The sequence below is a fragment of the Coregonus lavaretus genome, assembly GCF_964263955.1.
Source record: "Coregonus lavaretus genome assembly, contig: HAP1_SCAFFOLD_3722, whole genome shotgun sequence".
In the NCBI taxonomy this organism is placed as follows: Eukaryota; Metazoa; Chordata; class Actinopteri; order Salmoniformes; family Salmonidae; genus Coregonus; species Coregonus lavaretus.
The window spans coordinates 1-59,179 of NW_028158812.1; the positions used below are offsets into that span (position 1 = coordinate 1).

The 59,179-nt window shown below is 46.2% G+C and overlaps 2 protein-coding genes and 1 pseudogene across 3 annotated transcripts; 2 read left to right on the top strand and 1 right to left on the bottom strand.

Annotated features, from left to right (window-relative positions):
• Window positions 1-3,586: 3,586 nt before the first annotated feature.
• LOC311123560 (calcium-transporting ATPase type 2C member 1-like) lies at window positions 3,587-22,088 on the top strand. The gene is made up of 23 exons (XM_084197804.1): window positions 3,587-3,694; window positions 3,815-3,850; window positions 4,138-4,199; window positions 4,812-4,920; window positions 5,082-5,231; window positions 5,372-5,516; window positions 8,600-8,666; window positions 9,373-9,497; window positions 9,612-9,709; window positions 9,912-10,007; window positions 10,212-10,301; window positions 12,823-12,927; window positions 13,103-13,259; window positions 13,373-13,543; window positions 13,768-13,865; window positions 15,071-15,121; window positions 15,544-15,710; window positions 15,874-15,942; window positions 17,656-17,772; window positions 18,259-18,406; window positions 18,934-19,029; window positions 19,169-19,310; window positions 19,828-22,088. The coding sequence occupies exons 1-23, from the start codon at window positions 3,623-3,625 to the stop codon at window positions 19,959-19,961; spliced, it is 2,505 nt and encodes an 834-aa protein (XP_084053930.1). The 5' UTR covers window positions 3,587-3,622; the 3' UTR covers window positions 19,962-22,088.
• A 9,689-nt stretch (window positions 22,089-31,777) lies between these two features.
• Window positions 31,778-34,204, top strand: LOC311123558 (single-strand DNA endonuclease ASTE1-like; the record flags this gene model as incomplete). Its single annotated transcript, XM_084197803.1, has 4 exons — window positions 31,778-33,076; window positions 33,172-33,385; window positions 33,487-33,658; window positions 33,787-34,204. 4 exons carry the CDS (start codon window positions 31,778-31,780, stop codon window positions 34,202-34,204), a joined length of 2,103 nt encoding a protein of 700 aa, XP_084053929.1.
• Window positions 34,205-38,165: 3,961 nt separating this feature from the next.
• Window positions 38,166-40,536, bottom strand: LOC311123559 (single-strand DNA endonuclease ASTE1-like; annotated as a pseudogene). Its single transcript has 4 exons — window positions 39,258-40,536; window positions 38,949-39,162; window positions 38,712-38,877; window positions 38,166-38,583 (listed from the first exon to the last, which is right to left on the bottom strand). The product of its transcript is annotated as a single-strand DNA endonuclease ASTE1-like (transcript).
• Between the last annotated feature and the right edge of the window lie 18,643 nt (window positions 40,537-59,179).

Sequence of the window (59,179 nt, forward strand, 5' to 3'; positions counted from 1 at the left end):
GGCCTGATGCGCCCTTACTGAGTTACTGAACTACCAGAGATGGTCCAGTCTAACTAGCTAGTTTGTTTGTGTGTGCGTGAAATCTGTCAGAAGCAGCATTGCCACACACACACACAAATTGAGTGAAGCGCTACAAGTATTCGGGTCATTAATCTGTCACTAGTTTGGGCTGTGCCAGTCAGGCAGGTTGTCTGTACTGAACAGAGCAGCGACGTGATACTCTCCCTGTCTCCTGGAGGATCCCACCATCAGCTCAGCTCCATCTCTCCCTGTCTCCTGGAGGATCCCACCATCAGCTCAGCTCCATCTCTCCCTGTCTCCTGGAGGATCCCACCATCAGCTCAGCTCCATCTCTCCCAGTCTCCTGGAGGATCCCACCATCAGCTCAGCTCCATCTCTCCCAGTCTCCTGCAGGATCCCACCATCAGCTCAGCTCCATCTCTCCCTGTCTCCTGGAGGATCCCACCATCAGCTCAGCTCCATCTCTCCCTGTCTCCTGGAGGATCCCACCATCAGCTCAGCTCCATCTCTCCCTGTCTCCTGGAGGATCCCACCATCAGCTCAGCTCCATCTCTCCCTGTCTCCTGGAGGATCCCACCATCAGCTCAGCTCCATCTCTCCCTGTCTCCTGGAGGATCCCACCATCAGCTCAGCTCCATCTCTCCCTGTCTCCTGGAGGATCCCACCATCACCATCAGCTCAGATCCATGCCTCAGTGAGCCGGCCTGTAGCATCAAACAGGGCTGCCACGCACCGACAAGGCCCTCCAGCATTAGAGAGAAATAATATTGTGTGTGTGTGTGTGTGTAATCTTCTCACCAGTATTTTTAGCAGCAAAGTGAGAAAGCAGCACAAGGCATTAGTTTGGCATCATCATAATCTCCCCCGTCGCTGCACCTCGTTGCCGCTGCAGATTTTCATCTGTTTTAGCATCCCAGAGGATAAAATGGTGGCGTGAAGAGTCATTGATCACTGTTATCAGACTGCGCTCTAAAAGCACTGTACATATTGGTGTTGAATCCATCACTTAGAGAGACCAGCAGTGGGTACATGTTGGTGTTGAATCCTTCCCTCAGAGGCCAGCAGTGGGTACATAGTGGTGTTGAATCCATCCCTCTGAGAGGCCAACAATGGGTACATAGTGGTGTTGAATCCATCCCTCTGAGAGGCCAACAATGGGTACATAGTGGTGTTGAATCCATCCCTCTGAGAGGCCAACAGTGGGTACATAGTGGTGTTGAATCCATCCCTCTGAGAGGCCAACAGTGGGTACATAGTGGTGTTGAATCCATCCCTCTGAGAGGCCAACAGTGGGTACATAGTGGTGTTGAATCCATCCCTCTGAAAGGCCAACAGTGGGTGCCTGGGTGGAAGCGCATACATAGTCAAGGACTGTGATGTCCTTGTGTTAATTGAAGTGCAAGGCAAAACAGACAAGTAACCATAGAACAGTTGAATTCCATATGCTAGTAGACTACAGGCAGCCCTACTGACTACAGAGGTAACTGTGTGTACAGGAGAGACAGCGTGATTATTTGCACCTCAAAAATCCCAGAGTGTGATGTCAGGTTTATGAAGGTAATTGGCCTATAGCAGGCTCCTGTTCCTGTCAGAAGTAACCAGGAAATCAGGACTCTGGAGGCCTTTAATCAAACACTAATGTCACTCGTACCTGATTTCTAACCGCTATGTAAGTATTGAACACACTAATTACTGTAGACTCAGTGCTTTGTCCGCTCCCCACGCCACCTCAATTATCCTGTCAAAGGAAGCGACAGCAACACAGGGCCATTGGCTGGCTAATTAGTGGCTTGCCCAGACATGACAGATTGGGCCTGTTCTCCCACTGTGCAGTCAGTGGCCGTGTTTGAGAGCATCAAACCATGATGTATAATGGGTAAATTGTGACCGATACTCAAGCTGAACCTCGGCAAGACGGAGCTGCTCTTCCTCCCGGGGAAGGACTGCCCGTTCCATGATCTTGCCATCACGGTTGACAACTCCGTTGTGTCCTCCTCCCAGAGTGCAAAGAGCCTTGGCGTGACCCTGGACAACACCCTGTCGTTCTCCGCTAACATCAAGGCGGTGACCCGATCCTGCAGGTTCATGCTCTACAACATTCGGAGAGTACGACCCTGCCTTACACAGGAAGCGGCACAGGTCCTAATCCAGGCACTTGTCATCTCCCGTCTGGATTACTGCAACTCGCTGTTGGCTGGGCTCCCTGCATGTGCCATTAAACCCCTACAACTCATCCAGAATGCCGCAGCCCGTCTGGTGTTCAACCTTCCCAAGCTCTCTCACGTCACTCCGCTCCTCCGCACACTCCACTGGCTTCCAGTTGAAGCTCGCATCTGCTACAAGACCATGGTGCTTGCCTACGGAGCTGTGAGGGGAACGGCACCTCCGTACCTTCAGGCTCTGATCAGTCCCTACACCCAAACGAGGGCATTGCGTTCATCCACCTCTGTCCTGCTGGCCCCCCTACCTCTGCGGAAGCACAGTTCCCACTCAGCCCAGTCAAAACTGTTCGTTGCTCTGGCACCCCAATGGTGGAACAAGCTCCCTCACGACGCCAGGACAGCGGAGTCACTCACCACCTTCCGGAGACACTTGAAACCCCACCTCTTTAAGGAATACCTGGGATAGGATAAAGTAATCCTTCTACCCCCCCCTTACCCCACCCCAAAGAAAGAAAGAAAAACAAAAAAACATTGTAAAGTGGTTGTCCCACTGGCTATAAGCAATGCACCAATTTGTAAGTCGCTCTGGATAAGAGCGTCTGCTAAATGACGTAAATGTAAATGTAAATGACTGACTGATCTACAAATAATATTGAGTAGTTATTTATGATGCAAGGTGATTTATAGATTTAGTGAGTCTCCCCTCTACTCTAAATCAGCCTAAAACCCCAAAGAGCAAGCAATGCAGATGTAGAAGCACGGTGGCTAGGAAAAACTCCATAGAACGGCAGGAACCTAGGAAGAAACCTAGAGAGGAACCAGGCTACATTCAGCCATTACTCTCTCTCTCTGTCTGCCAGAGAGGAACCAGGCTACATTCAGCCATTACTCTCTCTCTGTCTGCCAGAGAGGAACCAGGCTACATTCAGCCATTACTCTCTCTCTGTCTGCCAGAGAGGAACCAGGCTACATTCAGCCATTACTCTCTCTCTGTCTGCCAGAGAGGAACCAGGCTACATTCAGCCATTACTCTCTCTCTGTCTGCCAGCAAGGTTTCACATGTAGAGGAGATGTAGTCATGGCTGTGGAGCCGAGTGCAGATGTCTCTGACTGTGTAGCTACTGTGTTGGAGGTTTGCCGTGTCACTGAAAGTATTACTGTGTCATTGAGATACAGTAGACTGTATGTGTGTGACAGAAAACGTTCCAGGTGCTTCCGGGACCTGTATGACAAATTAATGGGCTTCCGACTCTCTCTGTACAGAGTCCCTTATTCTGGCTCGGTTCTATATAGTCTCACTCACTCACACAAGTCACTACCCATCACATCAGATGTGGAACATTTGGTATTGATCGTGCAGTGCAACAGCTCAATGATGGCTTTCTCTCTGTCTCTCTCTGTCTCTCTCACTCTCTCTCCAGTTTAAGGATCCTCTCATCATGTTGCTACTGGCCTCTGCTGTCATCAGTGTGCTAATGCACCAGTTTGATGATGCCATCAGCATCACAGTGGTAAGGTGCTCCAGAAATGTGTCGGTGACAACGGATTAGACTGGGTACTACAGAGAATGGAGAGTTAAGCACTAACCTATTATCCTTCTCTCTCTCTCCCCCTCCCCCCCTCCTTGACAGGCCATTATAATAGTGGTTACAGTTGCCTTTGTCCAGGTAAGACCTCTTTATTTGCCTTCACTGTGGACTGTGTTAGTTTTCACAGGGAGTCAGTCAGTGTGTTTCTCTGCAGATGTCATGGTGTATTCTCAGAATACTAAGCCAGTTGCCTAATAGATCACAGTGGAACAGAACAGACGGCTGTGTGTGTGTGTGTGTGTGGCTCGTCTCCGTAGAGAGAACATTGGAAATGCATGGCTGTTCCATCATTTATGAGGGGCATGAAAACTGATCAAAGACATTCATAGAGAGTTGTTTCAGCCCTGCTCTCTGTTTCTCTGTAGGAATACCGCTCCGAGAAGTCCCTTGAAGAGCTGGGAAAACTTGTGCCTCCAGAATGCCACTGGTGAGAACTGCCTCTCTCAGCTCCAATGCTCTGTTATGTTTTTCTTACTCACCCATCACTAATTGTATCTACATATGGAATGACATTCTAACACAGTGGAAGCAGCTTAGGACCAACGTCACTCCCGTAGACTTAGTGCACACGTCCTGGGATAAAGAAAGTACTGGTACCGCCTGAAACAAGTGAAAAGGGGACATGGAGAAATTTATGTAATTTCCACTTCAAATATGATCCAGAGGGCCAGATTTGCACTTCAAACACAAGTCCCCCCCCTCCCCTCAAAATACTCACACACACACACACACACACTCTCTTCCATATCCCCAGGCTGTTACAAGCTGTTGCCCTTGGATACTGGTGGTGGAACTAGCATAGTGTAGGATAGCTTGCACACTGTAGCATTATGATGGTCATTGCCTGATTACAGCCTGGCTTGAAATTTCAATTCCCTCTTTTGTCTCTCTCTCCTCTCTCTCTGTCTCTTCTCGCGCTCTCTCGCTCTCCTTCTCACACAATCTCTGTCGCTCACACACACTCTCTCTCTATCCATATCTCTCTCGCTCTCTCTGTTTCTCTCTCTCTCGATCTCTCCCCCCCCCTCTCTCTCTCTAGTGTGAGGGAAGGACACCTGGAGCGCATGCTGGCTCGGGAGCTGGTCCCTGGAGACACTGTCTGTCTCTCTGTTGGGGAGAGAGTCCCGGCTGATCTACGACTCTTTGAGGTATATTATACACACACACCCGTTCAGAAGCTATAAAAAGATACCGTCGTCGTCACCCTTCCACTTAAACACAGATCTGGAAGGTGCCTAGATGTAATAAAGACTTCACTAGCTGTGGCTGGCCATAGTGAGCGACCCTTTCACCCCTCTCTCTCTCCCAGGCAACTGACCTATCAGTGGATGAGTCCAGTCTGACAGGAGAGACCACTCCCTGCTCCAAGTGCACGTCCCACCAGCCCACCAACAATGACATCACCTCCCGCAGCAATGTGTCCTTCATGGGAACCCTGGTGCGATGTGGCAAAGCCAAGGTACCACAATGTCACCATGATCCATCCCAACAGTTTACCAATAAGTGATGGAGCAGAACTTCTTGCTGGAAATTAAAGTTACAGATTGTGATTATAACGTCTTATATCATTGTGTAACCTTTTTGTTTTTGTCTTTATAGGGTATCGTCATAGGAACAGGAGAAAATTCTGAATTTGGAGAGGTTTTTAAGATGATGCAAGCAGAGGAAGCCCCTAAAACACCTTTACAGAAAAGCATGGACCTGCTTGGAAAACAGCTCTCGCTCTATTCCTTTGGAATCATAGGTAATTTATATTTTTTTGTTCTCGAACTTGCACTTGTTCTCGTGGTCATGTGTGGCTCAGTTAGTAGAGCATGGCGCTTGCAACGCCAGGACTAAGTCGCTTTGGATAAAAAGTGACTTAGTCTGCTTAATGGCATATACAGTATTATATATGGTATGTTTCCAAAGGCATTTTCTTGTTTACCTCTCCTAGAGGCATTTTCTATAGACTTATACTGTATGCTCCAAGACAGTTTATACTGTATATACAGGTATATTATATATTCAGTATACTCGAGTTCTCCCAAAGAATGTAGGAGGGGCGCTGCGACACCTTCTGGACTGGCTGCGCCACTATATAATCATAAAAAATTAAAATAATGATCTATTTTTTTTACTTTATTTGTTATCATTTAAGATTATTTTTTTTTATCTAGATTGCAGGAAATGGCAGTTACAGGTGTTCAAAAACAAAGTACTCAGCAGCACCACCTTGTTACAGAATCCTGGGGAGAACCCTAACACTGTTAATGCTCCCAGCCAGTTAATACTGTATATATACTGTTAATGCTCCCAGCCAGTTAATACTGTATATATACAGTTAATGCTCCCAGCCAGTTAATACTGTATATATACTGTTAATGCTCCCAGCCAGTTAATACTGTCTATGTACTGTTAATGCTCCCAGACAGTTAATACTCTCTATATACAGTTAATGCTCCCAGCCAGTTAATACTGTATATATACTGTTAATGCTCCCAGCCAGTTAATACTGTATATATACTGTTAATGCTCCCAGCCAGTTAATACTGTATATGTACTGTTAATGCTCCCAGCCAGTTAATACTTTATATATACTGTTAATGCTCCCAGCCAGTTAATACTGTATATATACTGTTAATGCTCCCAGCCAGTTAATACTGTATATGTACTGTTAATGCTCCCAGCCAGTTAATACTTTATATATACTGTTAATGCTCCCAGCCAGTTAATACTGTATATATACTGTTAATGCTCCCAGCCAGTTAATACTGTATATATACTGTTAATGCTCCCAGCCAGTTAATACTGTTTATGTACTGTTAATGCTCCCAGCCAGTTAATACTCTCTATATACAGTTAATGCTCCCAGCCAGTTAATACTGTATATATACTGTTAATGCTCCCAGCCAGTTAATACTGTCTATGTACTGTTAATGCTCCCAGCCAGTTAATACTCTCTATATACAGTTAATGCTCCCAGCCAGTTAATACTGTATATATACTGTTAATGCTCCCAGCCAGTTAATACTGTCTATGTACTGTTAATGCTCCCAGCCAGTTAATACTGTATATATACTGTTAATGCTCCCAGCCAGTTAATACTGTCTATATACAGTTAATGCTCCCAGCCAGTTAATACTGTATATATACTGTTAATGCTCCCAGCCAGTTAATACTGTCTATGTACTGTTAATGCTCCCAGCCAGTTAATACTGTATATATACTGTTAATGCTCCCAGCCAGTTAATACTGTCTATATACAGTTAATGCTCCCAGCCAGTTAATACTGTATATATACTGTTAATGCTCCCAGCCAGTTAATACTGTTTATGTACTGTTAATGCTCCCAGCCAGTTAATACTGTATATATACTGTTAATGCTCCCAGACAGTTAATACTCTCTATATACAGTTAATGCTCCCAGCCAGTTAATACTGTATATATACTGTTAATGCTCCCAGCCAGTTAATACTGTATATATACTGTTAATGCTCCCAGACAGTTAATACTCTCTATATACAGTTAATGCTCCCAGCCAGTTAATACTGTATATATACTGTTAATGCTCCCAGACAGTTAATACTCTCTATATACAGTTAATGCTCCCAGCCAGTTAATACTGTATATATACTGTTAATGCTCCCAGCCAGTTAATACTGTATATATACTGTTAATGCTTACAGCCAGTTAATACTCTCTATATACAGTTAATGCTCCCAGCCAGTTAATACTGTATATATACGGTTAATGCTCCCAGCCAGTTAATACTGTATATATACTGTTAATGCTCCCAGCCAGTTAATACTGTATATATACTGTTAATGCTTACAGCCAGTTAATACTCTCTATATACAGTTAATGCTCCCAGCCAGTTAATACTGTATATATACAGTTAATGCTCCCAGCCAGTTAATACTGTATATATACTGTTAATGCTCCCAGCCAGTTAATACTGTATATATACTGTTAATGCTTACAGCCAGTTAATACTCTCTATATACAGTTAATGCTCCCAGCCAGTTAATACTGTATATATACTGTTAATGCTCCCAGCCAGTTAATACTCTCTATATACAGTTAATGCTCCCAGCCAGTTAATACTGTATATATACTGTTAATGCTCCCAGCCAGTTAATACTGTATATATACTGTTAATGCTTACAGCCAGTTAATACTCTCTATATACAGTTAATGCTCCCAGCCAGTTAATACTGTATATATACTGTTAATGCTCCCAGCCAGTTAATACTCTCTATATACAGTTAATGCTCCCAGCCAGTTAATACTGTATATATACTGTTAATGCTCCCAGCCAGTTAATACTGTATATATACTGTTAATGCTTACAGCCAGTTAATACTGTATATATACTGTTAATGCTCCCAGCCAGTTAATACTGTATATATATACTGTTAATGCTCCCAGCCAGTTAATACTATCGATATACTGTTAATGCTCCCAGCCAGTTAATACTGTATATATACTGTTAATGATCCCAGCCAGTTAATACTGTATATATACTGTTAATGCTCCCAGCCAGTTAATACTGTATATATACTGTTAATGCTCCCAGCCAGTTAATACTGTATATATACTGTTAATGCTCCCAGCCAGTTAATACTATCGATATACTGTTAATGATCCCAGCCAGTTAATACTGTCGATATACTGTTAATGCTCCCAGCCAGTTAATACTGTCTATATACTGTTAATGCTCCCAGACAGTTAATACTGTCTATATACTGTTAATGCCCCCAGCCAGTTAATACTGTCTATATACTGTTAATGCTCCAAGCCAGTACATGGCTAACCACTACAAATGAGTGTTGCCATGGGTTTCAGGGGTGATCATGCTGGTTGGTTGGCTCCAGGGGAAACGCTTATTAGACATGTTCACCATTGGTGTCAGGTAAGCCTCAATTTGTATATTCTATATATGCAAATAATACAGTGCTTTGTATAAATGATGTGTTGCCCTTGACAATGTTTCTGTCATTGTCAACATATCCCAATATGTGGGCATATTCTCTACCATAGACTAATAAACAGGATCAAGTTTAATCTAACAAAACAGTATGTTTAGTGTTCCCCAGGGCAGAATGCCATGTGAGGGTTGTGTGAGGGATCTTTTGATAACACTAATTAATTTAGTGTGACATCTGAGTAGGTTAGCAGAGCATAATGGGGGTTTTATGGTTGTTGTCATGTGCCTGGTTACGGGGGTGAGCTCAGCAAGATAAGGGTTAAGGTTACACTTCCTGTCATGTCAGTGCATTTTGTTATTTTTTAAGTAAAAAAGCACTATGTATTGCAATCACACAATTGGTGCTATGTCATTGTGTTGATTTAGCAAAACAGTGAGTTCAGAGATTTTATCATTCCTTATCACTTCCCTTGCACCGTCAGTACCTTGGGGTGTGCAGAGAACCTTGCTCAACCTGTATTTACATTATTGTGAAGGTGTTCTTTGCTCACATCTTACTGGAAGGTGAAGTGAGGTGTTGTGAATGAAGTTGGTATGAATGCCAATGTACACTGTACTCTCTTCAAGTAAAGACTTAGCGGTTTTCCCGTGCTCTTCTCCTCTCTCTTCCACCCCTCCCCTCTCACCCCAGCCTGGCGGTGGCAGCCATCCCTGAGGGTCTACCCATCGTGGTGACGGTCACCTTGGCCCTGGGTGTGATGAGGATGGTCAAGAAGAGGGCCATCATCAAGAAGCTGCCCATCGTGGAGACACTTGGTAGGGTCTGGTGGATGTGAAATGAGCCGAGCTCTGCCTTAAGACTCAGTTTGGTGTGTGTGTATCTGGGTCTGTCTAGTTTAACTTCACCCCATCACTTCCTCCATCATCCAGGCTGCTGCAATGTCATCTGCTCAGACAAGACGGGGACTCTGACCAAGAACGAGATGACCGTCACTCACTTGTTCACCGCCGATGGACTACATGTTGAGGTACACTGTGTGTGAGGCTATTTCCTCCTGCCTAGTTGAGGGACTGTTATTTTGTCATCTGACAAGGTCATTACTGTAAATGAGAATGTGTTCACAGTCAATTTACCTGGTGAAATAAGGGTTTACCTCACAAAAATGTTTGGGGGGATGTTTGTTGATCTTCATTGTTTTTCTGTGACCTCCATGTTGTCCTCTCTGCCAGGTGACGGGCGTGGGTTACAACGGAGCCGGGGAGGTGTTACTGCATGGGGAGGAGATCCATGGCTTCTCCAACACCTCCGTCAGCAAGATTGTAGAGGTGAGAGAAACTGGGACAGATATGTGGTCGTTGGGGTAAATCTCAATAGTCTAAAGTGACTTCTTCTCCTTCATCTGCACTAATTTGATAATGCAGGATAGGCACAGAAAATGTGGTGAACTGTCCCTCTACGATGGCATGGGTAAAGGGATCTGGGCTACCATCTGTGATGTCATAACCTCTTGTCCTTCTGCTATCTTATAGGCTGGTTGTATATGCAACGACGCGGTCATCAGGAACAACACCCTGATGGGACGCCCCACTGAGGGGGCCCTCATCGCCCTGGCCATGAAGGTACACACACACACACATGCACACACACACACATACATGTATATACACATTACATTGCTAGCCGACGGCGTTAGCACCCTGGCTACAAAACAATAAGAACACACAGGGGTTATATGTGTGTCTGTGAGACCCCTTCAGATTATTAACACACAGGGGTTATATGTGTGTCTGTGAGACTCCTTCAGATTATTAACACACAGGGGTTATGTGTGTCTGTGAGACCCTTCAGATTATTAACACACAGGGGTTACATATGTGTCTGTGAGACCCCTTCAGATTATTAACACACAGGGGTTATACAGTGGGGAAAAAAAGTATTTAGTCAGCCACCAATTGTGCAAGTTCTCCCCCTTAAAAAGATGAGAGAGGCCTGTAATTTTCATCATAGGTACACGTCAACTATGACAGACAAATTGAGGGAAAAAAATCCAGAAATTCACATTGTAGGATTTTTTATGAATTTATTTGCAAGTTATGGTGGAAAATAAGTATTTGGTCACCTACAAACAAGCAAGATTTCTGGCTCTCACAGACCTGTAACTTCTTCTTTAAGAGGCTCCTCTGTCCTCCACTCGTTACCTGTATTAATGGCACCTGTTTGAACTTGTTATCAGTATAAAAGACACCTGTCCACAACCTCAAACAGTCACACTCCAAACTCCACTATGGCCAAGACCAAAGAGCTGTCAAAGGACACCAGAAACAAAATTGTAGACCTGCACCAGGCTGGGAAGACTGAATATGCAATAGGTAAGCAGCTTGGTTTGAAGAAATCAACTGTGGGAGCAATTATTAGGAAATGGAAGACATACAAGACCACTGATAATCTCCCTCGATCTGGGGCTCCACGCAAGATCTCACCCAGTGGGGTCAAAATGATCACAAGAACGGTGAGCAAAAATCCCAGAACCACACGGGGGGACCTAGTGAATGACCTGCAGAGAGCTGGGACCAAAGTAACAAAGCCTACCATCAGTAACACACTACGCCGCCAGGGACTCAAATCCTGCAGTGCAAGACGTGTCCCCCTGCTTAAGCCAGTACATGTCCAGGCCCGTCTGAAGTTTGCTAGAGTGCATTTGGATGATCCAGAAGAGGATTGGGAGAATGTCATATGGTCAGATGAAACCAAAATATAACTTTTTGGTAAAAACTCAACTCGTCGTGTTTGGAGAAAAAGAATGCTGAGTTGCATCCAAAGAACACCATACCTACTGTGAAGCATGGGGGTGGAAACATCATGCTTTGGGGCTGTTTTTCTGCAAAGGGACCAGGACGACTGATCCGTGTAAAGAAAAGAATGAATGGGGCCATGTATCGTGAGATTTTGAGTGAAAACCTCCTTCCATCAGCAAGGGCATTGAAGATTAAACGTGGCTGGGTCTTTCAGCATGACAATGATCCCAAACACACCGCCCGGGCAACGAAGGAGTGGCTTCGTAAGAAGCATTTCAAGGTCCTGGAGTGGCCTAGCCAGTCTCCAGATCTCAACCCCATAGAAAATCTTTGGAGGGAGTTGAAAGTCTGTGTTGCCCAGCGACAGCCCCAAAACATCACTGCTCTAGAGGAGATCTGCATGGAGGAATGGGCCAAAATACCAGCAACAGTGTGTGAAAACCTTGTGAAGACTTACAGAAAACGTTTGACCTGTGTCATTGCCAACAAAGGGTATATAACAAAGTATTGAGAAACTTTTGTTATTGACCAAATACTTATTTTCTACCATAATTTGCAAATAAATTCATGAAAAATCCTACAATGTGATTTTCTGGATTTTTTTTCTCTCATTTTGTCTGTCATAGTTGACGTGTACCTATGATGAAAATTACAGGCCTCTCTCATCTTTTTAAGTGGGAGAACTTGCACAATTGGTGGCTGACTAAATACTTTTTTTCCCCACTGTATGTGTGTCTGTGAGACTCCTTCAGATTATTAACACACAGGGGTTATGTGTGTCTGTGAGACCCTTCAGATTATTAACACACAGGGGTTATATGTGTGTCTGTGAGACCCCTTCAGATTATTAACACACAGGGGTTATATGTGTGTCTGTGAGACCCTTCAGATTATTAACACACAGTATCATAGACAAACAGTAGACTGACAGGACCTAGTCTCATGCCCCGTGGGAGCGACTGCCTTGGTAACACTGTGTGACATGACAACGCTGTCGTAATTGCAATTGGAGACGGAAACTCTTGTGACGTGTGTGTGTGTGTGTACGTTTGCATATGGTTGTGTGTGTGTGTGAGACACTTCCAGACTCGGTTCGATGACTGTGTGTCACTAGCGAGAATACACACTCCCACGGGTCATGCACGGCTAAATTGGGCTGAGAAGATGTGACTAGAAAACGAACCAGTCCCTAGAGAGGGAGAAACCATCATGCAGATTCACACGCTCACTCTCTCTGGCACACACACACACACACACACACACACACACACACACACACACACACACACACACACACACAAAGGTGAACACAAGGCGGTCACCAACGTGTGTGTGTTTCCTGCAGATGGGTCTAGAAGGTCAGCAGCAGGAGTATGTACGTCTGGAGGAAAACCCTTTCAGTTCAGAACAGAAGTGGATGGCCGTCCGCTGTGTCCACCGCACTCAGCAGGTCAGCCCAGAGCACCAACATCCTTATGCCTTTCCACATTCACTGCACTGTCTCCTCTATGTAACATGTACACACGCAAATAACCATTATATCTGTAGTAGTGTTGTCCTATGAGGTTCAGTGCAATGAGTGTATCATGGTGTTTTCTCTCCTTGGTGATGTGTTGTTACCTCAGGACCAGCCAGGTGTGTATTACATGAAGGGGGCTTATGAGCAGGTAATCCGCTTCTGTAGCTACTATCACAGCAGAGGTGCAACACTACCTCTCAACCACCAGCAGAGGGAGCTCTACCAGCAGCAGAAGAGTTACATGGGATCTTCAGGCCTCAGAGGTAAAGTGGGGTTGGAGGTGGAAGTGGCCAGTGTCATTGGCACGATTCCAAGAAACGCCTTATTTTCGCTAAAGTAACAACAACGTAATCTTCTGTCTTGTTTTCCGCCGCAGTTCTGGCGTTTGCGTCGGGTTCGGAGATGGGCAACCTGTCGTTCCTGGGCCTGGTGGGCATCATCGATCCGCCCAGGTCAGGGGTCAAAGAGGCTGTGGGAACTCTCATTAGCTCAGGAGTGGCCATCAAGATGATCACTGGAGACTCCCAGGAGACCGCTGTGTCCATAGGTGAGGACCACTTTGTTTTCCTCTCTATCTACATCTCTTTCTCCCTCTTGTAACTTGTAATCTCCCTTTTGTAATCTCCCTCGTGTAACTTGTAATCTCCTTCTTGTAACTTGTAATCTCTCTCTTGTAACCTCTGAGAGAAGTTTCTGCATAAAATATATGATGAAATGGGGATGCAATGTCTGACCGTGCGTGTGTGTATGTGTGTCCTTGTGTGTCCTCAGCGGGCCGTCTGGGAATCTACACCAAGGGCTCTCAGTCTCTGTCTGGAGAGGAGGTGGACCAGATGGACCTCCAACAGCTGTCTCAGATAGTGCCCAGGGTAGGAACATATCAACACACGCAGGCTCTAATACACCGTGACTCTTTCTCTGACTCACACACAATCCTTTAAATAGTACAGAGTGTATCGTCTTCACATAGCCCACATAGTAGTTGTCCTTAGTGGACAAATAAAGAGGTGCTGGCTAGCGGAGTAGAACACACACAAAAAAAGGAAAGTATATAGATATTTTTAGTGTTTTAGGGGGTAGATCAGCTTTAATATTGCAGATAGATTGAAGCTTCCATTAATGTAATTGTCTGCATCTCTTCCAATCCCCCATATATAATTTTTGCAAATATACACATACATATGTACATATAAATACATATATATGCATATCTTTAAAAAAATATATATATATATATATATGGCTAGTATTAATATACCCTGATGAAGACAGCTTGTCTGTCGAAACGTTGGTTATTAAATTATTGCATCTGAGCTCCTAGAGCAGGGTTCCCAACTGGCGGCCCGTGGGCCGGTGGTTTTATTTGGCCCCCCAAGTTTTCTGAGCAAAAAATAAATAAATAATTGTTGAATTTTCATTGTTGGACATAAAAAACTGTAAAAACACCAGGAAATCAGCTCCAAGTGATTTTAATTTGGGAAATCTGTTCCCAAGTATTTCCACTCATAATAGAAAGGCGTGATCATATACAAATGTAAGCAAGGTTTGAAATTATTATGTTTTAGTCCAATATTATATATGTTTGGGCTTCTTGCAGTCAATTTGCAGTCTACAAATTATTTGTAATTATGTTCCGGCCCCCTGACCATCCGCTCAAGAAATAAAACAACCCCCGGCTGAGTCTAGTTGATGATCCCTGTCCTAGAGTGTGCGGCTCTCTTATTTTTATTTTATGTACTTTTTTTATTGAATTGAATACCTTTATTGCGTTCACATACAGAGAAACCCTCACGCTGCTCTTGCTGTTATCACTTATTTATATTGAAGCTCACATGTCGGCCTCTTGGCCTTCGTCAGAGCTTTTATTAAATGTTTGTTATCAAGCTGTAAAACACTCCAACACAGGGCTGTGTTAACAGGGTGATGTCTAACAGGGCTGGGTTAACGGGGTGATGTCTAACGGGGTGATGTCTAACGGGGTGATGTCTAACGGGGTGATGTCTACCAGGGCAGGGTTAACAGGGTGATGTCTACCAGGGCAGGGTTAACAGGGTGATGTTTCTGCCTCCTCCAGATAGTGGTGTTCTACCGGGCCAGCCCCAGACACAAGCTGAAGATAGTCAAGGTGAGTGGCCCCGGCCAAGTGTCAGCCAGCTGGCATGAGATTATGTGTGAGTGCCCGTTCTGCGTAGGCAGCGCCTGGCCTGGCAGCATGTGGCTCCAAAGGCCTGGGAAGTCTCTGGCAACTCCCACCACAATTTCTCACATTCAGTCACGGGGAAGTGTCTACGGTATACCTAGTGGTTTTCCAGTCACTAGTGTTACGAGTGCTAGAGAAGAAAATCACACAATTATTAGAAAATACACTCCATAAAATAGCCAATTTCAACTCCCTTTAATCTCAAGGAATGACTTCAATCAAGATCAAGGAACTTGATTCATTAACTAAAAACTGTTGTGTTCTTTCAGGAGTTTAATTCATGACTATAATTTGGATTTATTACAAGGATTGACTGTTCTATCTCCTCGCTCCCTCTCTCATTCCAGTCTCTCCAGAACATTGGTGCCGTGGTGGCGATGACAGGTGATGGTGTGAATGATGCTGTAGCGCTGAAAGCAGCAGACATCGGCGTTGCCATGGGCCAGACGGGCACTGACGTGTGTAAAGAGGCAGCAGACATGATCCTAGTGGACGATGACTTCCAGACCATCTTGTGAGGAAACTTTTTAAACAGTTTGCAGTAACACTTTATATATAAAGTGTTACCCAGTTAGTAAACTCAATGGGCCTTCAAAGCCATCATGGTTTCTAGAAATGTGTCTTTGCTAGGATACCAAAATGAGTTAATATTTCTGTCATAATGTTTCGTCCTTTAGGTCTGCCATCGAGGAAGGGAAAGGAATTTACAACAACATTAAAAACTTTGTCCGCTTCCAGCTGAGCACGTGAGTGGTGGAGAGCTAACTTTTTGATAAATAGATTCCTTGAAAAAATGGAATATGGGCCAATTTCTTGTACAGTGAGAGAAAAAAGTATTTGATCCCCTGCTGATTTTGTACGTTTGCCCACTGACAAAGAAATGATCAGTTTATAATTTTAATGGGAGGTTTATATGAACAGTGAGAGACAGAATAACAACAAAACAATCCAGAAAAACGCATGTAAAAAATGTTATAAATTGATTTGCATTTTAATGAGGGAAATAAGTATTTGACCCCTCTGCAAAACATGACTTAGTACTTGGTGGCAAAACCCTTGTTGGCAATCACAGAGGTCAGACGTTTCTTGTAGTTGGCCACCAGGTTTGCACACATCTCAGGAGGGATTTTGTTCCACTCTTCTTTGCAGATCTTCTCCAAGTCATTAAGGTTTCGAGGCTGACGTTTGGCAACTCTAACCTTCAGCTCCCTCCACAGATTTTCTATGGGATTAAGGTCTGGAGACTGGCTAGGCCACTCCAGGACCTTAATGTGCTACTTCTTGAGCCACTCCTTTGTTGCTTTGGCCGTATGTTTTGGGTCATTGTCATGCTGGAATACTCATCCACAACCCATTTTCAATGCCCTGGCTGAGGGAAGGAGGTTCTCACCCAAGATTTGACGGTACATGGCCCAGTCCATCGTCCCTTTGATGCGGTGAAGTTGTCCTGTCCCCTTAGCAGAAAAACACCCCCAAAGCATAATGTTTCCACCTCCATGTTTGACGTGGGGATGGTGTTCTTGGGGTCATAGGCAGCATTCCTCCTCCTCCAAACACGGCGAGTTGAGTTGATATCAAAGAACTCAATTTTGGTCTCATCTGACCACAACACTTTCACCCAGTTCTCCTCTGAATCATTCAGATGTTCATTGGCAAACTTCAGACGGGCATGTATATGTGCTTTCTTGAACAGGGGGACCTTGCGGGCGCTGCAGGATTTCAGTCATTCACGGCGTAGTGTGTTACCAATTGTTTTCTTGGTGACTTTGGTCTCAGCTGCCTTGAGATCATTGACAAGATCCTCCTGTGTAGTTCTGGGCTAATTCCTCACCGTTCTCATGATCATTGCAACTCCACGAGGTGAGATCTTGCATGGAGCCCCAGGCCGAGGGAGATTGACAGTTTTTTTGTGTTTCTTCCATTTGCGAATAATCGCACCAACTGTTGTCACCTTCTCACCAAGCTGCTTGGCGATGGTCTTGTAGCCCATTCCAGCCTTGTGTAGGTCTACAATCTTGTCCCTGACATCCTTGGAGAGCTCTTTGGTCTTGGCCATGGTGGAGAGTTTGGAATCTGATTGATTGATTGCTTCTGTGGACAGGTTTCTTTTATACAGGTAACAAGCTGAGATTAGGAGCACTCCCATTAAGAGTGTGCTCCTAATCTCAGCTCGTTACCTGTATAAAAGTCACCTGGGAGCCAGAAATCTTTCTGATTGAGAGGGGGTCAAATACTTATTTCCCTCATTAAAATGCAAATCAATTTATAATATTTTTGACATGCGTTTTTCTGGAATTTTTTGTTGTTATTCTGTCTCTCACTGTTCAAATAAACCTACCATTAAAAGTATAGACTGATAATTTCTTTGTCAGTGGGCAAACGTACAAAATCAGCAGGGGATCAAATACTTTTTTCCCTCACTGTAAATATTATAAAATTGGCATTATTGTGTTTCCTAGGAGCATCGCAGCGCTCACCCTCATCTCCCTGGCAACGCTGATGAACTTCCCCAACCCTCTGAACGCCATGCAGATCCTGTGGATCAACATCATCATGGACGGACCTCCCGCTCAGAGGTGACACCCCACAAAGCATTATGGGAAATGTAGTCTTTTGTCATGGAAATGGTCTGCTTTCAGTTTCACAAGATTGTATATAATAAATCATTTTAAGAATTTGGTGTCATTTAAGAATTTAGTGGGTGCTTATGTTTGTCCTGTTTCACACATGTACAAGTTTGTATTATACGCTTGTGTGAAATGGAAATGCGTTTTTTGCATATCCCAACCATGGGACAGTGGGATCACGGCCAGGGTCAGCCATTATCAATGGTGACCCTGGAGCAATTAGGGCACATCGACAGATTTTTTCACCTTGTCAGCTCGGGGACTCGAACTAGCGAGCTTTCGCTTACTGGCCCAAATCTCTAAGTACTAGGCTACCTGCCGCTTTTATATTTAAATCCACCAAATTTAAAGTCGCAATTACTGATGCTTTGTGTAAAAAATAGTTAATGGTAATTACCGTAGATGGAAATCCATGTAATCCTCTGTCATCCTTAGTCTGGGAGTGGAGCCAGTGGATAAGGATGTGATCCGGAAGCCTCCAAGAAACGTGCGGGACAGCATCCTCACACGCGGTCTGCTCGTCAAGGTGCTGGTGTCGGCACTCGTCATCGTATGCGGCACCCTGTTCGTCTTCTGGAGAGAGGCAAGTAGTAATCATAGTAGTGTTCTTCATCATTCACCAGCATGACCAAACTTCTGTCAAATCAATATTATTACTGGTCTGTTATAATCAGACTGTGTATTGCATTTTGTTTTTGTGTTCATAAGATATATTTTTTGTTTGTTTATTGGTCTACTATGTACTGTAATTACGAGGTCTACTATTTACTGTAATTACGTGGTCTACTATGTACTGTCATTTCATTGTCTACTATGTACTGTAATTACCTGGCCTACTATGTACTGTAATTACGTGGTCTACTATGTACTGTAACTACGTGGTCTACTATGTACTGTAATTACGTGGTCTACTATGTACTGTAACTACGTGGTTTCCTGATTTGCTTTTGATGCGGGACATGTGGGTTGAGAGTAAAGTAATACATCCATGAGCACAGAAAAGAAAAACCCAATGATCATTTTTAATAGTGAATCCAAGCCAATCCCTACCTATTTCCTGTATCAGTTGACTCATATTTCCATCAATGTGTTTGTATCTCATCCTCTCAGCTTCAGGACAACCTGATCACTCCCAGAGACACCACCATGACCTTCACCTGCTTTGTGTTCTTCGACATGTTCAACGCACTCAGCTCACGCTCACAGGTGGGTACACTGCTGTGCCCTATACAAGGATGAAGGATCTGAAAGATTGGTGGGCAGAAACATGTCACCTAGGATCTGTTGTTGATTCATATGCTTGATGATGACTTTCTCTCTCTCTCTCTCCCCATCTCTCTGTCAGACTCGTATGGTCCATGAGATGGGCCTGTGCAGTAACAAGATGTTCTGCTACGCGGTGCTGGGTTCCATCATGGGCCAGCTGGCGGTCATCTACTTCCCTCCACTGCAGAGTGTCTTCCAGACAGAGAGCCTCAGCATCTTTGGTAAGAAAGACATGTTAGTCCACTGAGCTAAAGATTAAACCTAAGCCTTCAGGGCCCATATTCATAAAGTGTCTCAGAAGAGTTCTGATCTAGGATCAGTTTAGCCTTTTATATCATAATAATAATTTGAGGGGTGCTTATATTTGTCCTGTTACAGTGTGAAATGGAAATGTGTTTCTTGCATATCCCAACTCCCCCTGAGACATCCACAGGGAGGAGGATCACGGCCAAGGTCACCATTGTACAGCGCCCCCGGGAGCAATTAGTTAAGTACCTTGCTCAAGGGCACAGCGACAGATTTTTCACCTTGTCGACTCCGGTATTCAAACCCTCGACCTTTCGGTTACCGGCCCTACGTTCTAACCTCTAGGCTACCTGCCGCCCTAATGAATGGACGGGGGTGGGGGACCTGATCCTACGTCAGCTCTCCTGTTCTGAGACGGGCCCTGGTCTGTTAGTGATGGGGGTGATGGTTTATATGTGCTGTAGTAACAGTCCGTCCCTTCTTCCATTCCAGACCTGCTGTTCCTGGTGGGCCTCACGTCCTCTGTCTGCGTGGTCTCTGAGGCCATAAAGTGGATCGAGAGGTGGAGAGGAGTGAGGGAGAGGAGAACCACAGTGGCTGAAGAAGACTCCTTCCACGATGTATGACGCACATTGCGTTCTGTGTAACGGAGTAGATAGCGGCGAGGAGGGGGCGGGGCTGGGTTGTTTGCAGTTGGGGGGGGGGGTTATGCAATGGTTATTTGGTCTGAACACAGGGACTGGAGAGGAAAGTCAAACAGTCGTTGTTCCTCGCTGGCATTCACTGTTCAGTCATGGATTGGAAGTGGGCGAAGAGGATCTCACCCCTAGAGTGCCCCCCTGCCCTCCCCAGTGAGAAGCGTTGGCGTGCTGCTTTGAGACTGAACCATCCTCCTGGAACTCAGGGGGGGCTTTATTTATGAGACATTGTAACTGTTGTTCATATGGCAACTATTCATGTCTATGGTGTCATGATCTGAGAGGACAATGTCACTGCTCGTAGATCAGCTACTCACGTCTAGGTGTTAAGACCAATTAAGGACAGCATAATTGTTCGTAGAGCAACTTCATGTCTTGGGGTTCATGAACATAAAAGGAATTTTGTAACGGTTCTTTTCTTATCTCTCATCACCTTGTTTGGAGTGCAGGTAGCTGACCATAGCTTTGCGGAAGTCTAGAGATGTTACTTTCATGCATTCCAGCTTTTCAAGCTCGTAGCAATCTCACCATCAACTAAGGCTTGATAATTGTGAGCATACTTTTGTTTTGTTTTGATATAGACTTTAGGAAGAGTTGACCACTAAACCTTGTGATTTTGGTGGTTGAATATAATAAATTTTCTTCAAAAGATAGATATAAGTTTTGTTTGGTTTTTCTCACAGAGGAGGACATATGGCTTTCATTTGATACCATTCTGGCTATCTATTTAGTTTCCCCTGGAGGCACTCTGTGTTTTGGACCAACACACCGCAGTTTCTTTTTCCAGTGAGCAAGCAGTACTAAACAGTTAATTTTCTCCCAGTCCCCACCCTCCCAGCCACTGTCTTTCGCCCCAACATCTTTCACTTGCCCTGTATCTAACCTACATAATTTTTTCCATTTGGGGAATTAACTGTTTGCCTGGAATGAAAGGCACAGAGGTATTTAGTCCAGTGCTGTCAAAAACATTGTAATGTGTTTAATATTTATTTTCACACTATGAGGTTGGAATAATACTGTGAAATTGTGAAAATTATGATAATGCCCTTTTCGTGTAAGATCTGTTTGAAAAAGCCACCTGAAATGTCAGCCTGTTTTGGTGGGATGGAGTTTTGGCCTGCCTGGTGACATGCCAATAACAGCTGGTTTTCAGTTTCCCCCTCCCCACTCAGACCACTCCTAGACAGTCCTAGCAAAATATTTGCTTGAGGAAATTGCTCTAGCTAAGAAGCTATTTTTGTTTCTTTTTGACCATTTTTTTATTGAAGACAGTCACAGTAAATTACTCAATTGTTACCCAGAAATGATTTGATATTGAGATAAAAACGGCTGCATTGGCCCTTTTTAATATTCTGCCTCTATTTTACACACTGTAATTTAAGTGCAAATATTTATCTCCATGACAACCATTTACTGTACATGCACTGTTCATACATGTTGCTTGTGTTTTGGGTCAAAAGTGGCCATTTTAAGCACATTTTTCTCTTCATGCTCTTTCCAGGAGCCTCTGAGGCCTTGTTTTGGTACAGCTAGACATTCCTGGGTTGTATTTCACAATGCAGAATTGATCAATTAACAAGCTTGTTTTGATAATCATTTACATTAGATATAATCGAATTCCCAGGTTTATAAAGACTGGTTCAGTTGATTATGATTATTTGAGTATTGAGTCATACCCATTCCAGGTTTATTTCTTTATGAACCAGGAGATGGAGTTGTTTAGCATTTTTAGGACAGGTAGCTAATTCATTGATGTTGCTTTCTGAATTAGTTTTTGTCTGTGCTATGGATAAGGCAACATAAGTCCTCTACCTACAGCAGCACCTAGCGGGTATAGGCTAACATCGACTGCTCTTTCTATTAGTCAGGGTCTTTATTTTCCAAGAGATTATGCTCTCTGCTTTGGTCCATTTGACAGGCCAAATCAGCTACGATTTGTTTTTTTATTTTTATTGTTTTTTATTTTATTTATGATTTGTTTTGTGTGTTGCACAGCTGAAGTCAGTACTCTGTTGTGATGGTATGAGAATAAATCTGTACATTAATGAAAATGTATATATATTTTTAAAGTGTGTTTTAACTGGGTGAAGGGTTTGTGTCATACGTTTTCAGCGTCACTGACACACAATTCTGAAAATCTCATTTTTGCTCAGATTGAGCTAAAAACTACAATATCTAAGATTTATTCAGTTTAAGATTTCCATATAAAATATACTGCCATAGCAGAGATGGACTTTATTGTGTATACCAAATAATTCTCAACAATAGCTGGTTTAAATGTTATTTTTTATTTTTATTATACAATGAATATAAAATATTTCCAGTGCAGCAGTAATGTAATTGTAACAATACATGGGATTTATATAGCTATTTTCAAAGACCAAAATATGCTTTACAGTAGAGAGCAAAGAAATAAGTCAAACTTAACTTTTTTATATATGTATATTATAAACTTTTCAGTCTTATCATTTATAAAATCTACATCTATCATTTATAAACTTATTTTATAGTTAATTCTAAAAACAATGTCAATGGCAGTCATCAAAGGTACACAAATCAGAGGCAAGTCTGGTCGGGGATGTGGCGCAGATGAGGCGGGACACCGCTCAAAGTGGACTGGGACACACCAAGGGTCTCCAAAAACACCTCAAGCTGCATTGACCTTGGAGCCTAAGGAACAGAGCAAGAGAATGAGAATCATTTTCAGAATCAACAGCAGTATGTTTGAATGTACTGTATACTACACTGCTCAAAACAATAAAGGGAACACTTAAACAACACAATGTAACTCCAAGTCAATCACACTTCTGTGAAATCAAACTGTCCACTTAGGAAGCAACACTGATTGAAAATAAATGTCACATGCTGTTGTGCAAATGGAATAGACAACAGGTGGAAATTATAGGCAATTAGCAAGACACCCCCAATAAAGGACTGGTTTTGCAGGTGGTGACCACAGACCACTTCTCAGTTCCTATGCTTCCTGGCTGATGTTTTGGTCACTTTTGAATGCTGGTGGTGCTTTCACTCTAGTGGTAGCATGAGACGGAGTCTACAACCCACACAAGTGGCTCAGGTAGTGCAGCTCATCCAGGATGGCACATCAATGCGAGCTGTGGCAAGAAGGTTTGCTGTGTCTGTCAGCGTAGTGTCCAGAGCATGGAGGCGCTACCAGGAGACAGGCCAGTACATCAGGAGACGTGGAGGAGGCCGTAGGAGGGCAACAACCCTGCAGCAGGACTGCTACCTCCGCCTTTGTGCAAGGAGGAGCAGGAGGAGCACTACCAGAGCCCTGCAAAATGACCTCCAGCAGGCCACAAATGTGCATATGTCTGCTCAAACGGTCAGAAACAGACTCCATGAGGGTGGTATGAGGGCCCGACGTCCACAGGTGGGGGTTATGCTTACAGCCCAACACCGTGCAGGACGTTTGGCATTTGCCAGAGAACACCAAGATTGGCAAATTCGCCACTGGCGCCCTGTGCTCTTACATTTACATTTTAGTCATTTAGCAGACGCTCTTATCCAGAGCGACTTACAGTTAGTGAATACATAGATATTTTTTTTTATACTGGCCCCCCGTGGGAATCGAACCCACAACCCTGGCGTTGCAAACGCCATGCTCTATCAACTGAGCTACATCCCTGCCGGCCATTCCCTCCCCTACCCTGGACGACGCTGGGCCAATTGTGCGCCGCCCATGAGTCTCCCGGTCGCGGCCGGCTGCGACAGAGCCTGGATTCGAACCAGGATCTCTAGTGGCACAGTCCAGACCACTGCGCCACTCAGGATACCTCTCTTCACAGATGAAAGCAGGTTCACACTGAGCATGTGACAGAGTCTGGAGACGCCGTGGAGAACGTTCTGCCGCCTGCAACATCCTCCAGCATGACCGGTTTGGCGGTGGGTCAGTCATGGTGTGGGGTGGCATTTCTTTGGGGGGCCGCACAGCCCTCCATGTGCTCGCCAGAGGTAGCCTGACTGCCATTAGGTACCGAGATGAGATCCTCAGACCCCTTGTGAGACCATATGCTGGTGCGGTTGGCCCTGGGTTCCTCCTAATGCAAGACAATGCTAGACCTCATGTGGCTGGAGTGTGTCAGCAGTTCCTGCAAGAGGAAGGCATTGATGCTATGGACTGGCCCACCCGTTCCCCAGACCTGAATCCAATTGAGCACATCTGGGACATCATGTCTCGCTTCATCCACCAACGCCACGTTGCACCACAGACTGTCCAGGAGTTGGCGGATGCTTTAGTCCAGGTCTGGGAGGAGATCCCTCAGGAGACCATCCGCCACCTCATCAGGAGCATGCCCAGGCGTTGTAGGGAGGTCATACAGGCACGTGGAGGCCACACACACTACTGAGCCTCATTTTGACTTGTTTTAAGGACATTACATCAAAGTTGGATCAGCCTGTAGTGTGGTTTTCCACTTTAATTTTGAGGGTGACTCCAAATCCAGACCTCCATGGGTTGATACATTTGATTTCCATTGATAATTTTTGTGACTTTTTGTTGTCAGCACATTCAACTATGTAAAGAAAAAAGTATTTAATAGGATTATTTCATTCATTCAGATCTAGGATGTGTTATTTTAGTGTTCCCTTAATTTTTTTGAGCAGTGTATATCATACACATGTATACATACCCGATCCTAATTTGCATAATTGGCCATGTGCATGTAATTGTGATGGACGCTGTAGGAGAGAGGAATAACATCATGGGAGAGACAAATAGTGAGTAAAAAACACCCTACATTTACATCCCGCCCTGAATGTAAGCCAGCGCGGGATCAGCCAGCGGCGGCTTCATTTGCAGTCTGGACGCGGAGGGGTGAACATCTCCTGCTCTGACTGCAGCGCGAGGACTGGGCCGTGTCAAGTTGCGTCAATTCAAATCTGGTATAGGAACAAAAAGAGGTCAATACACGTCTTCTAAGATAGACTAGTATTTTAATTAATGCTATACGGGCCCACTGAAACACCGCGCAGGGCAGACAGAGAACTGAGCTATTGTTATAAGTTCTTCTTTAAATACTCTGACAGAGATAGTTCCCGCTCCCTGCTGGGCCTGTCAGAATAGAGGCTGGGTGTGGTTTAAACTTACCCAACCTATCGTTGGCGCTCAGGCTGGTCCCAGCCCCTTGGCGCTTCACTGTTGCCGGGCATTAGTTGTTATCTTTACAACTTGTCTCGAGTCAGCAACCTCAGACATAGTTTGTTCTTCTTCATTGTAGCAGTACACATGTCCTTGAGCAGTTTAACAAAGAGGCAGTGTGTGTGTGAATCACAAGTCTATCTCAGCCTACCCCCTAACGGTTCCTCACATTAATCACAGCTTGTTATGTTAAACAATCTATATCAGTACAGCACAAACCTATTATGTTTAATCATTAATGTATTCTTTCTAAGCTAGGCATCACATCTAGTTGTAAGAGAATAGATCCCCACAGCCGCCAGTGAGTGCTTTGGGACGGGGGCGCGGCCCGCAGCAGTACTCGTTGAGAAGAGTAAGAACGATACGTGCTTTCACGTCAGAGTCTCCAAAAGTCTCCAATAACACCAGAAAAAGACGCTAGATTTGTCGCTAGTCGCTTATTTGAAAATGTGTCACTAGAGGGGTCTGAAAACTCGCTAAATATAGCGACAAAGTCGCAATGTTGCCAACACTGCTTCAGGCTGGAGAGGACCTGTTTGAAGACATGTTTGACAAGGGTTAGTAGTACACGCTAGTACACAGCCAGTGGCTGTGTTGATCTTTGATTGCGCTCGTTGTCGGAGCATTTCAAACTTTTTGTCGGTGTTGTCAGAGCCCCCATCTAAAATGGCATTAGGGTCAATGCCACAGACTCTCAGAGCATTAAAGAACTTGTAGACTTCGTCCTCCAAAGCATAAAATCAAATCAAATTAGATTGGTCACATACACGTTTAGCAGATGTTATTGCGGGTGTAGCGAAATGCTTGTGCTTCTAGCTCCGACAGTGCAGTAATATCTAACAAGTAATCCCCTCCATGACTGATCCAAACGTGAGTTAAAATAAAGCAAGTAGTACAGATTACTACCATCTATGATCAGCTTGCTGTTTCTGAGGTGAACATATTTTTGAATGTTTCCATTCTCCTCCATAAAGCTGGTCAATCCCTGGACGCCCATGGTGTGCTCTGTCTGGGATGTGATGTCTTTCCTAGTGAAGAGTTTCAGTCACAGGGAGGGACTATATATAGGCTTACTGAGTGAGGCTAGCATCATTCCAATGGATGAGTTTCCCTTTACTTAAGTTTCATTTATGTTAAGTTGCGTCAATTCAAATCTGGTATTAGGAACAAAAGAGGTCAATACACGTCTTCTAAAATAGACTAGTATTTTAATTAATGCAAAACCTTCAATGGTAAATATGATGTTCGTATATACGGCTCCACTGAAATACCACGCAGGGCACTCAGAGAACTGATCCATTGTTCTAAGTTCTTCTTCAAATACTCTGACAGAGATAGTTCCCGCTCCTTGCTGGGCCTATCAGGGTAGAGACTGAGCGTGGTTTAGACTTACTCAGCCAATCGTTGGCGCACAGGCTGGTCCCAGCCCCTTGGCGCTTCACTGTTGCACACTGTTGCCAGGCATAAGTTGTTATCATCACAACTTGTAGAGTCAGCACCTTTTTGCAGTACACCTCCTTGAGCACGGTTTAACAAAGAGGCAGTGTGTATGTGTCTGTGAGAAATACAAGTCTGTCTCACCCTACTCCCTAACATTCCTCACATGAATCACAGCTTGTTATTTGAAACAATTTATATCAGTACAGTACAAACCTATTATGTTTAATCATTAATGCATTCTTTCTAAGCTAGGCATCACATCTAGATCCCCACACTTTCCATACTTCACCTGAGTCATATCTCCCGCATTATCTCTTTATGGTCACTTCACCTGATGGCCTAGTTTATGGGAATTGAAATGACAGTCATAAGGGTGGAAATATTTTATGTTATTTGCAACAAGGGTAACATTATGTTCAGCACTTATCTTATGCAGTCTAATGTAGTGCACAGGACTACAGGGCAACCTGCTTTAGAAAACCACACCTACCAATGCAATGTACAGTATGGAAACGAAAACTCTTATGCCAGTAATGCGCTAGTGGAGGAATGTATTATACAAACAGTATCTGGCATGTGATCACTTATGACACAGTGTCCTTTTGATCTTATTTAGTAAGGAAACCTCCAGCAATATAGATAGGCTGATAAACTGCTGCACATGAAGGAAAACCAAACTGACGAGTACTAGCCTAAGGAATTTGCTTTGGCAGACAATTGCTGACTAAAACCACCATGTTGCGTTCGCGATCATGTTGCCGGCCGCATTGCAAAATAAATATATATATATTTTTCCAACTATAATGTGTCCCTAAGTTTTATATCATTGAAGTTACCTCCTTGAATATCACTCATTACAAAGATATACAAGGACCTTGAGCATTCCCTCCAGTGGCAAACTGTTATCGGGGGTCTATTTTATTACAATTATTAGCTAATCACACCATTTTAGTAGGTCATACATTTTAGGATGCCATTGATAATTTGGTGTATAAATATAAAGTGTAATTGGAGTTACTCAATTTAAATGAAGGGAAATAACATTGTGAGCAAAATTATTAATCATATCACTTTAGTAAAATATTTTTAAAGGGTTAATTCATTACCTTAGATTTGAGCATATGTGGCCTCCATTTAAGAAAGTCCTCAATTACCTCAAATGTGTCATTGGTGTTACCACTGATGGCACAATGATATCACAATGGTAGTTGATTTAGAATGTGAATATGTACTCAAATACATACAAAAAAATACCATGCCCAAATGCCACAGCAATTCAAGAACCAAACCGTCTCCATGCATGCGTCTGCGTACGCATGTTGATTTTGTCTATCCCCACCAGACGCGTTCATGACACGCAGGTTAAAATACCAAAACCAACAGTGAACCAAGTGTATTATTTTGGGGACAGGTCAAAACACACATGAAACATTTATGGACATTTAGCTAGCTTGCTGTTGCTAGCTAATTTGTCCTGGGAGATAAACATTGGGTTGTTATTTTACCTGAAATTAAAATGGTGCATTTTTTTGCTGGACATTTGTAGAATTTAGACCCATTTTGAGTCGTACAAAATCGTGTGTTCTCTATTCCGATAATTAATCCACAGATAAAATGGGGAAACCTAGTTAGTTTTTAAAAATTAATATTTCCTCGTTCATCTTTCTTCTTCTGTGGATTTTATATGGAGGTTGGCAACCAACTAAGGTGCATTACTGCCACCAACTGGACTGGAGTGTGGACCTCGTTCATCTTTCAATCACCCTTGTGGGTATATGCTCATAAAAACCAATGAGTAGATAAGCGGGACTTGCAGCGCGTACATATAGCCGCAAATAACTTTTGGATATCAGAGTGACGGTAACTCACCAGCATTACGACCAGGAATACGACTTTCCTGAATTGGATCCTTTGTTCGTACCCCCCATGGCAATTTAACTTATCGCAGAGGCTGCTCCAATACGCCTCAGGCGGAGAAGAGGTATTCGGAGTGGAGTTCTAGTCCGACTCAGGAGGCGGGCACACCATCCACTGCCTCCGAGTATATTATTTGCTAATGTTCAGTCTCTGGACAATAAAGGAGACAAGCTCAGGGCGAGGATCTCCTTCCAGAGAGACATCAGGGACTGTAACATACTCTGTTTCACGGAATCATGGCTCTCTCGGGATATACTGTCCGGGAAGAAGAAAGGCGGGGGTGTATGTTTCATGATTAACTACTCATGGTGTGATTGTGATAACATACAGAAACTCAAGTCCTTTGTTCACCCAACCTAGAATACCTCACAATCAAATGCCGACCGTATTACCTCCCAAGATAATTATCTTTGGTTATAGTCACAGCCGTGTATATTCCCCCTCAAGCCGATACCACGACGGCCCTCAAGGAACGACACTGGACTTTATGCAAACTGGAAACCACATCCTGAGGCCGCATTTATTGTAGCTGGAGATTTTAACAAAGCAAATTTGAGGAAAACGCTACCGAAGTTCTATCAACACATTGACTGTAGTACTCGCTTAGGTAAAACACTAGACCACTGCTACTCGCCTTTTCAAGATGGCTACAAAGCCCTGCCCCACCCTCCCTTCGGCAAATCAGATCACAACTCCATTTTGCTCCTCCCTTCATATAGGCAGAAAATCAAACAGGAAGTACCCATGCTAAGATCTATTCAACGCTGGTCTGACCAATCGGAATCCATCCTTCAAGATTGTTTTAATCACGCGGACTGGGATATGTTCCGGGTAGCCTCTGAGAATAACATTGACGCTTACACAGACACGGTGACTGAGTTAATCAGGAAGTGTATAGGGGATCTTGTTCCCACGGTGACTATTAAAACCTACCCAAATCAGAAACCGCAAAACTGAAAGCGCGAACCATCACATTTAACCATGGCAAGGTGTCTGGGAATATAGTTGAATACAAACAGTGTAGTTATTCCCTCTGTACGGCAATCAAACAGGCAAAAAGTCAGTACAGAGGCAAAGTGGAGTCGCAATTCAACGGCTCAGACACGAGACGTATGTGGCAGGGTCTACAGACAATCACGGATTACAAAGGGAAAACCAGCCACGCGCAGACACCGATGTCTTGCTCCCAGACAAGCTAAACACCTTCTTCGCCCGCTTTGAGAATAACACAGTGCCACCGACGCGGCCCGCTCCCAAGGATTATGGGCTCTCGTTCTCCGTGGCCGACGTGAGTAAGACATTTAAGCGTGTTAACCCTCGCAAGGCTGCCGGCCCAGACAGCATCCCTAGCCGCGTCCTCAGAGCATGCGCAGACCAGCTGTCTGGAGTGTTTACGGACATATTCAATCTCTCCCTATCCCAGTCTGCTGTCCCCACTTGCTTCAAGATGTCCACCATTGTTCCTGTACCCAAGAAAGCAAAGGTATCTGAACTAAATGACTATCGTCCCGTAGCACTCACTTATGTTATCATGAAGTGCTTTGAGAGGCTAGTTAAGGATCATATCACCTCTACCTTACCTGACACCCTAGACCCCACCTCAATTTGCTTACCGCCCCAATAGATCCACAGATGATGCAATCGCCATCGCACTGAACACTGCCCTATACCATCTGGACAAGAGGAATACCTACGTCAGAATGCTGTTCATTGACTATAGCTCAGCATTCAACACCATAGTACCCTCCAAGCTCATCATTAAGCTCGGGGCCCTGGGTCTGAACCCATCCTGTACAACACCTCCACTTCACTGATCCTCAACACAGGGGCCCCACAAGGTTGCGTGCTCAGCCCCCTCCTGTACTCCCTGTTCTCCCATGATTGCGTGGCCACGCACGCCTCCAACTCAATCATCAAGTTTGCAGACGACACAACAGTAGTAGGGCTGATTACCAACAATGACGAGACAACCTACAGGGAGGAGGTGAGGGCCCTGGCGGAGTGGTGCCAGGAAAATAACCTCTCCCTTAAAGTCAACAAAACGAAGGAGCTGATTGTGGACTTCAGGAAACAGCAGAGGGAGCACGCCCCCATCCACATCGATGGGACCGCAGTGGAGAAGGTGGAAAGCTTCAAGTTCCTCGGCGTACACCACTGACAATCTAAAATGGTCCACCCACACAGACAGTGTGGTAAAGAAGGTGCAACAGCGCCTCTTCAAATTCGGCTTGGCCCCTAAGACCATCAGAAACTTTTACAGATGAACAATTGAGAGCATCCTGTCGGGCTATATCACCGCCTGGTATGGCAACTGCACCGCCCGCAACCGCAGGGCTCTCCAGAGGGTGGTGCGGTCTGTCCAACGCATCACCGGGTGCACACTGCCTGACCTCCAGGACACCTACAGCACCCGATGTCACGGGAATGCCAAAAAGATCATCAAGGACATCAACCACCCGAGCCACGGCCTGTTCACCCCGCTATCATCCAGAAGGCGACGTCAGTACAGGTGCATCAAAGCTGGGACCGAAAAACAGCTTCTATCTTAAGGCCATCAAACTGTTAAATAGCCATCACTAGCCGGCTACCACCCGGTTACTCAACCCTGCACCTTAGAGGCTGCTGCCCTATATACATAGACATGGAATCACTGGCCACTTTAATAATGGAACACTAGTCACTTTAATAATGTTTATGTACTGCTTTACTCATCTCATATGTATTTACTGTATTCTATTCTATTGTATTTTAGTCAATGCCACTCTGACATTGCTCGTCCTAATATTTATATATTTCTTAATTCCATTATTTTGCTTTTTGTGTATTGTTGTGAATTGTTAGATACTACTGCACTGTTGGAGCTTGGAACACAAGCATTTCGCTACACCCACAATAACATCTGCTAAATATGTGTATGTGACCAATAAAATGTGATTTGATTTGAAGTGATCATATACTGTTTGTATAATACATTCATCCACTAGAGCATTACTGGCATTTTCGTTTTCATTTTCATACTGTACATCGCATTGGTAGGTGTGGTTTTCTAATGTAGGTTGCCATCACAAAATATTTCCACCCTTATGATGGTGAAGTATGGAAAGTGAAACTTAAGTAAAGGGAAACTCATCAATTGGAATGATGCTAGCCTCATTCAGTAAGCCTATATATAGTCCCTCCCTGTGACTGAAACTCTTCACTAGGAAAGACATCCCAGACAGAGCACACCATGGGCGTCCAGGGATTGACCAGCTTTATGGAGGAGAATGGAAACATTTTAAAAGATGTTCACCTCAGAAACAGCAAGCTGATCATAGATGGTAGTAACCTGTACTACTTGCTTTATTTTAACTCACGTTTGGATCAGAGTCATGGAGGGGATTACGATGCTTTTGAGGACCAGGTCTGCAAGTTCTTTAAGGCTCTGAAAGACTGCGGCATTGACCCTTATGTCATTTTAGATGGGGGCTCTGACTATACTGGCAAAAAGTTTGAAACTCTCAAAAAACGAGCTCAATCAAAGATCATAGCAGCCTACAGATTGTCCATGGGGCATCAGGGGAGCGGGAGTGTACTACCAACCCTCATCAAACATGTCTTCAAACAGGTCCTCTTCAGCCTGAAGGTCCCGTTCGCACAGTGCATTTGTGAAGCAGACCAAGAAATAGCCTCCCTGGCTCGAAGGTGGAACTGTCCAGTGCTGTCCAATGACAGTGACTTTTATATATTTGACATCCAGTCAGGATGTCTGCCCATCTCCCATTTTCACTGGCAGAAAGTGTCTATGCACCGTGGGAGCTCTATAAGATCCATTCCCTGCAAGCACTACACCACAACAAGCTTCTGTAGACACTTTAACATCAACAGACAGGTTCTCCCAGTCTTCGCCGCTGTGGCAGGAAACGACTACGTCAAGTTGCATAACATGGGCGTATCCCTCAGGTGGGAAGAAAACTCGTCGATGGACGGAAGGTTTGCCCGCTTCAACGGCTTGCTGAATTGGCTGGCCCGCTTCCAAGAACAGGAGGCCTTGGACTCTGTGCTCAGGCTCATTGGTTATATTTACAACAGACAGAAAATGGGTGCTGCCCGCCAGGGCCTCTCCCTGGGCATAGAAGAGTACCAGCTTCCCCGTGGTTACCTGGAGCGGTTCTTCAACGATGGAGTGGGACCAGGCCCCAGCCGTCTCGCAGAGGCTCTGAGGGTCCTTCCAGACTGGACCCTGCTGCCGTTGATGAAAGGTGCTCTTCCCTCCCGCATGGTGGACGTGCTGCTGCTGAGGAGGGTGATGCACAGTGTTCAGGTGGAAGATCCCCGCTTGCCCAGTGGGAACAACACTTCACGGCCCATACGCCAGGTACTCTATGGGCTGCTGCTGGGTGGGAGGAGGCCAGACCACAGCAGTCAGAGACCCCCAGTGGATGACGTGGAGGAGTATTACAGGGAAGGCAATAACCTGACCAGCAGCATGGTTGAAGCCATCCTGCCCAGTGCTGCAGAACAGCTGCAGCTAGACTCTCTGGATCGGGTATGTATACATGTGTATGAGATAGTATACAGTACATTCAAACATACTGCTGTTGATTCTGAAAATGATTCTCATTCTCTTGCTCTGTTCCTTAGGCTCCAAGGTCAGTGCAGCTTGAGGTGTTTTTGGAGACCCTTGGTGTGTCCCAGTCCACTCTGAGTGGTGTCCCGCCTCATTTGCGTCTTCCTGTGGCTGTCACCTGCTACTGGTTGAGGCACGCCCATCCTCGACCAGAACTGCCTCTCCTGCAGGCCCTGCTATTAGGATTGGTGTACGGAGAGCTCTGCAGACAGAGGAAGAGCCAAAGAGGTATGACCCAGAGCATGAATGAGAAAACACACAATTTAGAATTTAGAAATATTGAAGGGTTTGAAGTGCAGCCACTGACTCCTCCCTTTTTTGTGTAACAGGGTTTATGGAGGGACCAGTGTTGGAGAGGCTGAGAGGGCTGATTCAGAGAGGTGCAAGGAGCCTAGACCTGGGTGTAGCCCACGCCTACAGCCAATGGCAGTGCTGCCTGAGAGAAAGTCTTGACCTGAACCAACTGCTGTACCTCCCTCTAGCCGAGCCTCAGTGTGCCTGGTAAGGTGTCCCTTCCTAAATCAACCCTTGCCCCTAAACCTAGACCAGTGGTATTCATTGACATTTTATTCGAGCCTAGCAGCAACACAACTAATTAAACCATATTTTGTTTCCCTGGTGGTGTCTAGGCTGTACAAGGGCACTCTGGTGCACCAGCTTGTGACCAAACTGAGAGGGGGGTTAACCCCAGATTCTCTCCTGATGTTAGGCCCTTGCTCTGGGCAGCTGTATAGGGCCATGCTGGGAGCCATACTCAACTCCCATGATGCTCATGAGGCTGCTGTCATCCCCTTGGTGTCTGGGACGCGGCGGGCCACACCTCCATCCTTGTCACAGCCACTGGACGACCTGACGTCCCGTCTACTCATTCTGGCTCTAGAAGAAGATGATGATGATGGTGCTGCAGGAGGGAGGAAGGCCATGCCAGAGGACGATCTGGATTGGACGTTGGTCACAGTGCAGACCCGCCACAAGAAAAAGGACAGATTCAACAGAGCTCGGAATCCAGAATTCTCCCGGAAGCAGGGGCGGATCGGCTGGGAATAGGGAGGGGTCACTATATAACTGTTTAGTTCTAGAGACGCTCTGCTCAACTCTTTCATATTTTTATTGTTCTTATTTTTTTTACCTTTTATGACTTAATTGACATTGTTTTTAGCATGAACTATGTAGATTCTATTAATGATGAGATGGAAAAGCTTTTAATATATATATATATAAATATCAAAAGTTATGATCAGTTTGACTGTTTTTTTCTTTGCTATTTACTGTACTGTCTTTTGGTCTTTGAAGATAGCTATATAAATCCCATCTATTCTTACTATTATATTACTGCTGCACTGCTGCTCAGGTTCAAGTCCGGGCCCTGGCTGGGCCACTCAAGGACATTCAAAGACTTGTCCTGAAGCCACTCCTGCGTTGTCTTGGCTGTGAGCTTAGGATCGTTATCCTGTTGGAAGGTGAACCTTCACCCCAGTCTGAGGTCCTGAGCGCTCTGGAGCAGGTTTTCAACAAGGATCTCTCTGTACTTTGCTCCGTTCATCTTTCCCTCGATACTGATTAGTCTCCCAGTCCCTGCCGCTGAAAAACATCCCCACAGCATGATTCTGCCACCACCATGCTTCACCATAGGGATGGTATTGGCCAGGAGATGAGTGGTGCCTGGTTTTGTCCAGATGTGACGCTTGGCATTCAGGCAAAAGAGTTCAATCTTGGTTTCATCAGACCAGAGAATCTTGTTTCTCATGGTCTGAGAGTCCTTTAGGTGCCTTTTGGCAAACTCAAAGCAGGCTGTCATGTGCCTTTTACTGAGGAGTGGCTTCCGTCTGGCCACTCTACCATAAAGGCATGATTGGTGGAGTGCTGTAGAGATGGTTGTCCTTCTGGAAGGTTCTCCCATCTCCACAGAGGAACTCTAGAGCTCTGTCAGAGTGACCATCAGGTTCTTGGTCACCTCCCTGACCAAGGCCCTTCTCCCCCGATTGCTCAGTTTGGCCAGGCGGCCAGCTCTAGGAAGAGTCTTGGTGGTTCCAAACTTCTTCCATTTAAGAATGATGGAGGCCACTATGTTCTTGGGGACCTTCAATGCTGCAGACATTTTTTGGTACCTTTCCCCAGATCTGTGCCTCAACACAATCCTGTCTCGGAGCTATACAGACAATTCCTTGGTTTGGTTTTTGCTCTAACATGCACTGTCAACTGACCTTGTATAGACAGGTGTGTGCCTTTCCAAATCATGTACAATCAATTGAATTTACCACTGGTGGACTCCAATCAAGTTGTAGAAACATCTCAAGGATGATCAATGGAAACAGGATGCACCTGAGCTCAATTTCATGTCTCATAGCAAAGGTTCTGAATACTTATGTAAATAAGGTATTTCTGTTTTTTGCAAATTGTCTACAAACCTGTTTTCGCTTTGTCATTATGAGGTATTGTGTGTAGATTGATGAGGAAAATGTTTTATTTAATCAATTTTAGAATAAGGCTGTAAAAATGTAGAAAAAGTGAAGGGGTCTGAATACTTTCCGAATGCACTGTAACTGATAGATGCACACACACACTACATGTTAATGTTTTCAAATTAGGGCTGTCATAGTTAAGGCGTTAATAACGCCTTAATGCTTACATTTTTTTTGACACCATTAACGCATTTTCTTAGTTTGACCCTCTGAACCATCCATAGTTCAAATTCAAGTCCCCAGCCGATGCACTAGTTTGACAACCACTTTACTAGCTAGCTACTTGTATGACTGAATGATGCAGAATGCTAATAAGGGGCTTTTAAATTGCAAATTCAATTTCAAATCCCTCCCAGATAGCTCTCTGGATAAAACCAAAGTAATTTGCATCTACTGCAAGGCTGAATTTGTTTATTACCGAAGTACATCGAGTCTTCGTTATCATTTACAAGCGAAACATACCGTTGATGCCAGCAATACAAGTAACGTTACTAGTAGCAATGGAGGACAAGCTAGAATGCAGGCTGTTAGGAGACACCGCTAGAGACACTATTATGTAATTGTGATGAACTGAGAGAATATTAGGGTAGCACTGTAATTCATTAATCATATGCTGCCTTCCCTGCTCCTCTGTTCTTACCTCTTTCCCTTTCTGTCTTTTACACTCTTTCTTACACCTCTCTACCCACCTCCTCTTTCTTCCTCTGTTTTTATAATGCACACCAGATGTGCATTGAAGTACAGATTGAACTTGTATTTAGAATATAATATTTATATTATAATATTTATATTATGTATTTATAACACTTGGATAATTAACTTATTTCAATAAAGCGTGTCACATTCTCTACTGGTTGAAATTAAGTGTCATTTGATGAAATACTACACCTATCCTGTGTCCTCAGATCAATGCAGATGAAGGAAATTAGATAGTGAGATGAACCGGTTTTAGAGTATTTACATGATGCATAGGAAGTGTAGTGTACTGTTTTTAAATTCTGTTTCTGTATATATCTATTACAAATCAGCCTTTAACTAGTTAAATCATGTTTGTGGTCTATTACATAGTTAATGTGTAACCATTGATGTCCCAGGACCAGGATTGGTAAACACTGTTGAAGTGTATAATTGTAATACATACATGCAGACAAAGTGTTAATTAAAAGACTGGAGTTTGATACTCCTAGTATTGGATATGACTGAAAAATAATGTCTCACAGACATTCATACCCGAACTGCACATTTATTTGCCAAGGTAGAGTACATGATCAGTGAATATATTCAATGTACATGCTACAATGTGGGGATCTCATACATGGTAATAACTACATGTATATACGACTTGCATCCTTGGCACAAAGTTATATTATTCTACTCAATCCACAGGCTTCATTAATGTCATTCAGACTGTTGATACAACCGGCTATGATAGCTGAGGTTCATAGCTATGTTCTGAACTAATATTTACACCAAACGTTTTAGGGTCCATACACAGATCGGCTACATAGCTAGCTATACATCCATAGGCATACAGGTATTTTTATCCTCAACTGCACAATAAGCATGAAAATAGTTTGATAGCTACGTTACTTCAGCTGCATTGCATAGCAAATATCAGGATGGCAAGCTTACAAAATGGTACATTCAATTTGAAGTAAATGCTTTCGCTAGCTAGATTCTTTACATCTAGCTACTGTTTCACAAGACGACAGCCTAGTTTGCTGGTTGTTTCATACTCATGTCACAACGCCAATGAAGCTAGCCAGCTAAATTGCGATTTTCGTAAATTAACTTTATAACAAAAAAATATGCATAATAGTTTGTCACTACATTAACTAACATATTCCCCTCAACTGTAAAACCATGTTTTGCATGATTCGTTATGACGTTATAATTACTTACATTTGCTTCCATCCTACTATTTTTTTCAGCCATCTTTGCTGAAGAAAGTCTCCAGTCCTGGGTAACATGGCGTCAAATTCGTTATGGGAACCACTCGATATGATTGGTCATCGCCCAGTGGTCCCCGTTTGTGATTTGCATCAAGTTGGGAAAAGTTTAACTTTTTCACCTCCTCCCACGCCACCTTCGCGCCGCCCAAAGGTCCCCCACCCTCTCCGCTTCTCGCCGCTTTCCTTCCTTTGAAAATGAATGGGAAGCGGTGTTTCACCGCGCAGCACCGCGTGCTAGTGTAAAACTGTGCAATACACTGCTGCGCCCAGAGCAGCAGTAATGTAATTGTAACAATAAATGGGATTTATACAGCTATTTTCAATGACCAAAATACGCTTTACAGTAGAGAGCAAAGAAATAAAAACCAATTAAACAAAGTCAAATTTATCATAACTTTTTTATGTTTATATATTAAAGACTTTTCCATCTTCTATCATTTATAAAATCTACATCTATCTTTTATACACTTGTTTTATAGTTCATGCTAAAAACAATGTAAATTAAGTTATAAAAGGTACACATAAGAACAATAAAAAGATGAAGGAGTTGAGCAGAACATCTCTAGAACTAAACAGTTATATAGTGACCCCTCCCTATTCCCAGCCGATCCGCCCCTGCTTCCGGGAGAATTCTGGATTCCGAGCTCTGTTGAATCTGTCCTTTTTCTTGTGGCGGGTCTGCACTGAGACCAAAGTCCAACCCAGATTGTCCTCTTGCTTGGCCTTGCTCCCACCTCCAGCACCATCATCATCATCTTCTTCCAGAGCCAGAATGTGTAGATGGGACGTCAGGTCGTCCAGTGGCTGTGACAAGGATGGAGGTGAGGCCCTCCAAGGCCCAGACACCAAGGGGATGACAGCAGCCTCACGAGCATCATGGGAGTTGAGTATGGCTCCCAGCATGGCCATATACAGCTGCCCAGAGCAAGGGCCTCCCATCAGGAGAGAATCCGGTGTTAACCCCCCTCTCAGTTTGGTCACAAGCTGGTGCACCAGAGTGCCCTTGTACAGCCTAGACACCACCCGGGAAACAAAAGATGGTTGAATTAGCTGTGTTTCTGCTGGGCTAGAATACAATGTGAATGAATACCACTGGTCTAGGTTTAGGGGCAAGGGTTGATTTAGGAAGGGACACCTTACCAGGCACACTGAGGCTCAGCTAGAGGGAGGCACAGCAGTTGGTTCAGGTCAAGACTTTCTCTCAGGCAGCACTGCCATTGGCTGTAGGCGTGGGCTACACCCAGGTCTAGGCTCCTTGCACCTCTCTGAATCAGCCCTCTCAGCCTCTCCAACACTGGGTCAGTGGCTGCACTTCACACACTTCAATATTTATAAATTCTAAATTGTGTGTTTTCTCATTCATGCTCTGGGCCATACCTCTTTGGCTCTTCCTCTGTCTGCAGAGCTCTCCGTACACCAATCCTAATAGCAGGGCCTGCAGGAGAGGCAGTTCTGGTCGAGGATGGGCGTGCCTCAACCAGTAGCAGGTGACAGCCACAGGAAGACGCAGATGAGGCAGGACACCGCTCAAAGTGGACTGGGACACACCAAGGGTCTCCAAAAACACCTCAAGCTGCACTGACCTTGGAGCCTAAGGAACAGAGCAAGAGAATGAGAATCATTTTCAGAATCAACAGCAGTATGTTTGAATGTACTGTATACTATCTCATACACATGTATACATACCTGATCCAGAGTGTCTAGCTGCAGCTGTTCTGCAGCACTGGGCAGGATGGCTTCAACCATGCTGCTGGTCAGGTTATTGCCTTCCCTGTAATACTCCTCCACGTCATCCACTGGGGGTCTCTGACTGCTGTGGTCTGGCCTCCTCCCACCCAGCAGCAGCCCATAGAGTACCTGGCGTATGGGCCGTGAAGTGTTGTTCCCACTGGGTCAGCGGGGATCTTCCACCTGAACACTGTGCATCACCCTCCTCAGCAGCAGCACGTCCACCATGCGGGAGGGAAGAGCACCTTTCATCAACGGCAGCAGAGTCCAGTCTGGAAGGACCCTCAGAGGCTCTGCGAGATGGCTGGGGCCTGGTCCCACTCCATCGTTGAAGAACCGCTCCAGGCAACCAGGGGGAAGATGGTACTCTTCTATGCCCAGGGAAAGGTCCTGGAGGGCAGCGTCCATTTTCTGTTTGTTGTTACCATGAAAGATAAGCCTGAGCACAGAGTCCAAGGCCTCCTTCTGCCCCCGGAAGCGGGCCAGCCAATTCAGCAAGCTGTCGAAGCGGGCAAACCTTCCTTCCATCGACGAGTATTCTTCCCACCTGAGGGAAACGCCCATGTTATGCAACTTGACGTAGTCGTTTCCTGCCACGGCGGCGAAGACTGGGAGAACCTGTCTGTTGATGTTGAAGTGTCTACAGAAGCTTGTTGTGGTGTAGTGCTTGCAGGGAATGGATCTTATAGAGCTCCCACGGTGCATAGACACTTTCTGCTAGTGAAAATGGGAGATGGGCAGACATCCTGACTGGATGTCAAAGATATAAAAGTCACTGTCATTGGTCAGCACTGGACAGTTCCACCTTCGAGCCAGGGAGGCTATTTCTTGGTCTGCCTCACAAATGCACTGTGCGAACGGGACCTTCAGGCTGGAGAGGACCTGTTTGAAGACATGTTTGATGAGGGTTGGTAGTACACCGCTCACCTGAAGTTCCATGGACAAGCTGTTGGCTGTGTTGATCCTTGATTGAGCTCGTTTCTTGAGAGTTTCAAACTTTTTGTCGGTGTAGTCAGAGCCCCCATCTACAATCACAAAAGGGTCAATGCCACAGTCTTTCAGAGCCTTAAAGAACCTGCAGACCTGGCCCTCAAAAGCATCGTAATCCCCTCCATGACTGATCCAAACGTGAGTTAAAATAAAGCAAGTTGTACAGATTACTATCATCTATGATCAGCTTGCTGTTTCTGAGGTAAACATCTTTTAAAATGTTTCCATTCTCCTCCATAAAGTTGGTCAATCCAATTTGTCAGAGCACCTTACCGATCACTGCACCTGTACACAGCCCATCTGAAATTAGCCCACCCAACTACCTCATCCATATATTGTTATTTATTTTGCTCTTTTGCACCCCAGTATCTCTATTTGCACATCATCTCTTGCACATCTAGCATTCCAGTGTTAATACTAATTGTAATTATTTTGCACTGTCAGGGGTGCTGAATGTGGGTGTGGTGCATGAATCAAGCGCAGGACGCAGAGGCTCAGTCCAAAAGACTTTAGTGCAATATTCACGTAGAGAAATAAGCACAATAAGCCTGAAGGCGAAATCACGGCGCACACAGGCGTCAAATAAACGGCGCACTAACATGTGCGAAAAACCTCTCCAAAACACTGGAGGGAAGTACGTAGCTCCAACACGAAAACAGAAGAGCAATCACACACAAAGACAAACACAACCAACGAGAACTAAATAGGACAATAACGAGGACTAACAAGACACAGGTGTACAACATCAAGACAAAACCAAACAAACATGAAACATAGATCGGTGGCAGCTAGTACTCCGGGGACGACGACCGCCGAAGCCTGCCCGAACCAGGAGGAGGAGCAGCCTCGGCCAAAACCGTGACAGTACCCCCCCCCTTGACGCGCGGCTCCAGCCGTGCGCCGACCCCGGCCTCGGGGACGACCAGGAGGACACGGAGCAGGGCGCGCGGGATGGTCCCGGTGGAACTCCGACAGGAGAGATGGGTCTAGGATGTCCCTCCGCGGCACCCAGCACCGCTCCTCCGGGCCGTACCCCTCCCACTCCACGAGATACTGGAGACCCCCCATCCGGCGTCTGGAGTCCAAGATGGACTGAACGGTGTACGCCGGAGCCCCCTCGATGTCCAGTGGGGGCGGAGGAGTCTCTCCTATCTCATTGTCCTGGAGTGGACCAGCTACCACCGGCCTGAGAAGAGACACATGGAACGAGGGGTTAATATTCTTATACTCAACAGGTAGATGTAACCTATAACACACCTCGTTCAATCTTCTCAGGACTTTAAAGGGCCCCACAAACCGCCGACCCAGCTTCCGGCAGGGCAGGCGGAGGGGTAGGTTTCTGGTAGAGAGCCAGACTCGATCTCCGGGTGCGTACACCGGCCCCTCACTGCGGTGGAGATCGGCGCTCGCCTTGTGACGAAGGACGGCCCGCTGCAGGTGGACGTGGGCAGCGTTCCACGTCTCTTCCGAGCGCCTCATCCAATCATCCACCGCAGGGGCCTCGATCTGGCTCTGCTGCCACGGTGCCAGAACCGGCTGGTAACCTAATACACATTGGAAGGGGGTTAGGTTGGTAGAGGAGTGGCGGAGAGAGTTCTGGGCCATCTCGGCCCAGGGAATGTACCGTGCCCACTCCTCAGGCCGGTCCTGGCAATACGACCTCAGAAACCTACCCACATCCTGGTTGACACGTTCTACCTGCCCGTTACTCTCCGGGTGGTACCCTGAGGTAAGGCTAACCGAGACCCCCAAACGCTCCATGAACGCTCTCCAAACACGGGAGGTAAACTGGGGGCCTCGATCAGACACTATATCCTCGGGCACCCCGTAATGCCGGAAGACGTGTGTAAATAGGGCCTCAGCGGTCTGTAGGGCAGTAGGAAGACCCGACATAGGGAGAAGACGACAGGCCTTAGAGAACCGGTCCACAACGACCAGGATGGTGGTGTTCCCCTGAGAGAGGGGAAGGTCTGTCACAAAATCCACCGAGAGGTGGGACCATGGTCGTTGTGGAACGGGCAGGGGTTGTAACTTACCCCTGGGCAGATGTCGGGGCGCCTTACACTGGGCGCACACCGAGCAGGAGGAGACATACACCCTCTCATCCCTAGCCAAAGTAGGCCACCAGTATTTAGTGCTAAGGCAATGCACTGTCCGGCCAATACCCGGATGTCCAGAGGAGGGTGACGTGTGAGCCCAGTAAATGAGTCGATCCCGAATCTCGAGCGGAACGTACTTCCGACCCTCAGGACACTGTGGAGGGCTGGGGTCGGTACGCAACGCTCGCTCGATTTCGGCATCGACCTCCCACACCACCGGTGCCACAAGGCAAGACTCCGGTAGTATGGGAGTAGGCTCAACGGACCTCTCCTCCGTGTCATACCGCCGGGACAGCGCATCTGCCTTACCATTCTGGGACCCAGGGATGTACGTGATTTTAAATACGAACCTGGTGAGAAACATACTCCATCGAGCCTGGCGAGGGTTCAGTCTCCTCGCTGCCCGGATGTACTCCAGGTTCCGATGGTCATTCAAAATGAGGAAAGGGTGTTGAGCCCCCTCAAGCCAATGCCTCCACACCTTAAGGGCTTGAACTACAGCTAACAGCTCCCTGTCCCCAACGTCATAGTTACGCTCCGCCGGGCTGAGCTTTTTAGAGTAAAAAGCACAGGGGCGGAGTTTAGGTGGCGTGCCGGACCGTTGAGAGAGAACGGCCCCTATACCTGCCTCAGACGCGTCCACCTCGACCTGAAAGGGTAATGCGGGATCCGGATGCGCCAGCACCGGAGCCGACGTAAACAGGTCCTTCAGTCTCCCAAAGGCCCTGTCCGCCTCAGCTGACCACTGCAGGCGCACCGGACCCCCTTTCAGAAGGGACGTGATGGGAGCTGCCACCTGTCCAAAACCCCGGATAAACCTCCGGTAGTAATTCGAAAAGCCCAAGAACTGCTGCAACTCTTTTACAGTGGTTGGGGTTTGCCAATTACGCACAGCGGACACACGATCCACCTCCATTCTCACCCCTGACGCGGACAACCGATAACCCAAAAAGGAGACCGACTCCTGGAAAAACAGACATTTCTCTGCCTTGACATATAGGTCGTGCTCCAACAGCCTCCTCAATACACGACGCACCAGGGTTACATGCTCGGCTCGGGTAGACGAGTACACCAGAATATCATCAATGTACACGACCACCCCTTGTCCCTGCATATCCCGGAAAATGTCATCTACGAAGGATTGGAAGACTGATGGAGCATTCATCAACCCATATGGCATGACCAGATACTCGAAATGACCTGACGTGGTACTAAACGCTGTCTTCCATTCATCGCCCTCCCTAATGCGCACCAAGTTATACGCGCTCCTGAGATCCAATTTTGTGAAAAACCGCGCTCCATGCAATGACTCCGTCATGGTCGCAATCAGAGGGAGTGGATAACTGTACTTCACAGTAATCTGATTGAGACCACGGTAATCAATGCACGGGCGCAACCCTCCATCTTTCTTCTTCACAAAAAAGAAGCTCGAGGAGGCGGGAGAAGTGGAGGGCCGAATGTATCCCTGTCTCAAAGATTCGGCTATGTAAGTCTCCATAGCTTTTCTCTCCTCTTGAGACAAAGGATACACATGGCTCCGTGGGAGCGCTGCTCCTGCCTGGAGATCAATCGCACAATCCCCCTGTCTATGAGGAGGCAACTGCGTCGCCCTAGTTTTACTAAACACGAGAGCTAAATCCCCATATTCAGGCGGAATGTGCAGTGCGGGCACTTGGTTTGGACTTTCCACCGAAGTCGCCCCCACGGAAACACCCAGACATCGCCCCTCGCACTGAGCAGACCACCCATCGAGAGCCCTCTGTTGCCACGAAATAGCAGGGTTATGGGTGCTTAACCAGGGAATTCCCAGCACCACTGGGTACGCAGGAGAGTCGATCAGATACAGCTGTATAGTCTCTTCATGACCCCCCTGCGCACACATCCTAAGTGGCGCTGTGATCTCCCTAATCAACCCCGACCCCAGCGGGCGGCTATCTAAGGCATGAACGGGAAAAGGTTTGTCAACAGGTAGGAGAGGGATCCCTAAATCTAAACAAAACTTCCGATCAACAAAATTCCAAGCTGCGCCTGAATCTACTAGCGCCTTATGCTGGGAATGAGGTGCAACCTGTGGAAAACCAACAGGTAGACAAAAGTGTGCAACAGAAAGCTCTGGGTAAGTGGGACGTCTACTCACCTGGGAGGTCCCCCCAGTGCGTGGCCTGTTGTCTTCTCCCCCGGAGAACCCTCCCCAGCACCTGGCCGCAGTGTGCCCTCCACGACCGCACTTGGTGCAGGAGACAGGCCCCCTCGGGCTCCTCCTCCTCCTTTCTCTAGCGCCGGCACCCCCGAGCTCCATAGGGCTCGGCTCGGAGGTGCCGGAGGGCGGAATGGACGGACCCCCCTCAGGACGTCCACGGGTGGCCAGCAGGGTGTCCAGACGGATGGAGATATCGACCAACTGGTCGAAGGTAAGATGGGTATCCCTGCAGGCCAACTCACGTTGAACGTCCTCCCGTAGGCTACATCGAAAATGGTCGATGAGGGCCCGTTCATTCCACCCTGCGTCCGCCGCTAGAGTCCGGAACTCTAGAGCAAACGCCTGTGCGCTCCTCCTGTCTCAGGTGGACTAGACGCTCCCCCGCCGCTTTGCCCTCAGGTGGATGGTCGAACACGGCCTTGAAGCGACGGGAGAACTCGGCGTAGGAGATGGTATTGGCGTCCATCTTCCTCCACTCAGCGTTAGCCCACTCCAATGCCTTGCCCGTGAGACAGGAGATGAGGGCGGAAACGCTCTCATGTCCCGAGGGCACCGGGTGTACAGTGGCCAGGTAGAGCTCCACCTGCAGGAGGAACCCCTGACACCCGGCAGCTGTTCCGTCATACGCCCTCGGGAGCGAGAGCCGAATCCTCCTGGGTTCCGGACCTGGGACTGGTGGACCGGCCGATGGGGTTGGCAGGGTAGGTGGAGGTGTGGGTACCCCGCTGGCCTCCCATCGGTGCAAGGTGTTGATGACGTCCTGTAGAGCGGTCCCCAGTTGTCGTATCTGGTCATCTTGCCCACGGACATGCTCCTCGAGCGACTCAGGCGTAACTGCAGATCCTGCTGATTCCATTCTGGTGTGTGATTCTGTCAGGGGTGCTGAAGGTGGGTGTGGTGCATGAATCAAGCGCAGGACGCAGAGGCTCAGTCCAAAAGACTTTAGTGCATTATTCACGTAGAGAAATAAGCACAATAAGCCCGAAGGCGAAATCACGGCGCACACAGGCGTCAAATAAACGGTGCACTAACATGTGCGAAAAACCTCTCCAAAACACTGGAGGGAAGTACGTAGCTCCAACACGAAAACAGAAGAGCAATCACACACAAAGACAAACACAACCAACGAGAACTAAATAGGACACTAACGAGGACTAACAAGACACAGGTGTACAACATCAAGACAAAACCAAACGAACATGAAACATAGATCGGTGGCAGCTAGTACTCCGGGGACGACGACCGCCGAAGCCTGCCCGAACCAGGAGGAGGAGCAGCCTCGGCCGAAACCGTGACATGCACTATAGCCTATTTATTGCCTTACCTCCATAACTTGCTACATTTGCACACACTGTATATATATTTTCTGTTGTATTTTTTGACTTTATGTTTTTTTACCCCATATGTAACTCTGTGTTGTTGTTTTTATCGCACTGCTTTGCTTTATCTTGGCCAGGTCGCAGTTGTAAATGAGAACTTGTTCTCAACTGGCTTACCTGGTTAAATAAAGGTGAAAAAAATCCCTGGACGCCCATGGTGTGCTCTGTCTGGGATGTGATGAAATATTTCCTAGTGAAGAGTTTCAGCAGTCATGGGACTGACTATGTGAGTCTAGCATTAATAGATGAGTTTTCCATTCCTTAAGTTTCACTTTCAATACCTCATCTCAGTCACTCCCATACTGTCTCTGATCACAGTAGGCATAGACTCGTTTATGGGACTTTATATTACAGTAATAAGGGTGGGTCACGATCGTTATAAGATGAAGCGGACCAAGGCGCAGCGTGGTAAGCGTACATTTTATTTAATTAACGTACTTAACACACACGAACAAAAACAACAAACCAAACGATACGTGAAGTCCTAGGTTAACACCAAAACAAACCATACGGAACAAGATCCCACAATGACTAGTGCCAAACATGCTGCCTAAGTATGGTCCCCAATCAGAGACAACGAGAAACAGCTGCCTCTGATTGGGAACCACCCTGGCCAACATAGATCTACACGATCTAGATCAACAACATAGAAAATACAACATAGACACTACACACCCTGGCTCAACATTTAAGAGTCCCCAGAGCCAGGGCGTGACAGTACCCCCCCCCCCCCCAAAGGCACGGACTGCGACCGCGCCACACAAACACAAGAGGGTAGGGGCCGGGTGGGCATTCCGCCTCGGAGGCGGATCCGGCTCCGGGCGTGACCACCACCTTTTCTCCAACTCCCCGTTGCACCCCTGGTCTGGTCTAGCCTCGCTGACTGGAGCTGGACTGGACACCGGTGGAGCGGATTGCTCAGGCTCCGGAGTGGAGCAGCTGACCGGTGCCGGACCAGGCACCGGTGGAACAGGCACGGGCCGTGCCGGAACTGGACACACGCACCACTGGCTTGGTGCGGGGAGCAGGAACGGGCCGGACCGGGCTGACGACGCGCACCACTGGCCTAGTGCGGGGAGCAGGTACGGGCCGGACCGGGCTGACGACGCGCACCACTGGCTTGGTGCGGGGAGCAGGAACGGGCCGGACCGGGCTGACGACGCGCACCACTGGCTTGGTGCGGGGAGCAGGAACGAGCCGGACCGGGCTGACGACGCGCACCACTGGCTTAGTGCGAGGGACAGGAACAGGCCGGACCGGGCTGGCGACGCACACCACTGGCTTGGTGCGGGGAGCAGGGACGGGCCGGACCGGGTTGGCGACGCGCACCACTGGCTTGGTGCGAGGGACAGGAACAGGCCGGACCGGGCTGGCGACGCGCACCACTGGCTTGGTGCGGGGAGCAGGAACAGGCCGGACCGGGCTGACGACGCGCACCACTGGCTTGGTGCGGGGAGCAGGAACAGGCCGGACCGGGCCGACGACGCGCACCCCTGGCTTGGTGCGGGGAGCAGGAACAGGACGGACCGGGCTGACGACGCGCACCACTAGCTTGGTGCGGGGAGCAGGAACAGGCCGGACCGGGCTGACGACGCGCACCACTGGCTTGGCACGGGGAGCAGGAACAGGCCGGACCGGGCTGGCGACGCGCACCACTGGCTTGGCGCGGGGAGCAGGAACAGGCCGGACCGGGCTGGCGACGCGCACCACTGGCTTGGTGCGGGGAGCAGGAACAGGCCGGGCTGGACTGGGAACACGCACCATTGGCTTGGTGCGGGGAGCAGGAACAGGCCGGGCTGGACTGGGAACACGCACCATTGGCTTGGTGCGGGGAGCAGGAACAGGCCGGGCTGGACTGGGAACACGCACCATTGGCTTGGTGCGGGGAGCAGGAACAGGCCGGGCTGGACTGGGAACACGCACCATTGGCTTGGTGCGGGGGGCCGGAACGGGCCGGGCCGGACTGTGGATACGCACCACTGGCTTGGTGCGGGGAGCAGGAACGGGCCGGGCCGGACTGGGAACACGCACCACTGGCTTAGTGCGAGGAGCAGGAACGGGTCGGGCCGTACTGGGAACACGCACCACTAACTTAGTGCGGGGAGCAGGAACGGGCCGGACCGTACTGGGAACACACACCACTGGCCTTGTGCGGGAAGCAGGAATGGGTCGAGCCGTACTGGGAACACGCACCACTGGCTTAGTGCGGGGATCAGGAACGGGCCGGACCGGACTGGTGACACACACCACTTGCTTGGTGCGAGGAGCGGGACTGGGTTTCCTTATAAACCTCCGCTCCCTCTGCTGCCTAACCAGCTCCTCTCACCGTGCCTCTACACTCTCCTTCTCCCTTAACACCTCCTGTAGCTCCTCCCTCTGACCAATTAACTCCTGCTCCCTCTGGACCAATAGCTCCCGTAACCTGGTGGCCTCCTCTCCTAGTCTGCAGATACGCCCTGTTGCTGCCTCCTGCTGCCCCGTCGTCCACGCCGTGTGCCCCCCCCCCCCCCCCAACATTTTCTTGGGGTTGCCTCTCGGGTGTCCGTCGTCGGCACGGTTGGCGCCGTTTCTCCTCTCCTGCCTGGGCATTTTCATTCATCGCCCTCCGGTAACGGACGGCCTCCTCCTCCTTGATTCTCCCCCAACCGAGGAGGACATCTACTAACGTAACCTCCGGCGTTTGCTCCTGGACACGCTGCTTGGTCCTCTTTTGGTGGGATCTTCTGTCACGATCGTTATAAGATGAAGCGGACCAAGGCGCAGCGTGGTAAGCGTACATTTTATTTAATTAACGTACTTAACACACACGAACAAAAACAACAAACCAAACGATACGTGAAGTCCTAGGTTAACACCAAAACAAACCATACGGAACAAGATCCCACAATGACTAGTGCCAAACATGCTGCCTAAGTATGGTCCCCAATCAGAGACAACGAGAAACAGCTGCCTCTGATTGGGAACCACCCTGGCCAACATAGATCTACACGATCTAGATCAACAACATAGAAAATACAACATAGACACTACACACCCTGGCTCAACATTTAAGAGTCCCCAGAGCCAGGGCGTGACAGGTGGGAATGTGTTTAGATGTTTTTTTTTTGCAATTATGGTAAAATTATGTTCAGTACTTATCTCATGCATTCGAATCATTGCTTAATTTGAGCCTCTCATGGCATGAAAAATAATTGTCAATGTTTGCCATATAAAAATTATAATAATTACAGCGATCAGAGTTAAATCAAGTTGAATCCTTGTCAATTATCCTGCCCCCACTGTAATATTCATATGTGTCAGCATACTGAATTGTAATTGGATGCATTCTACTGTCATATCATACTGTGCTATGATTGGTTAAGACCACCCAGGTGGTGAGGTCATTCTAAAGATGATCATGGTCAGAGACACATGAACATGCCAGTTATAGCTAGTTAATAAAGAGCTACGTTTATAAACAGGGGTGCACATAACTTTTTCAGTGAGTTACTCAGGTGAGTACCAGCAGATGGTGTCTGGTACTCACCCCATATGTAGCGTGGTCTTAATAAGTGCAGTCTTCCTCACTGTCCTCCTCAGTGCCGCCACCACTGTCCTCTGCTTCAGTGTCGCCCCCACTGTCCTCTGCTTCAGCTTCCTGCATGGTAGATGATGAAGATGCTGCAGATGCACCTCCCTGTCCTTGGTTGAGCCTCCGATTAGCTGTCTCCATCCACAGGTCAACAGCAGGCTTTGGGTCAAATGTCTCTGTGGTCTGCTTTGACAGGTGAATGTGCATCAGGGCTGTGAGACGAGCATGTGACAGACGAGATCTGTACTTGGTTTTTATTATGTTGAGATGTGAGAATCCCCTCTCCCAAGCTGCACTGCTTAAAGGCAGTGTAAGAGACAGCTTAACCACCTTGTTGATGTTGGAGTAAGCATCTGGGTTACTTGTATTTACTATTTGGACCAAGTCATACACAGAAGAGGCTCCCAAGCGTTTTCCTGCCTGCTTTAAGCGCATCCATTCTGTCACAGTGGTATCTTTGTCAAGTTGCAAGGTGGCCTCATATTTCTTGAGAATGCTGCAAACTGTTGTGTTTCCAAAACTGTGGAGGTCTTGCATTTCCTGAGGCCATGTTGAAGGATCAAATAGTAAGAAATGATCACATGACTTGAGGGAGTCATATCTGATTTCAAACTCTTCAATTAACCCCCTGAGTAAGTGTGTCTTGTCTCTGTCAGCATCAGCATTGGAAACAGTGTGTGCCCTGTGGCTTTCACCATCAAGCAGAAGTGTGAACTGTCCAATGGCCACCATGAGTTCATCCTTACATTCTCCAATGGTCAGCTTTTCCTTCTGAAACCTAATGGATGTGGTCTTCAAAATGTTGCAAATGTCGAGCATGTTTGACAGAAAGCACTGAAAACGCTCTGTGCAGATATGCTGCAAGTCACTGTTATCACTCGTAACCAGTTGCATTTTAATGGCTGGCAATAGTCTTGATATTTTTAACAGTGTTTCATGCCTCCATGCAGACCATGCGGTGCACAGAATGTGCACAAGGGAGTCTCCAACCGCAGCAAGTTGCCGGAGTTTTGGCACAACGCCGTTGTAGATTGACAGCAGCCCCGTCTGTTGTGCACACAGCGACCAACTTTGTTGTCCAGTCATCCTAGCCTGTGTCCTGGAAAAGTCTCACAAGTCCGTCTGTTATGGCCTGCGCAGTTCGGTCAGCACCCAATTCAATCAGTCCAATAAAGTCCGAAGTAAACTCTCTGTTGCTAGACACAGACACAATGTAAACGATTTCCTGCTCAGTTTTTGTGATGTCCTCAGATCCATCAAAAAGCAGCCCCCAAAATTCAGCAGACTGCAACTTGGCTCGTAACTCCCCGATGATGGTGTGAGCGATGCTCTGCATGATCCGTGTGCCCCCTTCACGTGAATGATATGCACCTCCGACATTTACTCCTACCGCTTCAGTAAAGGAACATCCTCAGAATAGGAAGACATGGGACGTGCGTGTTTAGCTTTATGGAAGGCGAGGAGAAAAATATTAAACAGAGCTTGCCGCTGTTCTTCATTCAGCTTGTCTCGCCATCTGGCAAGTGGGCGACTGGACATTTCTTCTCGGCTAGCTTGTTTAGCAATGGCTTGCGCCACATTCGTGTGCTCCTTGCTCTTTTCATGTTTGTCAAATAAAGGATGGTTGAAATTCTTTGAGCCTTTATAAAATGCACCCGTTTTGTCTGCTAGATGTGGATTTGAGCGGCAAATCTTGCACCACATTTCAGTGCGCTCATCTCATCGTTAGCTTCAAGCCACTGCACATCTTGGAGCCACTTTTCCGAAAAAAGTACTTTCTTCGGCTCTGGCACTAGTTGGCGTTTCTTTGTAGGTGGCGAAACGCCAAAGAAGCTGCTTAATGTCTGTTGCTTTTTGGACATCCCTGACAGTAGTTGACAAGCAACATGTCATGTGTAAGGTTAGATGAGAAGATCGGTCAAGTACGCAAAGGCGCGTAGTAACACAAGTGGCATTACGCGTTCCTGATTTTGTCGCGCTTGCGTACCTGCGTACCAGTTATGTGCACCCCTGTTTATAAATATCCTGTCGTCCTGCATTCTGTTATTTTGTACAAAGCATACAAAACAAGACATGGTGTCAGAGTAAAAGGACTAAAATATGGATTTTGCTGGAGTTCCTTCACCTCGAATGGATTGGGGGTCTACAAATCTACCCGATACATGGCGTAAGTTCAAACAGCATGTGGAGCTGATGTTCACGGGTCCTCTGAAGGAAAGAGGAGAAGAGGAAAAGTGCAGCTACCTGCTCCTCTGGATCGGTGAAAAAGGGAGAGACATTTACAACACATGGACACTTACCGAGGCTGAATCAAAGGTACTGAAAACATACTACGATCGTTTTGAAGCATATGTTGTGCCAAAGACCAATACAATCTTCGCTAGGTACAAATTCCATGAGAAAGTACAAGGCGCCTGCGAATCGTTTGAACAGTTTGTGACTGAGCTGCGTCTGCTTGTGAAAGACTGTGATTATGCAAACAAGGATGAGGTGGTCAGGGACCCGTATTGTATTTGGAATACACTCACCGCGAGTGAGAGAGAAAGTTTTGAATGTTGGATCAGAGTTAACGATGGACAAAGCTATCGACATAGCCAGATCTCACGAGCTAGCACAGGTTCAGATGAAAACCATTTCAGGCGGCAGCACGAGCGCATCACGTGAACAAGCAGTGCACGCAGTCAGGCAGACATCAAAGCACACCTCCAGTGCCCAGAGAGCATGTTTCAGAACGGAGACAGACAGAACTCCAAAACAGAGCGACACAGACTCCAAACGCCCCAAAACATGTGGATATTGTGGATACAAAGTGCATGGCGAACAGGGGAATTGCCCAGCTAAAGGCAAACAGTGTACTAAATGTGGAAAATGGAATCACTTTGCAAAAGTGTGCAGAGTTTACAGTGGAAAAACAGTACATACAGTGAGTGAAGATGAAATGTCAATCAAAGAGTCAAATGCTGATGAACTGTTTATTGATTCAGTGACACAGAAAAGTCAGATATCAGAGACAGAGCAAGCCTTTGCTGACATTGAGATAGGAAGACAAGGCACAGAGCTAAAATTCAAACTAGACACTGGTGCACAAGTAAACATTATTCCTCTGAGTAAGTACAGAAGCTTGACATCTGAGTGTGAGCTACAGCCCACCACGCGCAGACTGACTGGTTATGGTGGTGAACAGCTCCCAGTAAAAGGCACATGCACTCTCAAATGCAAATACAAGGAAAGGGACATGATGTTGGACTTTTACGTTGTTGACACTCGAGCACCTGCAGTGCTAGGTCTTAAAGCATGTTTAGACATGGACCTTATCAAGCTAGTTTTATCAGTGACAGCACCAGTAGAGATAGAGAATGTCATGGAGGAGTTTGCTGATGTTTTTACAGGAATAGGACTATTCCCAGGAGAATGTACCATTCACCTTGACCCAGACGCAACCCCTGTGGTCTACCCACCGAGAAAGATTCCACTTGCTCTCCGCGCCCGTCTGAAGAAAGAGTTGGAGAGCATGGAGCAATCTGACATCGTCACCAAGGTTACAGAACCGACGGATTGGGTCAACGCGTTAGTGGTGGTGGAGAAACCACGCACAGGCAAGCTCAGAGTATGTCTCGACCCAAGAGACTTGAACAAGGCTATCAAACGCCCCCATTACCCCTTACCGACGCTAGATGGCATCACACACAAGCTAGCGGGCGCACGCTACTTCAGTGTCATGGACGCCAGATCAGGCTACTGGGCTATCAAGCTCACAGAAGAGTCATCTAAGCTCACAACGTTCAACACACCATTTGGACGCTACAGGTTCCGTCGCCTGCCTTTTGGGATTATCTCAGCCCAAGACGAGTTTCAGCGAAAGATCGACGAGGTGTAAGAAGGCCTCGACGGAGTCGTGGCAATTGTGGACGACATCCTTGTCTATGGTCGAACCAAAGAGGAACACGACAGAAACCTCAGCGCGATGCTGCAAAGGTCCCGCGAGAGAGGAGTCCGGCTCAACCCCGAGAAGAGCACAGTCGGCGCTACAGAGGTCAGCTACTTCGGACATCTTCTCACAGCGAATGGAATCAAGCCAGATCCGCAGAAGATCTCAGCCATAAAGGAAATGGAGCCACCAAAGAACCGCGCAGAGCTGGAAACAGTGCTTGGCATGGTCAACTACTTAGCCAATTTCGCACCCAGCCTCTCCAATGCTAATGCACCCCAGCGTCAGCTGCTAAAGCAGTCCAGTGAGTTCCTCTGGGACAACCAACATGACACCGCTTTCCAGAAAGTGAAAGACTTGATCACGAGAGAACCAGGACCAATCCTTGCCTACTACGACCCCAACAAAGAGCTCAGACTCCAGGTGGACGCGTCGAAGTATGGACTAGGGGCAGTGCTACTGCAAGAAGGAAAACCCATCAACTACGCTTCCAAATCTCTCACAGACTGTGAAATCAACTACGCTCAAATCGAAAAGGAGCTGTACGCCATTCTGTTCGGATGTAAGCGTTTCCATCAGTATGTCTATGGACGACAAGTCATTGTGGAATCAGACCACAAGCCCCTCGAGTCAATCATGAGGAAACCGTTAGCCGCAGCCCCGCCAAGGCTACAGAGAATGATCCTTCAACTACAAAAATACGACTTCACAATCACTCACCGTCCAGGCAAAGACATCCCTGTCGCAGACACACTCTCCAGGAAGTTTTTTACCTACAAGGACAGCAGCCTCAGTGAAGGCATGGACATGCAGGTGCACACTGTGTACAGCAACTTACCAGTTAGTGACACAAAACTGAAGGAGATCCGAGCAGAAACAGAAAAAGACACACAACTCACACAGCTGAGGAAAGTCATACAGTCAGGATGGCCTGAGGAGAGGAAAAAATGCCCTCAGAGCGTCTCAGAGTTCTGGAACCATCGTGACGAACTATCACAGATCAACGGAACCATTTTCAAAGGAGAGAAAATCATCATTCCTACCAGTCTCAGAGAAGAGATTTTGACAAAGATCCATGCTGGACACATGGGCATGGAAAAGTGCAAACAGAGAGCACGGGACATTTTGTTTTGGCCCAGAATGTGCAAACAAATAGAGGACATGGTTGGTAAATGCCCCACCTGTCTTGAACGACGCCCCTCAAACATCAAAGAGCCAATGTTACCTCACCGTATCCCAGACCGACCCTGGCAGGTCGTGGCAACCGATCTGTTCACGTGGAACAACGAGGACTACATTATAACAGTGGACTACTACAGCAGGTACCTCAAACTTGACAAGCTTCACAGCACCACATCTGCAGCTGTGATACACAAGCTGAAAGCAGCCTTTGCCAGGCATGGCATTGTAGAGACTTTAATATCTGACAATGGGCCCTGTTACAAATCAAATGAGTTTGAATCCTTCACAAAAGCATGGGAGTTCACACACGTCACCACAAGCCCACATTACCCTCAAAGTAATGGCCTTGCTGAAAAATCTGTGCAGATCGCTAAATCACTCATGGACAAAGCAAAAGCAGACAAGAGAGACCCCTACCTCAGTCTCCTTGAATACCGCAATACTCCAGTTGACAACTTCAAATCACCAGCCCAGCTGTTGATGAGCCGCAGACTTCGCTCAATCCTTCCCAGCACCAACCAGCAGCTGCAACCTGAGGTCGTCAGCTACAAGGAAATGCATGCAAAACGTGCACAGAGGCAACAACAGCAAAAGCGATACTATGACAGGTCAGCCAGACCAGTGCCACCACTGAACGACGGAGAGTAAGTTAGAATCCAGGAGCATGGCTACTGGAAGCCAGCAGTCGTCATCCAACCAGCTGACACTGAACGTTCATATCACGTTCGCACCGCAGAAGGAGCGGTGTACCGCCGCAATCGTCGTCACCTACTGAACACAAAAGAACAACACACTGACGAGATGAACTGTTCCCCTGAAAGAGAACGGGATGGACTAAACACAGACACAACACAACATACACCATACTTACCTGCAACACCACAAGAACTGTTGACCGACACAGAAGCATACTCAGCTTCATATCACACAAGGTCAGGAAGAGAGGTCAAGCCTAGAGCTGTCCTAGACCTGTGAAATGTCAAAGGGTGTAGGCGGATCGCTGCCCTAAAAGAGTTTCCAGACTGTAAACTTGTTATTGAAAGTTAACTTGAAATGCTTTGGTATTGTATTTGTTTGATATGTTGAGATGTCATTGCTACAGTGAAAAGCTGAGTTGCTGAGAAATATTTGTTCTAAAAGTAACAGTATGCTGAATCATTGTTTGTCTGTTATGTTCATGCAGTTGGTGCAGTTTAAATGGTTACTTACCTCAAGTTCAAACTACAGAGCATGTATTCAAAAGAAACGCTTTGTTGTTCTACGTATTTTTTTCCTTTTTTTTAAAAGAAGGGGGATGTAATATTCATATGTGTCAGCATACTGAATTGTAATTGGATGCATTCTACTGTCATATCATACTGTGCTATGATTGGTTAAGACCACCCAGGTGGTGAGGTCCTTCTAAAGATGATCATGGTCAGAGACACATGAACATGCCAGTTATAGCTAGTTAATAAAGAGCTACGTTTATAAATATCCTGTCGTCCTGCATTCTATTATTTTGTACAAAGCATACAAAACAAGACACCCACAAACAAACAAAAAATGTTAAAATGCAGATTTTCAGCCAGTGCCTGACTTTGCGCAACATTGTATGTTTTGTAGCCTACATTACATGTGTAGGTTTAAAGTATTCCAATTTATTTATTTTTTTTATGTTTAAGATGAATGGTTTTGTATGGTTTTATGTTTTTGTAATGTTTTTTATTTGTATGGTTTGCTAAAGCAATTTTCACGGGGCTAGATAACATCCGTTTGGTTTTCTTCATGTACAGTTTATCAGTTTTTCTAGGTTTCGTTTAGCCTGGTTGACGCGCGACCAGCGACCTGTGAAGAGATACCGCGTTCACATGCATATCAGAACTAGGATACTCTGACATTTCCAACTTGTTAACTGGTTGAATGCAGCATGTGTATACAGTACCAGTCAAAAGTTTGGACACACCTACTCATTCACAGGTTTTTATAATTTTTTTTACTATTTTCTACATTGTAGAATAATAGTGAAGACATCAAAACTATGAAATAACACATATGGAATCATGTAGTAACCAAAAAAGTGTTTAACAAATCAAAATATATTTTATATTTGAGATTCTTCAACGTAACCACCCTTTGCCTTGATGACAGCTTTGCACACGCGTGGCATTCTCTCAACCAACTTCGTAAAAGTGACAAACAGACACGTTTTTATTTTCGTCACAAACTACTACTTCTTCTTCTTCTTCTTCTTCTGTGAGTTTTATGGCGGACTACATCCAAAAGTCACAAACTACTTCATATCGACAGAGTGCCAGTAACGGCCTGCACATGCGCAGTTCGGCGCCAGACCACCTTATTATTATTATTATTCTATGGTATAATGGCGTTCGCAACAATTGGGTGTGCATTCCGCCACCTACTGTGCGGGTGGATAATAAGGATCCCAAAAATATTTATTTGGGGGTAAAAATAAATACAATATCATACAAACTATCAACAAAAAATGTACTAAACAAAATCAACCTGCTTTTCTGTTAAAACAAATTCTAATCAGGTCCCTACACAGGCTCAGATTACCCAACTCATTGTTATTACAGTATTTGGGCCCCGTGTAGCTCAGTTGGTAGAGCATGGTGCTTGCAACGCCAGGGTTGTGGGTTTGATTCCCACGTGGGGCCAGTATGAAAAAAATTAAAATGTATGCACTCACTAACTGTAAGTCGCTCTGGATAAGAGCGTCTGCTAAAATGTAAATTACCAACTTTTTGTATTACTTTCATACAGGATTTCTATAAGAATATAAGTGTGCGTATGTGTGTTGGGAATGCATGTTAAAAAATGGCTAACATTATGGGGGGGGACTCAAAATGTTGACATTAAAATCAACATACAGTCCCAACACAGTGCACACACACACACAGTTGCCTGGGGCAATTGCCTGGGGCCTCACATCATCAGGGGGCCTCGTGATTTTTTAATTGCATTACTCTCAATTTACTGTTGGCAGTTAGAATAGTAGAATAGACAAGGTTGTAATTTCGAAATTTGGTAGTGCATCAGCAGTTTTCCTCTTGTTATGTCAGTCACTGACAGTCACTCAATTAGTCCATGTCAGCTAACATTTTATAGATAGGTAAATTAGTCTAGCCAGCCAACTAAACCTTGTAGTAATCTTGGCTGATTTGGGCTAAAACCAAATCTCACTTAAGGCCCACAAAAGGCTCTGGGTGGGGGCCTCAGACTGGCCTCTGACACACACACACACACACACACACACACACACACACACACACACACACACACTTATTCTTATAGAAATCCTGTATGAAAGTAATATAATAAATTGGTAATAATAACAAAGGAGTTGTCTAATCTGATTATTTTACATACTCAAACAGAAATAAAAACGTTGTCCTTGGTTGTCTAGTGACTGAGCCAGGATTCAGAGCCTGTCTGCCGACCCCTAATTGGTATTTATATTATTATGGTTCCCTATTAGATGCTGCCAAGGCAGCAGCTACTCTTCCTGGGGTCCAGGGTCCAACTAAATTAAGGCAGTTATACAGTTTTAAAAACATTACAATACATTCACAACAGATTTCACAACACATTAAGTGTTGTGAACACAAAATCCCTCATTAGCAACCTACATTCGAAAACGAAACCTACCAATGTGACGTACCCTAATGACGCTCTAGCTGAGGAATACAAACGGTGTCTGGCACACGTGATCACTTATGGCATCTTTGGCACAAGTGTTCTTATAATCATTTGCTAACGAAACCTCCTGCAATATAGTTAACCCGAAGAAATTGCTCTAGCAAACCATTAAAACAAATATTTTCTCTGAGACAACTTATTATTATTCTTCAGACACTTCCATCCTACTAATGTGGTTATGTCAAAGACGGTTTAGTATGGTTTTAGAAACTCTGTGGTTATGTCCAGTCAGTCATATTTTAAAAAGTAAAGCTATTGCATTTATTTAACTCCTACAACTCCCAGAATGTACCCGGGGTGTTAATGCATTTTGCAGCAGCGGCGAACGTCATACGATCAGAGCCCTTTGCGACATACGGTCATGTGATGTGGACGGGGTTTGAAAGACTACGCATGTCCTATGTTTTCGGGTAACAAAATATTTAACTGTTTCTTTGACTGTATTAACAGGGGTGATCATAACACACGCGATGCTTACGACTGGCTTTTTGTAAATACGTGAGTTTTATAACGAAGTTAATCTTGATTAGATAGCAAATGGCTCTTCATGGCTGACATACCTACCTAACAGTAGCTAGTTACAACAAGAATGTGCCAAGTACCTTATACCTTTTTAATAAAACGGTAATCAAATACAACCACCGACTGTTTCCTCATTGCTGCTGAGATAAAACGTTAACTTGGCGCGAATGCGCATGTGCCAATCGAATCTTAACGAAACAGTCAGTGGTTGTATTTTATTAACGAGGTACTTGGCCAGCTACAGCCAGAGGATTCAGCTAGGTAATTAAGGGATATGGCAGCAAGAATATTATGTCAAAGTCTGAGG

What these genes read in the sequence shown, in the direction of transcription:
- LOC311123560 (XM_084197804.1), top strand. Translation starts at nt 3,623, where the DNA reads ATGTTGCTACTGGCCTCTGCTGTCATCAGTGTGCTAATGCACCAGTTT. An exon ending in GCCCATCGTGGAGACACTTG is followed by an intron (nt 9,498 to 9,611) that starts GTAGGGTCTGGT and finishes TCCATCATCCAG; the next exon opens with GCTGCTGCAATGTCATCTGC. An exon ending in ACAAGCTGAAGATAGTCAAG is followed by an intron (nt 15,122 to 15,543) that starts GTGAGTGGCCCC and finishes CTCTCATTCCAG; the next exon opens with TCTCTCCAGAACATTGGTGC.